Here is a 72,089-nt window from a genome sequence, read left to right as displayed (position 1 = left end):
TCCAGCAGTTATTTACTGCTGTAGTTGCTTTCGTTCTTTTTATCATCCTCCTCACAAATAGGAAAGCATTATCTGCACCTTCCCACCTCTCTCTCCCCAACCCACTATAATATGGTTCTTCACTGACTCTGCTCAGCTCACACCAAGGTCACTAGCAACTGCCATGCAGATGAAGTAAATTTAAACTTTAAGTCATTATCTAATGCATCTTCCTGTTATCAGTCCTTACTAGACCACTATATTTTGTAAAGGAAAAGAAAAACCCCAACCTTTTTTTTTTCATTATTTTTGCACATTGCCCATAAATGTGTAGGCTCCCCCAGGTTCTTTCCTAAACCTGATTCTCTTGTGAATCTGACTTCTTTCTAGGAAACTCATTCCCTCTTGACACGACAGTGTGTACCTACAGCCAGACTATAAATTCATGAGAACAGGACCCTTGGCTGTATCTACATAACACCAAACAGTTCCTGACACATAGTAGGCTGTCAGTAAACATCGATTTCCTGGCTAGCTGACACATCTTCCTTCTGTTCACTAAGCCCATATAGCAAACTGCCTAGAGGACATTTTCAATTGGAGGTGTCTCTGTCACCTGGAACTCAGAGTTTCCTAAAATAAATTTGTCATCTCCGTGAACTACTCCCAACTCCCACCCCCATGTTCCCTTTTCAGGTGTTGGGAGACAGAACCTGCTTCTTCAGTGTGCTTCCTAATTTACATCGTGGTGCCGTCAGCCATCTAGTTACCCAAATGAGCGCCCTGGGAGTCCTTAACTTCTTTCTTTCCCTCATTTATTTCCCAGTGAGCCACAATGTCCTGGTTTTCTAATCCTTCCCTTCTCTCCATCCTCATCACCACCATCTCAAGTATCAAGAAACAATTATTGTTATAGACTTCAGCTCCTTCAGCAGCCTGCCAGCTGCTTTCCCAATCTTCAGTCTTAATCCAAGATTTTTTTTCTTACCAGGTAAATTTCTTTTCTAAAATGTAAGCCAACCCCATTAGTGAAATCCTTACAATTTCTTTTTACTGTCCTTAGAGGAAAAAAAAAAAATGCCTAATTTTTTAGCATAGATTAAAAGGTCCTAATTTACACCTCTCCAACCTTAACACCTATCAGTCCCCATTGCAATAATAAACCCCAGTCAGAATAAAATTTTATTCCAATCTCATATCTAGTTTGGAACATACATGCACTATTTCCATCTATTGGAATATTCTTTATTATTGTTTTGATTTCAGTTAAACTTCACTTGGACCAGGAGGCAAACCCTGTTCCACATGCCCCACTGCTCACATTCTCTATGCTATATACGCCTATTCTTCAGTCCTACTGCATGATGTGCGTTTCTTTTAAGACAGTAATGCTATAAGGGAAATATAGTAAAAACAGGTATTGTAATTTCTTCTTATCTTTCTTCTACACCATAAGTTCAGTTAGTACAGGAATCATGTATGTCTTACTCACTGTACCTAATACAGGAATAATATATTGCACATGCTCAGTGAAGATTTAGAGTATTAGAAAATATTGAATGCCTTAGCGGTATTGGGAATCCCTGGGGTCATAATAGTGTACCCTATGGGTAATTTCAGCAGGATTTTGATTCCCTTTATAATGCTTAGTCTTTCATAAAAGGAGAAATCCTAGTTTGTTGACTAATTGTAGGGGTATGAGAATTGCTATATGTGTTAACATTAATTTTCTCTACAGTTTTTTTTGTCAAAAATGATTTTGAAATTGCCCTTGAGCCCCATCCTGTCCAGGAAATCCTGCAGTTGTTTCAAAGGTTTTATATATTGACTGGTAATTTATCATTCAAACATTCATTAATTTGCCCAAATTATTTAGTTTTCATTTGTATTTATGACTACAACACCTCTTCCTTATGGTAATATATCCTTTTGTTTATCGTAATTCTTCCTTATTCTAATTCTAAGGAGCTCTGCCTTCTACTTTTATTTTGGTGCTTGATGAAAGAAAACATGAGTCCCTGAAACAGTAATACACAAATTTATATAGTGTTTAATATGGTCCCTCTTCACTTTCCAAAATTGAAGAATCCAGTGGTTTGTTTTGTTTTGTTGTTGTTTTTTTGTTGAATCAGTCATCAATTTTATACACATCACTTTATACATGTCAATCCCAATCGCCCAATTCAGCACACCACCATCCCCACCCCACCGCAGTTTTCCCCCCTTGGTGTCCATACGTTTGTTCTCTACATCTGTGTCTCAACTTCTGCCCTGCAACCCGGTTCATCTGTACCATTTTTCTAGGTTCCACATACATGCGTTAATATACGATATTTGTTTTTCTCTTTCTGACTTACTTCACTCTGTATGACAGTCTCTAGATCCATCCACGTCTCAACAAATGACTCAATTTCGTTCCTTTTTATGGCTGAGTAATATTCCATTGTTTATATGTACCACAACTTCTTTATCCATTCGTCTGTTGATGGGCATTTAGGTTGCTTCCATGACCTGGCTATTGTAAATAGTGCTGCAAAGAACATTGGGGTGCATGTGTCTTTTTGAATTACGGTTTTCTCTGGGTATATGCCCAGTAGTGGGATTGCTGGGTCATATGGTAATTCTATTTTTAGTTTTTTAGGGAACCTCCATATTGTTCTCCATAGTAGCTGTATCAATTTACATTCCCACCAACAGTGCAAGAGGGTTCCCTTTTCTCCACACCCTCTTCAGCATTTGTTGTTTGTAGATTTTCTGATGATGCCCATTCTAACTGGTGTGAGGTGATACCTCATTGTAGTTTTGATTTGCATTTCTCTAATAATTAGTGATGTTGAGCATCTTTTCATGTGCTTTGTGGCCATCTGTATGTCTTCTTTGGAGAAATGTCTATTTAGGTCTTCTGCCCATTTTTGGATTGGGGTGTTTGTTTCCTTAATATTGAGCTGAATGAGCTGTTTATATATTTTGGAGATTAATCCTTTGTCCATTGATTCGTTTGCAAATATTTTCTCCCATTCTGAGGGTTGTCTTTTCGTCTTGTTTATGGTTTCCTTTGCTGTGCAAAAGCTTTTACATTTTATTAGGTCCCATTTGTTTATTTTTGTTTTTATTTCCATTACTCTAGGAGGTGGATCAAAAAAGATCTTGCTGTAATTTATGTCAAACAGTGTTCTTCCTATGTTTTCCTCTAAGAGTTTTATAGTGTCCAGTCTTACATTTAGGTCTCTAATCCATTTTGAGTTTATTTTTGTGTCTGGTGTTAGGGAGTATTCTAATGTCATTCTTTTACATGTAGCTGTCCAGTTTTCCCAGCACCACTTATTGAAGAGACTGTCTTTTCTCCATTGTATATGTTTGCCTCCTTTGTCATAGATTAGTTGACCATAGGTGTGTGGGTTTATCTCTGGGCTTTCTATCTTGTTCCATTGATCTATGTTTCTGTTTCTGTGCCAGTACTATATTGTCTTGATTACTGTAGCTTTGTAGTATAGTCTGAAGTCAGGGAGTCTGATTCCTCCAGCTCCGTTTTTTTCCCTCAAGACTGCTTTGGCTATTCCGGGTCTTTTGTGTCTCCATACAAATTTTAAGATGATTTGTTCTAGTTCTGTAAAAAATGCCATTGGTAATTTTTGATAGGGATTGCATTGAATCTGTAGATTGCTTTGGGTAGTATACTCATTTTCACAATGTTGATTCTTCCAATCTAAGAACATGGTATATCTCTCCATCTGTTGGTATCATCTTTAATTTCTTTCATCAGTGTCTTATAGTTTTCTGCATACAGGTCTTTTGTCTCCCTAGGTAGGTTTATTCCTAGGTATTTTATTCTTTTTGTTGCAATGGTAAATGGGAGTGTTTCCATAATTTCTCTTTCAGATTTTTCATCATTCGTGTATAGGAATGCAAGTGATTTCTGTGCATTAATTTTGTATCCTGCAACTTTACCAAATTCATTATTTAGCTCTAGCAGTTTCCTGGTGGCAGTTTTAGGATTCTCTATGTATAGTATCATGTCATCTGCAAACAGTGACAGTTTTACTTCTTCTTTTCCAATTTGTATTTCTTTTATTTCTTTTTCTTCTCTGATTGCCGTGGCTAGGACTTCCAAAACTATGTTGAGTAATAGTGGTGAGAGTGGACATCCTTGTCTCGTTCCTGATCTTAGAGGAAATGCTTTCAGTTTTTCACCATTGAGAATGATGTTTGCTGTGGCATTGTCATATATGGCCTTTATTATGTTGAGGTAGGTTCCCTCTATGCCCACTTTCTGGAGAGTTTTTATCATAAATGGGTGTTGAATTTTGTCAAAAGCTTTTTCTGCATCTGTTGAGAGGATCATATGGTTTCTATTCTTCAATTTGTTAATATGGTATATCACATTGATTGATTTGCATATATTGAAGAATCCTTGCATCCCTGGGATAAATCCCACTTGATCGTGGTGTATGATCCTTTTAATGTGTTGTTGGATTCTGTTTGCTAGTATTTTGTTGAGGATTTTTGCATCTATATTCATCAGTGATATTGGTCTGTAATTTTCTTTTTTTGTAGTGTCTTTGTCTGGTTTTGGTATCAGGGTGATGGTGGCCTCATAGAATGAGTTTGGGAGTGTTCCTTCCTCTGCAATTTTTTGGAAGAGTTTGAGAAGGATAGGTGTTAGCTCTTCTCTAAATGTTTGATAGAATTCACCTGTGAAGCCATCTGGTCCTGGACTTTTGTTTGTTGGAAGATTTTTAATCACAGTTTCAATTTCATTACTTGTGATTGGTCTGTTCATATTTTCTGTTTCTTCCTGGTTCAGTCTTGGAAGGTTATACCTTTCTAAGAATCTGTCCATTTCTTCCAGGTTGTCCATTTTATTGGCATAGAGTTGCTTGTAGTAGTCTCTTAGGATGCTTTGTATTTCTGCGATGTCTGTTGTAACTTCTACTTTTTCATTTCTGATTTTATTGATTTGAATCCTCTCCCTCTTTTTCTTGATGAGTCTGCCTAATGGTTTATCAATTTTGTTTATCTTCTCCAAGAACCAGCTTTTAGTTTTATTGATCTTTGCTATTGTTTTCTTTGTTTCTATTTCATTTATTTCTGCTCTGATCTTTATGATTTCTTTCCTTCTGCTAACTTTGGGTTTTGTTTGTTCTTCTTTCTCTAGTTCCTTTAGGTGTAAGGTTAGATTGGTTACTTGAGATTTTTCTTGTTTCTTTAGGTAGGCTTGTATAGCTATAAACTTCCCTCTTAGAACTGCTTTTGCTGCATGCCATAGGTTTTGGATTGTCATGTTTTCATTGTCATTTGTCTCTAGGTATTTTTTGATTTCCTCTTTGATTTCTTCAGTGATCTCTTGGTTATTTAGTAACGTATTGTTTAGCCTCCATGTGTTTGTGTTTTTTACGTTTTTTTCCCTGTAATTCATTTCTAATCTCATAGTGTTGTGGTCAGAAAAGATGCTTGATATGATTTCAATTTTCTTAAATTTACTGAGGCTTGATTTGTGACCCAAGATGTGATCTGTCCTGGAGAACGTTCCATGCGCACTTGAGTAGAAAGTGTAATCTGCTGTTTTTGGATGGAATGTCCTATAAATATCAATTAAATCTATCTGGTCTATTGTGTCATTTAAAGCTTCTGTTTCCTTATTTATTTTCATTTTGGATGATCTGTCCATTGGTGTAAGTGAGGTGTTAAAGTCCCCCACTATTATTGTGTTACTGTCGATTTCCTCTTTTATAGCTGTTAGCAGTTGCCTTATGTATTGAGGTGCTCCTATGTTGGGTGCATATATATTTATAATTGTTATATCTTCTTCTTGGATTGTTCCCTTGATCATTATGTAGTGTCCTTCCTTGTCTCTTGTAACATTCTTTATTTTAATGTCGATTTTATCTGATATGAGTATAGCTACTCCAGCTTTCTTTTGATTTCCATTTGCATGGAATATCTTTTTCCATCCCCTCACTTTCAGTCTGTATGTGTGCCTAGGTCTCAAGTGGGTCTCTTGTAGACAGCATATATATGGGTCTTGTTTTTGTATCCATTCAGCAAGCCTGTGTCTTTTGGTTTGAGCATTTAATCCATTCACGTTTAAGGTAATTATCAATATGTATGTTCCTATGACCATTTTCTTAATTGTTTTGGGTTTGTTTTTGTAGGTCCTTTTCTTCTCTTGTGTTTCCCACTTAGAGAAGTTCCTTTAGCATTTGTTGTAGAACTGGTTTGGTGGTGCTGAATTCTGTTAGCTTTTGCTTGTCTGTAAAGCTTTTGATTTCTCCATCAAATCTAAATGAGATCCTTGCCAGGGTAGAGTAATCTTGGTTGTAGGTTCTTCCCTTTCATCACTTTAAGTATATCATGCCACTCCCTTCTGGCTTGTAGAGTTTCTGCTGAGAAATCAGCTGTTAACCTTATGGGAGTTCCCTTGTATGTTATTTGTTGTGTTTCCCTTGCTGCTTTCAATAATTTTTCTTTGTCTTTAATTTTTGCCACTTTGATTACTATGTGTCTCGGCGTGTTTCTCCTTGGGTTTATTCTGTATGGGACTCTCTGCGCTTCCTGGACTTGGGTGGCTATTTCCTTTCCCATGTTAGGGAAGTTTTCGACTATAATCTCTTCAAATATTTTCTCTGGTCCTTTCTCTCTCTCTTCTCCTTCTGGGACCCCTATAATGCGAATGTTGTTGTGTTTAATGTTGTCCCAGAGGTCTCTTAGGCTGTCTTCATTTCTTTTCATTCTTTTTTCTTTAGTCTGTTCCGCAGAAGTGAATTCCACCATTCTGTCTTCCAGGTCACTTATCCGTTCTTCTGCCTCAGTTATGCTGCTATTGATTCCTTCTAGTGTAGTTTTCATTTCAGTTATTGTATTGTTCATCTCTGTTTGTTTGTTCTTTAATTCTTCTAGGTCTTTGTTAATCATTTCTTGCATCTTCTCAATCTTTGCTTCCATTCTTTTTCTGAGGTCCTGGATAATCTTCATTATCATTATTCTGAATTCTTTTTCTGGAAGGTTACCTATCTCCACTTCATTTAGTTGTTTTTCTGGGGTTTTTTCTTGTTCCTTCATTTGCTATATAGCCCTCTGCCTTTTCATCTTGTCTATCTTTCTGTGAATGTGGGTTTTTGTTCCACAGACTGCAGGGTTGTAGTTTTTCTTGCTTCTGCTGTCTGCCCTCTGGTGGATCAGGCTATCTAAGAGGCTTGATGGGAGGCTCTGGTGGTGGGTAGAGCTGACTGTTGCTGTGGCGGTCAGAGCTCTGTAAAACTTTAATCCACTTGACTGTTGATGGGTGGGGCTGGGTTGCCTCCCTGTTGGTTGTTTTGCCTGAGGCAACCCAACACTGGAGTCTACCTGGGCTCTTTGGTGGGGCTAATGGCAGACTCTGGGAGGGCTCACGCCAAGGAGTACTTCCCAGAACCTCCACTGCCAGTGTCCTTGTCCCGACGGTGAAACAGAGCCAGCCCCCGCCTCTGCAGGAGACCCTCCAACCAAAGCAGGTAGGTGTGGTTCAGTCTCCCCCAGGGTCACTGCTCCTTCCCCCGGGGTCCCGATGTGCACACTATTCCGTGTGCGCCCTCCAAGAGTGGAGTCTCTGTTTCCCCCAGTCCTGTCGAAGTCCTGCAATCAATTCCCACTAGGCTTCAAAGTCTGATTCTCTGTGAATTCCTTCTCCTGTTGCTGGACCGCAAGGTTGGGAAGCCTGACGTGGGGCTCAGAACCTTCACTCCAGTGGGTGGACTTCTGTGGTATAAGTGTTCGCCAGTCTGTGAGTCACCCACCCAGCAGTTATGGGATTTGATTTTACTCTGATTGCGCCCCTCCTACTGTCTCACTGTGGCTTCTCCTCTGTCCTTGGATGTGGAGTATCCTCCTTGGTGAAGTCCAGTGTCTTCCTGTCAATGATTGTCCAGCAGTCAGTTGTGATTCTGGTGTTCTCTCAAGAGGGAGTGAGAGCACGTCCTTCTACTCCGCCATCTTGGTTAATCTCCTCATAAAAAAAAATTTAAAAATCTGAGCTGTATTCTTAACCTCATCACCCTAGAGGTTCTGCTAGAGAGTTGGGCTAAGGATGGAGAATTCTATTCAAAAATCTGTTGTTTTAGCTGTTTTGGTTTTATATCAAAGTCCACAGTCAACTCATTCTTGCAATTATTTAGGTTGTCTTAATCTCTGTATTTGAGTAACTATCAGTTCCATTCTAATTGATTTTTTCATTTTTCTGCTTCAAATTGGCAATGGGATAAGAGGACTTTAAGAAACCATTGAGAGTACATCATCCGTATCTGTATTTTTGTCATCATGTTAAATCCTTAATGTGTCATCCCATGTCTCTTCTGATGGCCTGGTTGTTTATTGTGTAGGGCTATGACTACCTGCCTATTTCATCCTTGTGCCTTTTCTTTTACCATCCAAGGGTATTTACAGTTTAACATAGATTCCCTACAGAGGACTATGATAAGCCCAAATAAATGACTCTTTAGTTTTAAGCACTTTAGCACTTAGATGTAGGAAATTGTATTTTCTCAGTGGGACTTTCCTTGTAATATTTCAGTCAACACAACAGGAAAAATTTCCTTTTGCCTACATATGAACCTGGCTTTCCTGAGATTTCATGTTAGTCAAAGACAATGTGGTAGCGTAGGTAGAAAGCATCCATGCTTTTAAACTGGTTACATCCTTCTAGAGTTGCTGGTTCATTGTAAAATAATGAAGATTGGGACAAGATTTCCCATGTAAAATACTTATAATTTAAAGACCAAGGCATTTTAATGTAATAAATATAACTGAGATATGAGCCATCTGGATGCCCCCCAAGTCCTTGTCTTGCTTGAGCAGACAGAACTTTTAAGCTCTGTATAAAATTATATTGAATGCCTATTTCTCCTAAGGTGAAGGTCCACCTTACCGCCCAGTATCTCTAGGAATTTTGGGTGGAGGCTTAAATTTCCCCTGAACTTCTCCGGATCCAATAAACCTATCCCACCAAACTCATCTCCAGAGTGTATGTCACCAAATGCATATGCTATTCTATTTCCACAGTGGATCACCCAACTGCACACCACCCAGTCGCTGTTAAGAAGAATTGACTCTATGAGCAGCAGTTTTTACTAAACTTTTAGAACAGTGGAGAAGGGTTGCTATCTAAAAAAGAATCCAAAACATTTTTGAGCAAGCTTGGTAATCACTGATTAGGCAGTAATCTATCCTAATATAGCTTAACATGTCTGTTTTTATAACCATAGAAATACTGAGTTTATAATTTTATCATCTGGTGGCTTTTTTTTTTTTTCCTCAGAGTATAACATCTGGAATTTCCTAGATTTCAAGATTAAAAGTTGGGATGAAGTTACTATTGTAGTGGAAGTGGGAGGGGGATCAACAATAATATTGTCTAAACAGCATTTACCAATATATGAAGTATTTGAGGGACATTATTGAATATGGGGACTATTTTGGAATAGAAAAAACTTATTGTTAAGGATAGCTATATGTGGTGTATATCGTTGTTTATTCAATAGTCAATAGGTAACAGGATGTTCAAGATCACATTTCATGCTTTCTGGATACTAATTTTCAAAATAGTGACAGAGCATGAACATTTTCATGATGTAATACATTTAAAAAGAAAGTCAGAATTTCTTCGAACCTATAGGTTCTCTTTTGAATATACATGAATAAAGTGTAAGAAACGACAGATTCTCTCTAGGAACATGTAGGAATCCCAAGCTACATACATCCTGTTACCTTTGTGTTTGCCCAACTATGTAATGCATAGTGCTGGAGAATCATCAACAAAATGTGTACAGCTTAGTGACAAAGAAATATCTCAGTATACAAAGTAAAGTGTCTGTGTAGCATCTCAGCATCAGTGTTATTAAAAAACGTTAAAAAACCACCAGTATGCTCATTGTTCTTCAGAAAAAATAAAAGACGCAACACAGTCTTAAATTAGTGTTTTAAATTTTAAAGATTAGTGGTTTCAATATTCAAAAACTTTTAAGTCATTCCTTTGCTATGTCTACATCTTCAGTTCCTGTCTTTCTCTTAATCACACATACACAGACATAGTATCGGTCACATTTGAGTCATATAAGGAGTTGAGCTTTATTTTTAAATTAAGATTTTTTTTCCTAAACCTGATAGAAAGAAACAGCAGCATCATTTTTTTAAAATGGGTGCATATTACTCTTCATTTAATTTGGAGACTTAAAAATTTGCAAATACTGGAATTAGTGATTAGTAGAGACTCTGAACAGTCGTATTATATATATTTTTTTACAATACTAGAAAGGTGAACTTACTGTGAAGTTCCTTGAGTTTTATTTGAAGGTTTAAAACATAGAAAATAACTGAGATAACATAGTATATACACTTGTTTACTCTTCATTCTGTCATTTTTATTTCAAAATTTTATACAATTATTATAAAAAGTAAAGATGAATTTTCACTCCTTTCTGCAATCCCATGAGCCTCTATTGCCCTCCAAAGGTAACTATTGTATTTTTAGTTAATCCTTGACTACATGTGTCTTCATGTAGTATATGTCTTACCTGTATTTCATAAAATACTTGCAAATATGACTATATAAGTTTAGCATTCTGCTCTTTTCACTCAATATATTTTTGAGATTTGCCAGTGTGTTCTACAGCTTTAAATTAATCTATCATATGAATAACTATGGTTTATTTTTTCTAATTTTTTGCTGCAAACGTTGCTATGGTAAACATCCTTGTACACCCTATCTAGTACACACATGCAAGTCTTTCTCTAGGGTCCATACATAGGCATGGAATTCCCAGGTGATAAGGCATTCACCAGATATTACCATATTGTCCTCCAGGGTGGGTTTTAACAATTTACAATTTTACAAGCAAAAAAATGAGTGTTCCTGTTTTCCTGTGCTCACTTCACTAACACTTGATATGTTTAGACTTCTTGAATTGTCCTCACTTTCTTGTTTTCTTTGATTTTCATTTTAGATTTACTCTTATATCACAGAGTTCATACAGTTTGTTCTATAATGGAGATATTTGCCTTTGGTCTTGGTTTTGGATAAATGTTGATTTCAACCAAAATACTTACATGGTGTATCTGTTAATATATAATTAAATTTATCTCTTTACACTTAAATATGTATATTGAAAATAAATACAAAGCGAGAATTTGAAGGAAGTTATCAATCCTACTCACTGAGAATTGAAAAAACTAGCAATTGTGATCTGGTATTCATTCATTTATTCACTCTTTTTTTTACTCCTTTGAATTCAATGACATTCATATCCCATGCTGATCACCAATAAAATAGTCAGAACCTTGCATCAGGGTATATAATACAAATTGTGGGGCAGTTCTCCATTCCTTTTTCTGCAATTACCTAAAGATCATTTTGAATTTAGTGTGTTTAACAAGTGCTTTTTAAAAAGAAATGTGCTTTTCTTTAATTAGCTCTTTAAAACACTGGTGATGGCCACTTAGCATAAAACAGTATTTAACTTTTCGTGTCAATTAAGTGTCATTTTCTGATGAGAATTTCTTTTAATAGCATAATTCTATGGAGGAGTGTCTATTGATGACCGTTCCACTTTTCCCATGTCCCTGTCTACTGAGACAGGGGAGCAGAGAGAAATAGGCAGCATCATAATTGCTTTCTATGACCCCATAATTAGTATGACTAGAAAACATTTTATTCCAAATACTCTAGATGGAATTGAACCTTGGATTTTTACTAAATTCCAAGTGCTACTGTGGGTTATTTTAAAAAACACTTCACTTGGACTCATTACCAAAGGAACACAGGAATTGGTGGAAGGATGATTTTTTAAATTTTCTATATTCAAACAAAAATGTCAAGTGTTTAAACATGTACCCAATGAGAAATGTGCAAAATCTTTTCTGAGGGGTATAAAAATAAAAAATAATAATGACAGTAATAAAAAAAAAACTTGACATTTATTAAGGGGGCCTTTCCATGGCAGGCACTGCAGTTATCACATGTATTCATTACAACTCTTAGGAGGTAGAGGATATTACTATCTCCCCACCACCATTGTGGAAACTGCTTCTTTCTACTAGTTGATATAATTGCTCAATGACAGATTTGACATATAGATCTATCTGACCCCAAAGCCAAGTATCTATCTACTTTCATCTACTGCTTTCCTTTAAATTGATAATACCCAGGAAACACATTTGTTAGCTTATTAAAAGCTAAAATGTTTTTACTCTATTAGGTACCATAGAGATTAGTTCAGTCTCCTAGTTTTATATAATAAATTGAAGAGACTAAGTTATAGAGAATGGCAACTATTTGAACAAAGTCCTACACAAAGTTAACAAAGGGCCTACACTCCAGTGACTAATCCATTGTGCAGAACATATTTATTTTTATTCAGTATTTTCTGTAACTCCACTTTTTCTTTATTGATTTAATGGAATCTTATCACAAAGTTAACTTAGCTGCTCGTTTTATTTGCGCAACAGTCCTCCTTCCATTCTTCTGGCCATAGCACTCCTTCTGCTCTGGAGGCTATCTCTTTTCTGTCAATGGGGTTCTGGTCTATGTGGTTACTAATCACAGTTTTCCAGCTCCTGTCAACATATAGGTGGACACGTGACATATGTGAGCAATAAAATTTCCGTTATCCTGGTCGTAGTAATTAGCTCAGAATTTGGACACAAAACCAAAGACAAGTAGATCTCAAGGATTTTGTAAAAAGGATTTGGGAACTATAGTTTTTTTATTCAGTAGTTCTCAAACTGAGTTGGTGTAAGTTTAAATCTGTTTTCGGTCATTTTCTTCAATTCTTCAGTAGTAGAGAGTAAGATCAACACACAGAGATAAATAGTGCAGAAAAGGAGGAGAAGCTAAGCAGATAAAAGAAACACACACACACACAGATTCAGTAATCCCTAAGGTAACTCTATCTCCCAGATTTATTGGGACTAATGAAATGCCTTTTTGTTTAAACTAAGTTTTGTCAGTAAAATATTTGGATATGAGCTTTAACTTGATAAAGACATAGATTATGCTCTTTATTTCTTAAACACTTCCTTTAACTTTTGTTCTAAAGGTACTTTAGGAGGAAAGGGTAATGGCAATGTTATGTTGTTTAATATTGTTTATACATATTTAATCCAGTAAATTAAAAAAAATAATGCTAGAAAGTTAGTTTTCTTTCATGTATTTTATTTAATATTAAAACCAGGTTCCATGAATGAGCATAGAATTGAATTATCATATTAATGTAAGAAATAATTGTTAAGTATAATAAATAATCAGTGAAATTTATACAAATAACATGAGATATATATATTTCATAAATGTAATTTTATTTAATTTTTTAAAGCTTTCTCATATTTTTAGGAATATATATTTGCCAAGTTCAAGAATACTCAGAAGAGACACTTTCTGAAGAGATAATGAAGATTCACTGTACTTTTATGTAGATTTAATGCTTAGTACCATTTGAACATTGTCATCAAAATTAAACAAATGATAAAATCTCGTTATAAAATAGATCATTTACAAATGCAAATAGGTCAAAATTTGCACCAAGAAAGATATATGTATAATAGAAAAGTTTAGCATAATAAATATATAAGACAGAGGGTTGTTCCATATTCTGACATTACCAAAGAGTGATGGTAATTTATGAACCTTGCTTTCCGTAATTGCTTGTTCACATATCAATACTTGGGATCAAAGAAGCATTGCATTAAAACTATTAACAGGTAATATAATAATTTATATTTATTGAGAATTTACTCTCTGTGTTAAGCATTCTATATGCTTTATCTTATTATTCAAAATCCCTATGATACAATATGGATTCATGTCTCTGTTTTACAGTTAGTAGATGAGTTTATAGCTGATACGTAACTTGACAGGGGCAGAGTCCGGCTTGCACTAAGGTCTCTCTAATGACCATATTCTTAACTCCTAAACAATATTGTAACTCAGACATTATTTCCACCTTTATTATGACAGATCGCAGTTTTAATCACAACTTCTTGTCAGATTTGGAAGGGAAAGAGGCAGCTATTTTCTCTTCAAGCACTTTACCTAATTAAAAAATTCATTCTCTAATATTTGTATAGGTGTAAATGTATGTGCATGTGTAATGGTGAATACATATACTTAATATACGTGCTTAACATTTAAAAAATGCATATCAAAGAGTTCATCTCTTGTATAAGGAATAAAAATTGTGACACTGGCCATTATAAGGTATTAAAAAATTCATGGCAACTTTTGAGAAAGGAGGAATGTTATTAACCTTGGTGTCTTGACCAAATTACAATTCGAGTAATTACATTTGTCTTCCCTAATCTCCTTTTCAATTTTCAGTTGGGTAGTGTATTCTTAATGGATTTCATTACCAAGCTTCCCTTAGGATTTAAAATAGGACTTATCTTCTAAGACTTGGTTCACTCCAAATTTATGTTCTCTAACTTCAACTGAGCTGTCACTGAAACTCTTGAATTGTGTGTTTATGTGTTCAATTCATTCCTCTTTTTTTGTTGTTTTTCTTTTTTGTTTTTTGCTTTCTCATTTTGACTCTTCCAAACCATTTCTATTCTCTTCAAGACCCAAATACAGCAATTGTTTTTGAATGCTAAGTATGCAACCACTCTCCTATTTGCTGAAATACCAAGATCAATTGTTTGCTAGTTTCCATGAGCTTCCGTATCAGAAAGTGTTACGTTTTTACCCTTTTAGAGATGAATTTACCTCCTACCTCACAGGGAAAAAAAAAAAAAAAAAATCAGTCATCTAGGGTGTACTTCTGCAGCTATCCCTTCCCTGTAAAAATATCTTCCTATAATCACGTCTTTGACTTTTCAAAACTCCACCATATCATTCTACCATTTCTTATTTCTTCATTTCTGCCTGTATTAAAGAAAAGTGTGTGCCTTCTTTCCTACATAGGTGCCTTCACCTGTGCTCTTGATCCCTCCCTTCCTTATTGCCTTACTTCCCTCACTCTTAAATCAACCAGTTTCACTAACAACATTCCATAAACATTTAAAACATTTTTTTCTTATTAATGGGGAAAAATCCATTTCATCTTGCTTTCTCTAGCCCTTAGGCAATCACACACTCTTTTTTTATTCTTTTATCACCATGTCATTACTTCTCATTTTTTCATGAATTCCACACAATATGGTTTCCTTTTCTACTATTCTGTTGAAACTGTTCTTCAAAGAAACCAGTGAATTTCAAATTGCAAAATCAATACCCTTTTCTTAGCACTCAAAATTTGTATTTCTCTGTTGGCCTTAATGTTGCTGACTGCCCCTTATTCATAAACTCTATGCTTCTTCAACTTCTCATATGTTGTTTTCATCTGATTTTCTTCTCCTGCCTTTATGAATTCTTTAACTTTCTTGCTTGTTTCCCTTTATTTTTAAAATTTGAGGGGAAGGCCTTACCAATGTTGTGTCTTTGCCTTTCTTTTCTTTCTATAATTTTTTTTTATTAGTGATCAATTTTAATTAACTAGTCGATTGAAGGAAAAATAAGAAAGGTAAAACTGCAGCATTTGTATACTTATTTTGTGCTAGCCATTAGACTAAATACATGAATAATTTCATGTATTCAGGAAATCAAAACCAGGGATAATATCAGCATTTTAAAGATTAAAAAACGAAGACTGAATATGACCTAAATATATTTTAAAACCACTTCTTATATACCTGGTTTTGTATTTTCTTACTTAATTCAATTCATTCAGTAATCTCAGACTTAGATATTATCTCTAGTGGTTAGTTGCAGTATTTCAGACAAAAAACTATGAGTAAGCTATTCAATGGTTCATAGCTAAATTTTATAGTAAGTCCAGGATACAAATTCAGGTATATTCACATCCAAAGTTTATGTTTAGCCCTTTACAACATCTTGCTTCAAAATGGATCACTCTGTCATATATATACCGTCATTTATAAACTCTCTCTGGAATAGCCATCCCATGTCCCTGAATATGAATTAGTTATATTTATATGAGTATCTGTTTATCATTGTATATTCCACACATGTAAGTAGCTTAATTTTAATATTTTCTAAAAACTCATTTTTCTATCTGGTATTGTTGACTTTCTAATTCTCTCAAGGAGGGCTTGATTTTTAAAAAATTTATTTGATTGAAGTATAGTTGATTTATAATGTGTTAATTTCTGTTGTACAGCAAAGGGACTCAGTTTTGCACACACACACACACACACACACACACACACACACATATTCTTTTTCATATTCTTTTTCATATTCTTTTCCATTATGGTTTACCACAGGATATTGAATAGGGTTCCCTGTGCTATACAGTAGGACCTTGTCATTTATCCATTGTATATGTAATAGTTTGCATCTGCTAATCCCAAACTCCCAATCCACCCCTCCCCCACCCCCTCCCCCTTGGCAACTTACAAGTCTGTTCTCTATGTCTGTGAGTCTGTTTCTGTTTTGTAGATACGTTCATTTGTGTCATATTTTAGATTCCAGATATAAGTGATATCGTATGGTATTTGTCTTTCTCTGTCTGACTTACTTCACTTAGTATGATAATCTCTAGGCCCATCCATGTTGCTGCAAATGGCATTATTTCATTCACCTTTATGCCTGAATAATATTCCATTGTATATATATATATACCACATCTCTTTTATTCATTCATCCGTCCATGGACATTTATGTTGTTTCCATGTCTTAGCTATTATGAATAGTGCTGCTTGAACATAGGAGTGCAGGTATCTTTTCGAACTAAGAGTTTTGTCCAGATATATGCCCAGGAGTAGGATTGCTGGGATCATATGGTAACTCTATTTTTAGTTATTTAGGGAACGTCCATACTGTTTTCCTTAGTGGCTGTATCAATTTACATTCCCACCAGCAGTGCAAGAGGGTTCCCTTCTCTCCACGCCCTCTTCAGCATTTGATATTTGTAGAATTTTTAATGATGGCCATTCTGACTGGTGTGAGGTGATACCTCATTATAGTTTTGATTTGCATTTCTCTAATAATTAGTGATGTTGAGCATCTTTTCATGTGCCTATTGGCCATCTGTATGTCTTATTTGGAGAAATGTCTATTTAGGTCTTCTGCCCATTTTTCGATTGGGTTATTTGTTTTTTTGTTGTTGAGTTGTATGAGCTATTTGTATATTTTAGAAATTAAGCCCTTGTCGATCATATCATTTGCAAACATTTTCTCCCAGTCTGTAGGTTGTCTTTTCGTTTTGTTTATGGTTTCCTCTGCTGTACGAAGGCTTGTAAGTTTGATTAGGTCCCATTTGTTTATTTTTGCTTTTACTTTTATTTCTTTGAGAGACTGACCTAAGAAAACATTGGTAAGATTTATGTCAGAGAATGTTTTGCCTATGTTCTATTCTAGGAGTTTTATGGTGTCACATTTTGTATTTAAGTCTTTAAGCCATTTTGAGTTTATTTTTGTGTATGGTGAGAGGGTGTGTTCTGACTTCATTCATTTACATGTGGCTGTCCAACTTTACCAACACCACTTGCTGAAGAGACTGTCTTTTCTCCATTGTATATACTTGCCAAGGAGGGCTTAATTTTTATATCAGTGTTTGTATTAATATTTTCAGTTCTTTCCCTTATAATTTCATTTAGAAACTCATGTGACCAATTATCACTGACACACTGGTCCAGAAAAGGAGTTGTGGAATAGTAAGTTAAGAATTATGGAATATTTAACTTAGTGGTTTAAAGATACACATCTTCAATAGTATATTGTGCCAAATAGATGGATGTGTCAAATTGGTAAAATCCATGTTGCTTACTAATATCTTACACATTGATAGATTGAGAAGAAATATATTACAGGCTGAGTGACTTAGATTCACATTTCTTCATACATTGCACAAAGAAGCAGGGTGCTATGGACTAAATTGTTTCCTCCAAAATCATATCTTTATGCCCTAACACCAATGTGATTTTGTCTGGAGATAGAGTGTTTAGGAGGTAAAGTTAAATGCAGTCATAATGTAGGGCCCTAATCTGATAGGACCCTGGTCTTAGAAGAAGAAAAAGAAGATGAAGAAGGAGAAGGAAAAAAGAGAAGGAAAAGAAGATCTTTCTTTCCCTCACCTTACTCCCTACCATGTTAGAACACAGTGAGAAGATGACCATCTGCAAGCCAGGAAGAGAGCTGTTGCCAGAAACTGACCATGCTGGCTCGCTCCCTGATCTTGGACTTCCTGCCTCCAGAACTGTGAGAAATTAAATTTCTATTAAATAGAACACCTAGTATGGTAGTTTGTTATGGCAGCCTAAGCTGACTAACACATAGGGCAAGTGGATACATTTCCAGAGCATTTTACAAAGAAAAAAGGAGAAAAGTTATGTAGCTGAAGAGCTAAAATTATGAACACTGAAAGAAATGCATCAGTAACATGTAATGTTGGGCATAGGTATATTTCTGCCTGAGGTTGTGCCATTTTGTTTGTAACTCTTAGATAAAGATAAAGAACTCAGTGCTTTCTATACCTACTATTCAGAAGAGAGCATAATTGCTACATTAAAGATTAAGGAGAGTTCTAACATTCTAGTTCATATTCAACTTAAGGTAAATGTCAAAATTTCTTGGATAGTAACAACTCTTAACATGAATCATGTGCTTATTCTTTGCCAAACTCTTGAGCTTTCGTGCATAATGTTATTTAATACTCACAACAATTAAGATTTCAGAGTACTATTTTCATTTTAATGCCCATTTTAATGACATGGTGGGCTAGATGCCTGCATAGACTTGCCTGCTGAAAAACAATAATATTCTAAAACGCAATATATGTTTAAAAAATCTTCTTTTAAGTATCAGTGTTATCTCAAGAGGGTAAAATATTTTTCATGCTAGGAATTGAGTGAAAGAATCCAGGGAGTAAACAGAATAAGGATGCTTGTTTTTGTCCTTAGGCATTTATATATCTGATAAATCTGAGCTTTGGATTTCATTGCCTAGGTTCATACCAAAAGTATACATTAGGGGATAATATTTTCAGTTATCTGAGATCCAAAAGGACAATGCTCTCAGGGTGGATTTAGATCAAATCTACATCTTGTCCTTTTAGAGGATTACATTGAAAATAACTCTCTTGACCCAAAGCAGGAGAGGATGAGTAAGGAATATTGCTAAGGATTTGAAACCACAAAATGCCCCCATGAGGATTTGCTGTCTCAATTTACACTCGAGTTTTTCTTAAAAAATCCTCTCTGGAAAGCTCTCCCTTATATCTCAGTCCTCTTTCCTCTCTCTCCCTCTCTCTCTCGGGAAGAGGAGTAGCAAAAATAACTAAGGATAGAAAGAAATAAGGCACCATGAACAAAAGCCAGCAAGTGGCAAAAGAAACTGATCCAGAAAATTTTTGGTAATAGAATTATACACAGAGACTTTTACATGACTGAAGGTTATGCTTAATGACATAAAATCCAAGCTTAAAATATGTGCAGCAAGTAAGAAACAGTAAAGAATGATCAAGGATATTTGAAAAATAACTCAATAAAAATTTTAGAAATTAAAACCTGAGTAACTGAAATCAGAACTTAGTGGACAATTATTACACAGATTAAGTATGGAATTAGTGAACTAGATGACAGATATAAAAAAAGAATATAATAAAAAGAAGGAAAGAAAGGTAAAATGGGAAAAGTGTTGATATATGAAGAACAGAGTAAGAAAATTTAACAAACATGTAATTTTAGTTCTAGAAGTAGGGAAGATATAATATGACAGAGAAATTATTTGAAGATATAGTGTAAAAAAAAAACAAGCCCAGGACGGATGAAATCACAAAACTACCAATTTAAGAAGCTCAACAAAACTCCAGGAAGATAAACAAAAAATACCCACCCCTGTACACACATAGGGAAACTGCAGAATGCCCAACAAGAAGAGATCTTAGGAGGAGCCGCAGTGAAGCAGATTTGCTCTAATGGTGCAGTGGTTAGACTGACAGCTGTCTTCAGATATGTGGTAGCGGAAACCAGAAGATGGAGCCATCATATCTTCAATGTGATAAAAGAAAATATCTCTCAAACCAGTATTCCATGAGCAGTGGAAATTTCTTCAAGAGCAAGAGATGACAAATAAAAACTAAAAGATTGCCATCAGAACATTCGCAGCAAAATAAATTTTAAAGAATATGCTTCAGACAGAAGGAAAGTGATCTGAGAAGGAAGATTTGCTATTCAAGAAGTAATAAATACAGAAGATGATAAATATGTGAATAAATTTTAAAACAACAAAGACTTGGGAAGCAATAATAAAGTCTAATGGTCTATTATTATCCATATTTTACAGATGTGGAAAGGGAGTGAGAGAGAGCCTGTGTAATTTTCTCAAAATCATATAACTATTAAGTGCCAGACTTAAATTCAAACCCAAGAATGCTGATACCCAAATTCTCTGATTATATCCTCTGTTCAACTATATTTCTGAATGAAAGGATAAAGGACAGATAGAATCCATCTCACAGAATTAGTGAGTTAAAAGATAGATTCTGATAAAAGAATAATACAGGGGAGACAGAGTTGAAAAGTCAGAATTCAAAATTCGTGGACCCACAACAAAATTACCTCCCTGGGTAATCTTGTGTAAGTCCCTTATATAGCTCACCTCAGCTTCATACCTGTAACATGGGAATGATATTTGTCCCCTCAGCTAAAGTTTTGTAAGAACAAACTACAGAATGGTTTTAGGAATTGAATGAGAAAATAAGGACCAGTTCAGTCCCCCCTTATATTTCACACATCTGTCAACTCAAGGGATCACTTCAAAAAAAGGCAAGAGCCCTGTAGCGGGAGGGGTGGTGCTGTGGACACAATAGTAACAAAAGGCAACGCAGCAGTTACACATTCCCCCTTCCCACTCTGAGTTTTCTAAGAATCTTTGAAAAATAGATGTGGATGATTTTGAACACAGTATTATCAACCCTTTTGGGGGTCATGATTTACTCCAGCCACCAATATTTTAATGTTCTGCTTACTCTTAAGGGGCTATCATAATAACAGAATCATTGTGATAAAAGTGAGTGTCCACAACCCACCCACTAACAGGCCAGAGCCTACCCTGAGACAGGCTGGGCTCTGGCCCTGCCCATCAGTGAGCCTGCTCTAGTCTTGGGACCAGCCTCACTCACCAGGGGGCAGACACCAGCTGCAAGAAAACTGCAACCCCACAGCCTGTGGACCTGGCCAACCCACTAGCAGGCCAGATTCTGCACTGGGCCCAGGTGGGCCCTGCCCTTACTCACTGCCAGGCCTACACAAGCTTCAGGACACCCTGGCCCTGCACCCAACTATGTCAGGAACTGGCCCCACCCACCAGCAATCTGATACCAGCTCTAGGACCCTTGGAGCCTGCAACCAGACTCCAGGACCTGGCTTTGCCTGGCAGTAGGCTGACACTAGCCCCAGGACCTGGCTTCACCCTCCAGTGGGTGGGCAACAGCCCCCAAGTGTCCTGAACACTGAATCTGCCTACCAGTATGCCAGCCCCAGAACTCCCTTAGGGTTCTGCAGTCGGCCACTTCATGACCTGATCCTGCCAGCCAGCGGCCAGCAGCTGCCACACAAGGCAGGGTTTGGCAATCAACTGGACTGGGGGCCAACCAAACCTACCAGCCCACCCACATAACCTGCACAACAGAAGTATCCACACAGCCCTCATAGGGGGCATCCCTAGAGTATATAGCTTTAGTAATCAGAGGGGAGTGTGCTGCTGGGAGACATAGAACATCTCCTACAAAAGACCACTTCTCCAAGGTTGGGAAATGTAACCAACCAATAAAAATAAAAACAGCAACCTAGGCAAAATGAGGCAACATAGGAACATGTTCCAAATGAAGGAACAAGATGAAACTCCAGAAGAACTAAGTTAAGTGAAGATAAGTAATATACTGAAAAAAGAGTTCAGAGTAGTGATCTTGAAGATGATCAGAGAACTTGGGAGAAGAATGGGTGCACAGAGTGAGAAGTTAGTAGTTTTTAACAAGAGTTAGAAAATAAGAGAATAACTAGAGATGAAGAATACAATAAGTTAAATTAAAAATACATTAGAAGAAAATAACAATATACTAAATGATGCAGAGAAACAGCTCAGCAAGCTGGAAGACAGAGTAGTGGAAATCTCTGTTGCTGAACAGAAAAAAGAGAAAAGAACAAAAAGAAGTGAGGACAGTTTAAGAGATCTCTGGGACAACATCAAGCAGTAATATTCACATTATAAGGGTCCCAGAAGGAGAAGAGACAGAGAAAGGGGCTGAGAACATATTTGAAGACATAGTAGCTGAAAAATTTCCTAACCTGGGAAAGGAAACAGTCATCCAAGTCCAGGAAGTGCAGAGAGTCAAAATATAGGATTAACTCAAAGAGGAACACACTAAGACATTTTATAATTAAAATGGCAAAAATTACAAATAGAGACAATTAAAAGCAACAAGGGAAAACAACAAGTAACATACAAGGGAACTCCCATAAGTCAGTCAGCTGACTTTTCAGCAGAAAATCTGCAGAACAGAAGGGAGTGACATGACATATTTAAAGTGACAGAAGGGAAAAACCTATAGCCAAGAATACTTTACCCAGTAAGGCTCTCAGATTTGATGAAGAGATCAAAACTTCACTAGCAAAAACTAAAAGAGCTCAGCACTGCCAAGCCAGCTTTAACAGGAAATGTTAAAGCAAATTCTATACATGAAAAAGACAAGCCCCCAACTTAAAACATGAAAAGCACAAAAGGAAAAAGCTCAACAGGAAAGGCAAACATACAGTAAAGGTAGTAAATCACCCACGCACAAAGACAGTAGGAAGGTTAAAAGACAAAAGTCCCATGGTAAGAAGGGGCACACAACAAAATAAGATGTAAAATATGGTATCAAAAACAGTAATCATGAGGGGAGGAGAGTACAAATACAGAGTTCTTAAAATGTTTTTGAAAAAAGAGATCAGCAACTTAAAACTTCTACATATATATGAAACCTCATGGTAACCACAAACAAAAACCTATAATACAATAGAGTCACAGAAAAAAAGAAAAAGGAATCCAAACATAACACTAAAGATAGTCATCAAATCAAAAGAGAAGAGAATGAAAGAACAAAGGAACAAAAGAGACCTACAAAACAACCCCCAAACAACAAAATGACAATAAGAACATATATTTCAATAATTACATTAAATGTAAATGGACTAAATGGTCCATTAAAAGACATAGAGTGACTGAATGGATACAAAAACAAGACTCGTATATATGCTGCCTACAAGAGACTCACTTCAGATATAAAGACACACACTGACTGAAAGTGAGTGGATAGTAAAAGGTATTCCATGCAAATGGAAATCAAAAGAAAGCTGGGGTGGCAATACTTATATGAGACAAAATAGTTTAAAATAAAGACTGTTACAAGAGACAAAGAAAGACATTACATAATAATCAAGGGATCAATCCAAGTAAAAGATATAACAATTATAAATATATTTATACCCAACATAGGAGCACCTAAATACATAAAGCAAATATTAACAGACATAAAGGGAGAAATTGACAGTAACACAATAATAGTAGGGAATTTTAACATCCCACTTAAAACAATGGACAGACCATCCAAACAGAAAATCAAAAAGGTAACGCTGGCCTTAAATGACACATTAGACTAGATGGACTTAACAGAAATATATAGAAGATTCTACCCAAAAGCAGCAGAATGCACATTCTTTTCAAGTGCACATGGAACATTCTTCAGGATGGATCACATGCTCGGCCACAAAACAAGACTTGGTAAATTTAAGAAAATGGAATCATATTAAGCATCTTTTCTGACCACAACACTATGAGATGAGAAATCAACCACAAGAAAAAACTGCAACAAAACACAAACACATGGAAGCTAAACAGTAAGAAGCTAAAGAACCAATGGAACACTGAAGAAATCAAAGAGGAAATAAAAAAGTATGTGGAGACAAATGAAAATGAAAACACAACAATCCAAAATCTATTGGATTGGGAAACAGCAAAAATAGTTCTAAGAGGGAAGCTTATTGCGATACAAGCTTACCTCAGGAAAGAAGAAAAATCTCAAAAAACAACCTAACAAGATACCTAAAGGAACTAGAAAAAGAATAACAACAACAACAAAAACCCCAAAGCTAGTAGAAGGAAAGAAATCATAAAGATAACAGAAATAAATGAAATAGAGACTAAGAAAACAGTATAAAAGATCAATGAAACTAAAAGCTGGTTCTTTGAAAAGATAAACAAAATTGATAAACCTTTAGCCAGACTCATCAAGAGAAAAAGAGATTCCCAAATCAATAAAAATGGAAATGAAAAAGGTGAAGTTACAATTGACACCACAGAAATACAAAGAATCATAAGAGACTATCTTGCTGTGCAGCTAAGAACAAATATAAGTCAATAAAATGGACCTAGAAGAAATGGACAAATTCCTAGAAATGTATAATCTCTCAAGAGTGAACCAGGAAGAAATAGAAAATGTGAACAGACTGATTACCAGTAATGAAATTGAATCAGTAATTTAAAAACTCCAGCAAACAAAAGTCCAGGAGCAGATGGCTTCACACCTGTCCGAATGACTAACACCAAAACTAACCCAAATAACATGTTGGTGAGAATGTGGAGAAAAGGGAGCCCTCTTATGCTTTTGATAGGAATGTAGATTAGGGCAGACACTGTGGAAAGCAGCGTGGAGGTTTCTCAAAAAACTAAAAATAGAACTTCCATATGACCTAGCAATTCCACTTTTGGGTATACATGAAAAAAAATGAAAACACTAATTCAAAAAGGTATATGGACCCCAATGTTTATAGCAGCATTATTTATAACTGCCAAGTTACGGAAGCAAGCTAAGTGTCCATCAACAGATGAATGGATAAATAAGATATGGTATATATATACAATGGAATACTACCTAGCCTTAAAAAAGAATGAAATTTTGCCATTTGCAACAACATAGATGGACTTGGAGGGTATTATGCTAAGTGAAATAAATCAGACTGAGAAAGACAAATACTGTATAGTATCACTTATATGGGGGATCTAAAAAACAAACTAGTGAGTATAACATAAAAGAAACAGACTCACAGATATAGGGAACAAACTAGTGATTACCAGTAGGGAGAGGGAAGGCGGGGGAAAGATAGGGGTAGGGGATGAAGAGGTACAAACTACTGTGTATAAATCAATAAGCTACAAGGATATATTATACAACACAGGGGATGTAGTCAATATTTTATAATAACTATAAATGGAGTATAACCTTTAAAAATTGTGAATCATTATGCTGTGCTTCTGAAATTTATATAATAAGGTATGTCAACTATACCTCAATAAAAAGTAAAAAAAAAATGTTGGTGTCCAGTACCCACTGGCTGTGACAAGTCTTCTCAAATTTTAATTTCCCCTCCTCTGCATTCTTTTTTTTTTTTCTTTTCCTCATGTGTTCTTGATCTTCAGAAACAGTCATCCTCATTTCTCCCTCTCTTCAACTGCATTGGTTGGGGCTCATTTCTCCCTAGACCTTGGCAGAGGAGAATGGAGTAAATCATTTATCTGTTTATTCAGTACATGTGGAGCACTGACCTTGAGTTGTTCCAGGTGACCCATGAGGGGACAGAACACACAGATCTCCACCCTCTTGGAGCTTGTATTCAAGTAGGGCTGACTGACAGTTAACAAAATATGTAACAATTAGCAATGTTAACAGACACATATTAGTAATAGTAGATGATAAATGGACCAAATAAAAGAAAAAATGTGAGCAGTAAAGAGAGCCAGGAATGCTGGGATTGGATTAGGCCTCAAGGACAGAGTTGAAATGCTTTATTTTACTCATTGGATCAATTTTTTTTTTTTTAAAGAAATTCATGTTCTTTTATTTATTTATTTATGACTGTGTTGAGTCTTCGTTTCTGTGCGAGGGCTTTCTCCAGTTGCGGCGAGTGGGGACCACTCTTCATCGCGGTGCGCGGGCCTCTCACTGTCGCGGCCTCTCTTGTTGCGGAGCACAGGCTCCAGATGCGCAGGCTCAGTAATTGTGGCTCACGGGCCCAGTTGCTCCGTGGCATGTGGGATCTTCCCAGACCGGGGCTCGAACCCGTGTCCCCTGCGTTGGCAGGCAGATTCTCAACCACTGCGCCACCAGGGAAGCCCTGGATCAATTTTTAAAAAATAATTAGCAATTCACAATTATGTATTGCCTCAAAATCAAAACATTGTTTCCTTTCTGACTCATCTAAAAATTTTAAGGTGTAATAAACTCAAAATTAATGCAAATATCCTTAATATGATTTCATTCTTATTTTCTGAGGAGAAATAAGCATATCTGTTTTCTGTGGGAAACTTCCCACTCCCACAGAGACCTGCTTCCCTATTTTACTCATTGCAATAAGGCTAGATAATCACAAATAGAACTTGAAGAAAATTTGTATATATAGCATCAAAGGAAATAATGTGGGTGCAAACGTGCTTCAAGAAAAACCTATAAATAACTATAAAATGAAGATGCTTATTTCAGTCTATAAAAATATCTATATATTATATGTATCTCTTAAAAATTCATTCAGAGGGTTTTGATATTATATATCTTTTGGAAGTTGTATTATTGTCCTATGACTGCCATAAGAAATTACCACAAATTGGGTGGCTTAAAACAACAAAATTTATTCTCTCACAATTCAGGAGGCTGTAAATCTAAAATCAACATGCCACACTCCACCCTAAGGGCTCTAGGGGAGAAGGCTTCCTTGCCTCTTCCACCCTCTCATGACTGTAGGTATTCCTTGGCTTCTTTGGCTTCGGACCACATCACTCCAGTCTCTGCCTCCATGTGCCTGTGTCTTCTGTCTGTGTGTTTCTTATAAGGACACGTGTCATTGGATACTATTTAGGCCCTACCTACCCATATAATCCAGGAATATCTTCTCAAGATCCTTAATTTAATTACATCTAAAAAGACCTTATTTCCAAAATAGCTAACAATAAATTCTGGCGTTAGCACCTGAGCATATTTTTTGGGGGGCTAACATTCAACCCAGTACAGGGGGTTTGATTTTCATTTTTGTAATCACATTTTTATTTCAATTGTCTTATAGCTTAAAACATTTGCCATGGTTCCTAGTTATAGCCCATCAATATATGCAATGAAAATATTTTAGAAAGTAAAATACAGAGTAAAAATGCAATTTTATAAACTACACCACACAATCTGACAATACTGACTGGACCTTAATCATATATTTTGGGGGGAATAATTGGTTAATTTTGATGAAAACAGAAATATATCTTATATAATAGACTTGATTTTCTTTGCTACTGCCGTGAACCCCATTAGTTACTTAGACAACCCTGTGGTTCTGCATAAAATTAAATGTTATAGAAAATTCCAGTAGTAAGTAAAATGTCAGAGCTCTACCTTTTTTCTTTTGTGCAACAAAGTACAGAAAAGAGGAAAAGGACTGGAAAAATTTGAAGCATTGATATAAGAAAAGAGGAATGAAAAAAGAAAGAATTTTAATAAAATAAAAATGAAACATTTATACAAAACAGAAATAAAATAGAAAAATGTCATTAAAGAGACAAGGCACAAGTGGAACAGGCATTTGAAAACTGATGAATACATAGGCTGTATCTCAGATTTTCTGGTATATTCTGCTTCTCTCCTGAAATTCATATATCTGACCTAGCTGCCTCAGAGAATGCCGGGTGTTGGAAAACTCTTGCCTCTCTGGACATTACAGACCTCTACACGCCTCAAGGACAATGACCTAGTAGGTACCAATGGCAAGTCAAAATGGCCATTAGTAAGAATACAGAAGACCCTCTGACAACATTCACTTACCTGCTGTTGCACTGCTCTGAGCTGATCATTTCCTTCACTCTTAAAACTTGCCTTTCAGTGCTGCCCTGAGGCCTATTTTCCTAAGTAAGCAGTAATGCGTTTGATTGAGTCTCCCTTTCTCTGAGAGTGACCAGTGTAGATTTATCTGTTTCCTCTCTTCTTTCCCCTGTGTAGGGTTGCAAAACTTTTCTGCTTCAACTACAAAACTGCACTGGGGTCCTTTGGTTCTCTCTGTTCTTGAACAATAAAGAAATGTATTACCTCAATTCAATAACAGATTAAAGACAGAAGAGCAAAAGCAAATTTGCTGATTTAAAAGTCATCACTTATCCTTGTTCTTTTTTACTTCTTTCAAAAGAGAAGGAAAGTTCCCTGGCAGAAAATAGGTGATCCCAAGGGGATTGTGGGCATGTTTAATGAAACCAGCACTGTTTGATCAATTGCTTTTGCATAATTGAGAGGAAAAGATTTGCTGTCCATCCAGCTTTTATGATGGCTGAAAAATATCTTCATAAAAATCAACCTTTTAAACTTATATAGCCAAAGCCCTAGCATCCTACTTCCTTGTCTTTATTCAATAAAGGTTTTAAAGGCAAATGAAATGATCATTATTCAGTTTTCATTCTCACCTGAAATCGTTTGCTGGTGGTAAAATTGGTCACTGTGACACGGATGAGTTCTAATGGAAATTGACATTAACTCACTGTGAGGCCACTAAATCAGAAGTAACCAATCAACTACGTTCTGCACCTTGAGTTTGATTTTTCCTACTTATATGTTCTGTATGATTATGATTGTCACTCTTACATTTGTCAGTGAGTACTGGGTTGGAGTTTGGTAATATGAGAATATAAAACATGCAATACTCTGAGTGGTCAGAGAAAGCTAGTGTAACTTGATATCATATTTCTAGGAGAAATGTTTTTCTGGGAGTTTGGGAGAAAGCCTGTAAGAAGACGCTATGACCTTTGGAGGAAAAGCCCAATCCAAATTTAAGAGGTGTTATCTTGGGCTTGAAGCTCTTTGCAGATCTACTTTAAATATTTAGCTATTTGTTAGGTAATATGAGTATTACAGTTTTAATCTCTGCTGTGATTTAGAAAGGAATAAAGAAGTAGTGATCTGTTTACAGTACATATTAACTAAATGCATTCATTTGCATAATACCTCTATAGGGATGGACTACATTATACAGAGATTTCTATATGTAGAACTGCAGGGATATTTTAGGCTTCAGTGACACTGAGGCCTTAAGTTAAAGTCTATTAGATTAGCACGACAACTTTTCCTGATTAAAAATTCCCATTAGTGGTGAGACGACTTCTGAGAACCACTTTTCACCTTATGGTGCCAGCAACAGGGTAGAATAAGTTTTCTTGTTTGAAAGTGAATTCCAAATAAAAGGCCTACAGTTGCTTTTAAAGATATGAAAACAATCACTTTTTGATGCTGGGGGAATTTAAATGTCCTGGAGAAAAAAAATCCACCACACAATCCCACAATTTAAAAAATATTTAAATTCCAAATTTCTAATAAAAGTTCTAAGGGCAGCTATGTAAAAAATGCTGATTCCATGGTAGATTTCAATTTTGACATGTTCATTAAAAAATGAAAAGTCTTGATACTTGTTCTTGATTGTAAACTGCTAGTCTTACTTTTAACTGGGTAGTTATATGTGGTAGATTAAATTACAATTTCCAAATGTTTCCTTCTCTTCCCTGTGAAAAAACATTCTTCCCCTCCATAATCAGGCTTGATCATGTGATTTTTATTACTCAGTAACCTTATGAGAAGATTTTTCTTCTCCACCCATTGAAAACGACCTTATCTTGTGACTTGGTTTAGCCAGTGAATTGTGGGTAGCATGATGTATGCCCCTTTCAAGGAAAAAGTTTAAGAGCCACCAGTGGTCTGCCATTTCTTTCTGTCTGCCATGGAAATGGCAATATTCTATCCTATATCCTCCTTCAACCTGGAACTGGAACAGATTTCCACTTGACCTACCATGTAAAAGACAATAACCTTTAATTATTTACATGAGAGACCTTTGTTGTTGGAAACCATTGACATTTTGTGTGTGTATGTGTCTAGTGTTGTTGTTGTAGCCATTGATGTTACTGTAAAAATAAACTAGGGGATGTTAAATGGTATAGCATTTTATTTATTTATTTTTAAGTTTTTTTTTTGATGTGGACCATTTTTAAAGTCTATTGAATTTGTTACAACATTGCTTCTGTTTTATGTTTTGGTGTTTTGGCTGCGAGGCGTGTGGGATCTTAGCTCTCTGACCAGAGATAGAACCCACACCCCCTGCATTGGAAGGCAAAGTCTTAGCCACTGGACCTCCAGGGAAGTCCCATGGTACAGCATTTTAAAATTCAAAATAATTATGGCAAATATTGGGAAACAGGAAGATGAAGCTTTTACTACAAAAAATAAAAGAACAAAGCTGCAATATCAATGCATATTTCTTTTCTTCTTTGAAGGTTATATAATATTATTTCACATTAGGGAAGATTACATCAATTTTTACCTCTTATGTGGCTTAAACCAAATCATTACATAGTGTAATTTTCAAGTCCATCACGTGAAGAGGATGAATGCCCCAATTAACAGTTCTTCTCCCTCCCTCTCTCCCTCCCCCCTTCCTCCTCCTCCTCCTCCTTCTCTTTCCTTCTTTAACAAACCTTTTAAAAACACTTCTTGCAGTCAAACTTTTACATGCTATTATTATCCTATGAAAATAATAGAATTAGATTGTTTTCTCTCTTTTTCTATGTCTGTTATGGAAGTTCTCTGCTCCCACTTTCCTCAACTCAGTAAAGCCCAAAGCTTCGGAATAAGGAAGATATAAAAATGTCTAGCAGGTGAATAGAAGCACCAAAGAGAGTAATTCCTTGGGCTCTAGAATTCTAGTGTGAAAATGTTCCTAAGAAGGCACAAATTGTCTATATTTTTGGCTTTATGTGTAGATACCATGCATAAATAGAGACCTCCATTAGTTTGGAAGGTATATGAATAGAAATAAACATTCACCGTAGGATGATTTTTTTTTTTCTTACTGTGTAGCCCAAAAGATATTTAGTTGGGTTCTTCTTTAGGTGTGTAGTCTATGAATAAGGCTAAAGTTTTAATAAAGTACAACTAAAAATTACTGTTTGACTGATGCAATTAAATATAATTTTCAGCATCTGGAGTAAAAATTGTTGTTGAACCCAAGTTCATGTGCCTGACAGACAGTGAAGCCAAACAAACCAAAATGGAGTTTGGAGCAGAGAAAGGTTTATTGCAAGGGCCAAGCAAGCAGAACAGGGCAGCTTATGCTCAAAAGGCCGGAACTCACCTATGGGTTTCAGGGAAGCATTTTTAAAGGCCAGGTGAGGGAGGGGAGTTGCAGGGTATGTGATCAGCTCCTGCACAATTCTCTGATTGATTGATGGTGAGGTAGCAGGGCGGTTTCACAGGGGTTAACATTGATCCGCTGGCTCCAGTCAGTCTGAGGGCCATGTGCTCATGGTCATCATGTAATTAACTTCTTCCATTTGGTGGGGGCTTTGGTATCTGTAAAACAATTCAGGAAGGTGCGTCAGATACTGTTATCTATGTATTTCAGAGAGGAACTAAAGATTCTGTGACTGCCATATGGCTGATTGTTTAAACTGTTACCAGTTCACCTGGCCCAACTGCTACTTTTGTCACTACATGTTCACATCTTTTCAATCACTGATTCTTGAGCCAGTCTTTTGTGACTCAGGGGAGGCCTGGGAGACTACAGTTTTTCCAAAAACAAGAGGCAGGCAGAGGACATGAGGGGAGGGGTCTGTCCTGGGAAGGTGCCAAAGATTCCTGCTCAATTACAATATAAAAACCTTCTTGGGAGAAAATTGAAACAGTGGTTATGAGAGTGAAAGTAAAACATAAGCCATAAGAAGTTGCAACAAGGTATTGTTGGTATTATATTGCTAATATGAAGATAAGATTGTTTTCTTACATCTATCACTAACCTTGAAAAAGTACATGTGAAATTCTCTATTTTGGCTAACCAAATTTTAATTTTTTGCTATTTTTTAAATTTTGTTTTATTTTTTGTTTTTGTTTTGTTTCTGCTTTTTAAACAGAAGCTGTGAAATATGAGCTATGGCAACTTTATATCTAAAATTTAGTGGGAACAAAACTTAAATTATACCTCATAAATAATAGTGCTCCCCGTGTCTATTACTTTCAATGCAGCCGCTGCATGGCTAGTATTAATCTCTCAATCTAGCTCATTACTGTCCATTAGTCAAAGAACATAACACTGGCTTAAGGCAGGTGTTTAAAATATCACCAAGGATGTGACATTAGGGCTCAGAGCAAGCATTTGTATTTGTCAAATGATGGAGTCACCTCCCATGTCTTACTGACTGCTTGGAATTTTCAATTATTTATAATATATGTATATTTATTTGATGTATTTGATAAAGGTTTTGACTCTTATTTATAGGATATTCTATATTAAAGACATGTTCATAGCATCAAAATTATGGTGCTCCAAAGTGAAATAAAAATGAAGAAAGTCTGCTGTGAGGAAGAATTAGAATCAGTTATATTAGACAGAATGAGGAATGAGCATTGAAAGGGAATCTGAAATCGAAGAAAACAAGAAAGAAATGAGAAGACCATGCAAAAAGAAAGAAAAGGAGATGATTTTAGCCATAAATGCCTTGGTCAGGAATTTAGAGTTTTCTAGCGACATGATTTATAAACAAATGCCCAAAGGTTAAATAGATGGATAATTTTGAGAACATAAAGAAAAGAAATACAGAGAAATTCAAATTAAAAATAAGTGTGTGAATATGGAGACAATTGAGAAAATGAGAGAAAACTGAGAAACCATACCTCCTTCTGCCTCATTCAGATCTACTCTTTCAAGGCATGATCCTTGGAAGGATTTGAAGGTGATGTGCAACCTGTGAATGAGTCTCTGTACTCAGAAACATTCAAAGTATGCTTTCCAGTGTTATAGAATTCAAGGTGGGTCCTAGAGAGAAACTTGCAGTCATTCTGTCTTGTCTTACCTCAGGTGAGACAAAATTTCAGAAAACAACATTCAGAGACATTCCTGAATAAGTTAAATTGAGCACACTCAATTGTGCCTTCATTTTCTACTTTTTGTTTTTCTGCTGAGAAAACAAATTCCATTTGGCCTTGTCCGTTTTCAGGAATAAAAACATTGCAATTTTTCACCTCTGCTTTTGACTGTAACCTGCTGCCCCACCTACAATTGTGGGGTGTGAAAGTGAGAAATGAGGACTATGTTGAAAAACACTAATGACAGGACAAGGGGTAAAAGTTTTAACTGGCCTGGAATAGGCAGTGACCAGTCAGAACAGGATGGTGCACAAGTGCATTGGAAGGCCTGTATGAGTGTTTATCGGAAGAAAATCAGTTCCGAAATTGTCAGCAAGACCACTGAGTTGCGAAAAGCTGGGAGAGATTCATGAATACAGTTACAGTGTTCTCATATAATTTGCCTTAACTCTTGTAATTCCTGAGTAAAAGCATCTTTGTGTTCTTTCTCATCAGCCTGCTTTCCCTGTTGAATCAAAATAGTAACGGGTACAAAGTAGTATAAAATTTCCATCATTCATATGTTAATGTGAATTCACACTTGAACTGGGTTATATTCACCTGGTGGCCTGTGCACAGGAATCTGAAAGGCCAGAAAAACATCAATAAGAGGAGGAGTGGGCAACTTCCCTGAGTAAAAGCCAAAACCTATGACTGTCCTGATGAGGTCAAAGTGTCTCTTCTCTTGGGAAGCAATACATTGTCATGGTTAAGAGTATGAACTATGAAACTAGAATGTCTGTATTTGAATCTGCCAATCTGTGTTGACCTTGGCAAGCTATGTAAATCTTGTGCACCTCAGTTTCCTCATCTGTAAAATGGGAAATACTCTATTATCTACTCCGTAGGGTTTTGGGGAGAATTAACTAAGTACATATGTAAACAGTTATAAAAGTGCCTGGTACATACTATACATGTGAGTCACTATTGTATTAGTAGTGATAGAGGTCTAGAGTCTATTTCCCCTGTGTTTTCTCCCAAAGTCTCTCTGTTCTGGCTTTATTCTCCACTTTTAGTTGTGATGAAAATATTCTCACCTGTGGACTGGCCATCTCCAACTCCTGTCACCCAGTATCCTTAGCCTGAGCTTTTCTAGCAATTAGGGAAGGGCAGAAAACCGACATGTGTTCTATTAAATATTTTTTAGAAAAAGGATTTCAACAGATAGAGGACTCATGGGAGACATCTCAGTTCTGGGACATTCTGGGGACAAAGCAGTAAAAAGTCCAGGTGAAGTTGGATATTGTTAGAGTATATATGTGTGAGTGTATCCATTAAAATGAAATTAAACTGCACATAGAAAGAAGAAAATTATCAACGGCAGTGTTTATTTTAGAAACTGTAAAACTAAAATAACAAAAGAAAACTAGAAACAACCTAGTTTTTTAAAAAATAATTTTCATAGAATTTTTATATCTATTTTGATTACAACATGACTCAAAAGTTTGTGTCATGCTATCTTTAATGTAACTTGGTTAATAAGACACAGGCTGTCATGAATGTTTGATTTTCTGTTCATAGCACACCTTTCATGAAATGAGACTGTTTACTGTGATGGTCTTTATTTTACCAGGGTGTTGCCAGTTTCCATACAAAAGCACATAACACCCAGAATGACTCGTCCTGTTACTTCTTTTAGAGACTGGTTTCCTACTTTGGCAGGAAATATAGTCAAATCCATATGACACTGGAATATATTTGAAGAAAGTTATTTTTGAAAGAGGAGACATATGACTTAGTAAAATTTTCTCTCTTTCTAAGATTCCACTCCATCTCCTTACAAGGCTACATTGCTGTTTATTTTATATTCTCCTTTTTTTGGTTTCTTTTCTTCTGCTTCCCCTTTAATATTAATGTTCTTTTAGATGGCCCAGTACTTCTTATTTTATTACTTACACTTCCTATGAGTTACCTCATTCAAAAATGCTCCCACTCTCCTTATGTTAGTGAAATAGACCAGTGCTTTCTGAAGAATCATTCCAAGATATTTGAAATGTACCAAAAAGACTTTGAGTCATTTTTATGGGAAACAGAAGGTTGATAAATCCATAGCAATAGAGACTCAAATATTTGAGTAAACTCCTGAACCCCGAAATAGTATGAGGAAATTCAAATGACTAGTTATGGAAAATCTTGAAAATAGTTTTCCGATTATTGGTAAAAATAGGTTTTTTAAAAATCAATTTATGATGAGTTCTCCAGTTGTCATTTTATTTATAAATCTTTAGTCTGTGATGAATAGAATTTTAGTGTGTTTAAATTTCAAGGACCACCTAATCTGCATCAATGGCTAAAAATATTTGAGGTAAAAGAGAAAATGAGAATTTTATTACAAAAAAAAAGGAAAATGTAAAGGAGAGGGAGCGGTATGGGAAAACTTGGTGAAACTGCAGAGGAAAGCCAAAAGATGCGCTCAGAAGCTTCATGCTGTTAAGTATTACTCTAAAGTTGATTCAGCTTGATGGGAGAGTGTGTGAAGAGTAATTTGAAGGGGTAGATGACGTACAGCTTCTAATTGATTTGTAAAGACATATATCTGCTATCCCTTAATTATCTCTTCACAACTAAGCAGGTTGAAGAGATAGAATCAATCATCAGAGATAATGATACAGGATAAAAGCAGTACAGAGAAGGACCTTTCTCTGCCAACTGTCCTGAGGTCCTAGACATGTTAATAATCCATGGGAGTATCTACATGTGATCTAGAAAGACTTATGCCTAAAGTTTGGGGATGCACCAAACTCAGCAGCAGTTAAGAATATTTTAAAATATACCCAATTACATCTAGGCATATGGTTCTTATCTATTATTGTAGAGGCATATGAATGTTGATACCACCACTGAACATTTTTTCAACTTGAATAGGTTGTTTTGTGCTTGGGAAAGCAATCCAAGACCCTAAATAACTTCCCTAAACATGGCTGATTCTACATAGGCAAGCCTATTTACAAAATGTCCTGATTTTACACGTGAGCTTCAGTAAAGAAACATGTATTAACAATGACAATGGAATGGAATGGGAAATAGAAATAGTATCCATGAAGATAAATAAAGAAAATAGGGTTTTTAAAATAATTCTTCCCCCATCCAAGTCCTAATATTCCCTGCCTTTTTAACTGTCAACTAGTAAAATATGTACACTTTGAGGCATATAGACAAGAAACTTCCCATGTACACTGGTTGCAAAATATATTTTTGAGAACCATTGAAAAGGGTCCAGTTCCCCAACATTAATCATCTAAGAAATTGTGCAAATAACTATTTTCTTTGTAAATATGAATCACGGAGAGATTGAACATGCATTTATTTTAGTGTGTGTGTAGTCTACACATTCAGTCACCTCATGTATTTTAAAGCTTTCTAGGTACAAGTATTGTATTCTTAAGGATATAAGAACATAAGAATATAAGTGTAATAACATATAACACCTAAAAGAGGAGTCTGGACTCAAATGCACATACCTAGGATATGGTGTAAAATGTATATAAGAAGCTTTATAATTAATTGAAGTAGATAGAGTTAGCAAAAGTTTTGAATCAAAACTTAACAGTGAAGGACATTTATTTAGCCCAATAAAAGATTCTAGACAAAGGAATAGAATAAACAAAGACATAGTGGAAAGTGGATGGATGGATGGATGGGTGAATAGATGGATGGATCAATGAATGAATGTATAGGGAATTTTAACTTTATTTAATAGAAAATCAACACCATTGAAAATGTTTAAGTAAGGAGAAAGTACGAATGGGTTTGGGATGCTGTGGAGTGAGCAGCATGTTCAGAGATGTTCTTCAGAAGCATAAATATACGCACAGCCTAAAATGAATCAAATGGAGAGAAGAAAGTGAAATAGTGTTCCAACGTTTTTGACCAGGTTAGTTGGAAAAGGAGAAAGACTTTTAAAAGAAATGTTGAGAATTACTAAAGATATGGATTTAGAAATCATCTCCATATTTGTAATATCAGAAGCAATGGGAGGTAATCAGATCATCATTTACGATAAAATTAACTGCCATTTATTAAACCTTTATTATGTTCCACTTTGCTTAGTGCTTTACATCTTATTTTATTAATTCTCACAAGTCTTTGAAGCAGGTATTATCATTCACAACCCTCCTCCATTTACAGAGGTAGAAGTGGTTCTCCAGAAACCAAATGACTTGTTAAAATTTGCGCAGTTGGTAGGTAGTAGACTGGAGATTTGAACATGTCTGCCTGGCGCAAGACTTGAATTCTTTTTGCTACTGCTGTTTGCTTCTCTCTCAAGACAAATAGTTTAGCAAGATAAAGGAACAAGGCAAAACCATGGGGAGTCTTCATGTTTAAGTGGGAGGCAGGGGTTTAGATGGAATGGGGAAGAGGCAATTTAAACATAAAGACCTAGTCAGAGAAATGAGAAAAGAATCACATGTTTTATCTGTCATTTCATGGAAGGAGAGAGAGAAGCTTTCTGGGGGCGTGGGGTGGTAAGGGGAGTAATCACAGAAAGGCCGTGAGATACAGGTGAAGTGAGAGAAAAGTCCATAGACGTGTACGTGTAGGGTTTTTTTTTTCCTTGCGGGGGGTGGGGGGGAGTTTTAGAATCATTAACATGATTATTATGAAAGCAGCCATTTCCAAATGCCCTGATGTGTTATCATAGGGTCATTAGAAACCTGTTGAAGTTTTATCACTTTCGAAGAAGGTTTTTAGTTATACAAATGCCAATTTTAACCTTTATTAATAGAACAAACCAGAAAGAGATGGACTGCAACAAAGTATGGACAATATGGTATTGAAATCTTGACTGTGATGACGTTTAAAAGCAGAAAAACTATAATGAACATTTTACAACTTGAATACGTTGTTTTGTTATTTTCAAGTGAGAAACCTAAGATTCTAAATAATTTCTCCAAAAACGGCTGACTTTACACAGCAAGCTTATTTATAAAATGGTCGGTTCTGAAATGTGTGCTCCAATAAAAACACACACACACACAAATTTTTAAAACTATGATAAATCTCTAAGTTTTACTGATATTCTAAATATTCGTGGCATTATCAAAAGCTGAGGCTGTGCTGAAATTACGGCTGGTTTGTGTAATCTGTAGTACTCTTGCCTTATCTTCCAAACTGATGTGGAGAGTTTGAACTGACAACTAAAAAATGTCATTTGCCACCTGGTTCTACAAGGATTTGGTCACTAGCCACTGCAGTCGCTGACCTTTAACTCACCCTGAAAGGAGTTCAGGGCGGAGATCAGGAATGAGGCACTCTGTGCTCTGGTAAAACTGGCAGAATGGGCCTTCAGGTGGATATTTTCAAGAGACAATTTTATGAATCTGGAATCTTGCATCTTCCTATACTTAGACAAGCACTAAGACCATTAACTAAGATATCTGTTCCTTGTGACCAGCAGCAACCCTCTATGGAGATAACTGCTTGGTTGGTACTTTTTGGCAAAGTACCCCCTTTGCCAAAATCACATATATGCCCCTTCTGAGCAGTTCCTCAGAGCTGTCTGAGAGGCTGTCATCTGGGCTATGGTCTTTAGTAAGTCTACAAATAAAACTGAAACTCACAGCTCTTGCTCTGTGTGTTTTTACTTCAGTCCACAAGACCCAAACAACAGATGGATTGTAACAATGATAGCAGTCATGCAGTCTTAGAGAAGATCTGGGCTTGACGCTTTGCTTTTTTCTTTACTAGCTAGTGACTGTGGGCACCCGCTTAAATTCTCCATTGCCCAGTTGCTTCATTTATAAAATTGGAACGATATCCCCTATACTGGAATGGAGTTGTGTGGTAATATTTGTGAAAATGCTATGTAAACTGGGAAGTATTTTAAAAATCCAAGCTTTTGTTATTGGTTCGGCAAACCACTTTCTTTCTGCTTTTTTTGGTTGTTGTCTGTGTAATCAGACCTTGGTCTTAGAGTAAATATTTGGAAAAACAAGACCAACTATGAGAAAGTCCTTTTCCAGCCTTTAATTTTATTTTGCTTATGTAGTAGACAAAATTTCCTCCAAAGGAAAAATAGGTCAATTGGAGAACATAGATTTTTATTGAAGCAATAATACATTATAGGAAAAAAAAACCTTCAGGGTTATGGGATCATTTTTCATTCTCAATTGAGTTTTAATTCAAAGGTTTGTTTGTTACTTTTTGATTATTTTCTGAATCAGCTACTCAAACAATAAGACTAAATTGGACACATTACCCAAAGTTATAAATAAAGAGCATCATTTAGTGTGAATTTTCTTCTAAATTATGCACGAATTATATAAAATTAAAAAAAAAAAAACTCACTCCAATCAATGTTTTTCTTATGTCAGGGAAAGAAAGAAGCCCTTGTAAAGTGCACCTACCATTTTACAATTTCCTTCTGGCTCCTTGACACTTGTGTTGCTGTTAATGTTGCCATTGAATATTTCTCCTCTGTGAAATGCAGATGGGAAATTTCATTGCTTGACATTCTATAGCACCCTACTAAAGACAGTACATTTAATCATGGTATTTTGCAGATTAGATAAGGCTACATCCTTGCTTTCTCTTTTCCTCCAGCAATTTAATATTGTGTTTGGCTTGCACACTTGTAATTAAAAAGTGACTTATGAAAGTGCACTACAAACAAGACACCTGCACCCCTTAGCAGCCAGGGCTGGTGACTAGATGCAATAATAATACATACAATGTCAAAATGATATGATTGTTCCAATGATTGCTCCTGTTTTTCTTGTAAAAGATTGTTTAACATGCAGTTATGTTTGATATTCCAAGAAAAGTAGTACCTAGAGCAGAAGAAGGGTGAATCAGCATTAATGTGCTCTGCAGCTTAAAGATGATGGGTCAAAAAGTATATCCTTTCTGTACTTATATCTACACTTATCTCTCTGCATATGTTGCTATTTTGTTTATGTGGCTTTTTAAGGTAAAGTATTTCTCTTAATAAATTTGGTTTCTTATATACTATGGAAGTGCACTGAACTCCAAAGTAGTGACTCTTCTTTAGTGAGAATTGTATAGCAAATGCCAGAGCTGTCTGAATCAGTATTGTTGATTAGGTAAAGTTTGTCTTCAGTATATTCAATGCGCCGTACAAGATTCCCAGCTTCGTGGACTTCATCCTCAGGAAGTAAAAGTTCTTACAATCTCTCTTTTTGTCTCTTTGTCTCTCTTTCTGTTTCACTTTATGCAGTCAGATGTGTATAAAATTTATTACAACCTGCAAACCATTACTGCACACCTGTACCTCTGCCAGGCATGGATGGGATACTGGGGGTAAGTGATAACAACAGTGGGGAAACAAACATGTGAGAGATGGGGATGTGTTCTGATAGTTGGGAAATACACGATCTATTAGGACCTAGAAAGGACAGGATGACCTCTTTTTTTTTTCTTAACATCTTTACTGGAGTATAATTGCTTTAGAATGGTGTGTTAGTTTCTGCTGTATAACAAAGTGAATCAGCTAAACATATACATATATCCCCGTATCTCCTCCCTCTTGCATCTCCCTCCCACCCTCCCTATCCCACCCCTCTAGGTGGTCATAAAGCACCGAGCTGATGTCCCTGTGCTATGCGGCTGCTTCCCACTAGCTATCTCTTTTACGTTTGGTAGTGTATATATGTCAGTGCCACTCTCTCACTTCGTCCCAACTTACCCTTCCCCCTCCCCGTGTCCTCAAGTCCATTCTCTACGTCTGCGTCTTTATCCCTGTCCTGCCCCTAGGTTCTTCAGAACCATTTTTTTTTTTTTTTAGATTCCATATATATGTGTCAGCATACGGTATTTGTTTTTCTCTTTCTGACTGACTTCACTCTGTATGACAGACTCTAGGTCCATCCACCTCACTACAAATAACTCAATTTTGTTCCTTTTTATGGCTGAGTAATATTCCACTGTATATATGTGCCACATCTTCTTTATCCATTGATCTGTCAGTGGACACTTAGGTTGCTTCCATGTCCTGGCTATTGTAAATAGAGCTGCAATGAATACTGTGGTGCATGACTCTTTTTGAATTATGGTTTTCTCAGGTTATATGCCCAGTAGTGGGATTGCTGGGTCAGATGGTAGTTCTATGTTTACTTTTTTAAGGAACCTCCATACTCTTCTCCATAGTGGCTGTATCAATTTACATTCCCACCAACAATGCAAGAGGGTTCCCTTTTCTCCACACTCTCTCCAGCATTTATTGTTTGTAGAATATTGATGATGGCCATTCTGACTGGTGTGAGGTGATACCTCATTGTAGTTTTGATTTGCATTTCTCTAGTGATTAGTGATGTTGAGCATCCTTTCATGTGTTTGTTGGCAATCTGTATATCTTCTTTGGAGAAATGTCTATTTAGGTCTTCTGCCCATTTTTGGATTGGGTTATTTGTTTTTTGGATATTGAGCTGCATGAGCTGCTTGTAAATTTTGGAGATTAAACCTTTGTCAGTTGCTTCATTTGCAAATATTTTCTCCCATTCTGAGGGTTGTCTTTTCTTCTTGTTTATGGCTTCCTTTGCTGTGCAAAAGCTTTTAAGTTTCATTAGGTCCCATTTGTTTATTTTTGTTTTTATTTCCATTTCTCTAGGAGGTGGGTCGAAAAGGAACTTGCTGTGATTTATGTCATAGAGTGTTCTGCCTATGTTTTCCTCTAAGACTTTTATAGTGTCTGGCCTTACATTTAGGTTTTTAATCTATTTTGGGTTTATTTTTGTGTGTGCTGTTAGGGAGTGTTCTAATTTCATTCTTTCACATGTAGCTGTCCAGTTTTCCCAGCACCACTTATTGAAGAGGCTGTCCTTTCTCCATTGTATATCCTTGCCTCCTAAAGTGTAAAGGTACACTTTACAAGGGCTTCTTTCTTTCCCTGACATAAGAAAAACATTGATTGGAGTGAGGTTTTTTTTTTAAAATAAGGTGACAATATGTGCATTGGTTTACCTCTGGGTTTTCTACCCTGTTCCATTGATCTATATTTCTGTTTTTGTGCCAGTGCCATACTGTCTTGATTACTGTAGCTTTGTAGTATAGCCTGAAGTCAGGAAGCTTGATTCCTCCAGCTCCATTTTTCTTTCTCAAGATTGCTTTTGCTATTCGGGGTCTTTTGTGTTTCCATACAAATTGTGAAATTTTTTGTTCCAGTTCTGTGAAAAATGCCATTGGTAGTTTGATAGGGATTGCATTGGATCTGTAGATTGCTTTGGGTAATAGTTATTTTCACAATGTTGATTCCTCCAATCCAAGAACATGGTATATCTCTCCATCTGTTTGTATCATCTTTAATTTCTTTCCTCAGTGTCTTATAGGTTTCTGCATACAGGTCTTTTGTCTCCTTACGTAGGTTTATTCCCAGCTATTTTATTCTGTTTGTTGTAATGGTAAATGGGAGTGTTTCCTTAATTTCTCTTTCAAATTTTTCATCATTAGTGTATAGGAATGCAAGAGATTTCTGTGTATTAATTTTGTGTCCTGCTACTTTACCAAATTGATTGATCAGCTCTAGTGATTTTCTGGTAGCATCTTTAGGATTCTCTATGTATAGTATCATGTCATCTGTAAACAGTGACAGCTTTACTTCTTCTTTTCCGATTTGGATTCCTTTTATTTCTTTTTCTTCTCTGCTTGCTGTGACTAAAACTTAAAACTATGTTGAATAATAGTGGTGAGAGTGGGCAACCTTGTCTTGTTCCTGATCTTAGTGGAAATGGTTTCAGTTTTCCAACATTGAGAATGATGTGGGTTTGTCATATATGGCCTTTATTATGTTGAGATAAGTTCCCTCTATGCCTACTTTCTGGAGGGTTTTTATCATAAATGGGTGTTGAATTTTGTTGAAAGCTTTTTCTGCATCTATTGAGATGATCATATGGTTTTTATTCTTCAATTTGTTAATATGGTGTATCACATAGATTGATTTGCATATATTGAAAAATCCTTCCATTCCTGAGATAAACCCCACTTGATCATGGTGTATGATCCTTTTAATGTGCTGTTGGACTCTGTTTGCTAGTATTTTGTTGAGGATTTTTGCATCTATGTTCATCAGTGATATTGGCCTGTAGTTTTCTTTCTTTGTGACATCTTTGTCGGGTTTTCGTATCAGGATGATGGTGGCCTCGTAGACTGAGTTTGACAGTGTTCCTCTCTCTGCTGTATTTTGGAAGAGTTTGAGAAGGATAGGTGTTAGCTCTTCTCTAAATGTTTGATAGAATTCGCCTGTGAAGCGATGTGGTCCTGGGCTTTTGTTTGTTGGAAGATTTTTAATCACAGTCTCGATTTCAGTGTTTGTGATTGGTCTGTTTATATTTTCTATTTCTTCCTTGTTCAGTCTCAGAAGGTTGTGCTTTTCTAAGAATTTGTCCATTTCTTCCAGGTTGTCCATTTTATTGGCATAGAGTTGCTTGTAATAATCTCTCATGATCCTTTGTATTTCTGCAGTGTCAGTTGTTACTTCTCCTTTTTCATTTCTAATTCTATTGATTTGAGTCTTCTCCCTTTTTTTCTTGATGAGTCTGGCTAATGGTTTATCAATTTTGTTTATCTTCTCAAAGAACCAGCTTTTAGTTTTATTGATCTTTGCTATTGTTTCCTTCATTTCTTTCTCATTTATTTCTGATGTGATCTTTATGATTTCTTTCCTTCAGCTAACTTTGTGGGTTTTTTGTTTTTCTTTCTCTAATTGCTTTAGGTGTAAGGTTAGGTTGTTTATCTGAGATGTTTCTTGTTTCTTAAGGTAGGATTGTATTGCTATAAACTTCCCTCTTAGGACTGCTTTTGCTGCATCCCATAGGTTTTGGGTCATCGTGTTTTCATTGTCATTTGTTTCTAGGTATTTTTTGATTTCCTCTTTGATTTCTTCAGTGATCTCTTGGTTATTAAGTAGTAAATTGTTTAGCCTCCGTGTGTTTGTATTTTTTACAGATTTTTTTCCTGTAATTGATATCTAGTTTCATAGCTTTGTGGTCAGAAAAGATACTTGGTATGATTTCAGTTTTCTTAAATTTACCAGAGCTTGATTTGTGACCCAAGATATGCTCTATCCTGGAGAATGTTCCATGAGCACTTGAGAAGAAAGTGTATCCTGTTGTTTTTGAATGGAATGTCCTATAAATATCAATTAAGTCCATCTTGTTTAATGTATCATTTAAAGCTTGTGTTTCCGTCTTTACTTTCATTTTGGATGATCTGTCCATTGGTTAAAGTGAGGTATTAAAGTCCTCTACTATGATTGTGTTACTTTCAACTTCCCCTTTTATGGCTGTTTGCATTTGTCTTATGTATTGAGGTGCTCTATGTTGGGTGCATAAATATTTACCATTGTTATATTTCCTTCTTGGATTGATCCCTTGATCATTATGTAGTGTCCTTCTTTGTCTCTTGTGATAGACTTTATTTTAAAGTCTATTTTGTCTGATATGAGAAATGTTACTCCAGCTTTCTTTTGATTTCCGTTTGCATGGAATATCTTTTCCATCCCTTCACTTTCAGTCTGTCCGTGTCCCTAGGTCTGAATTGGGTCTCTTGTAGACAGCATATATACAGGTCTTGTTTTTGTATCCATTCAGCCAGTCTGTGTCTTTTGGTTGGAGCATTTTATCCCTTTATATTTAAGTTAAGTATCAATATGTCTGTTCCTATTACCATTTTCTTAATTGTTTGGGGTTTGTTATTGTACGTCTTTTCCTTCGCTTGTGTTTCTTGCCTAGAGAAGTTCCTTTAGCATTTGTTGTAAAGCTGGTTTGGTGGTGCTGAATTCTCTTAGCTTTTGCTTGTCTGTAAAGGTTTTAATTTCTCCATCGAATCTGAATGAGATCCTTGCTGGGTAGAGTAATCTTGGTTGTAGGTTTTTCCATTTCATCACTTTAAATATGTCCTTCCACTCCCTTCTGGCTTGCAGAGTTTCTGCTGAATGAACTAATTTTTGGAGTAAATTCATATAAGTATCTTAAGGAGTGTTTTCAAATTAAACTCTAGTATTATAATCAAAGTCCTTGCTAAACACTAACAAAAATTAATAGGTATGTCTAATACATTTTAGAGGTTATTAAAAAACTAAGTTTCCATTCTGCTGCGCAATGTGGTGGTCAGTTAGAGCAGATGGAAAGAAGAAGTTGTAATATGTAGTGTGACTTCCAAGGGCTAGGTTAGGACAAAGGATACAGGCTCTTATCTGTTTTCAGTGTGTGGTTCTGGCGTTTCAACCTGATAGGTAGATTTGACCAAAGATAGAAACAGGTTGGAACATTCTACAGATGGTCTATAAAAGTGTTTCCAATTTTAGAGAAGGGAGTGAAGCACAGGAGTTAAAAATATACAGAAGTAGTGAAAACTTGAGAAAGACTAGCTAGCTGATTTTCCATGTTAATCCTGATTCTGAGCCATCAGTTTTGAGTGTTTGGCAAAGCTTGGGTTACTGTAATATCTAGATACTAAACTGGAACACCCTTCCGGGGTTAAAGGGAGCACTATTAGTAATTGCACCAGGACAAGAGTAATAAACAGGAAATGACCCTGGGCAAATCGGGACAGATGGTCACTCTAAAAAACTCCACTTCTAGGACCAGGCCCAATGTCAACCCTTGCGACATTGGCTTTTCTATCTCCTTTTCTTATTGTCCTTTCTGCCTCCCCTCAGTGATGATAGAGACCATTTCTATGTGAAGCACACCTCTAATGCCCTGGGGAGGGAGAAAATAATGAGCTAAGACTGTAGTGGCTGGCTGGTCTTCTCCTTCATACTTCAGGAGACACTGGCCTCCGCTTTTACCACTATGCCTTCAAGCATGGAATTCTCTATATTTTCCACAGCAGAGCTAATAACAACAATTCTTGTTTTTATATTTAACTAACTATATTGAGGTATAATTTACTTACAATTAAATACTATCATTTTAAGTTTACAGTTTTGTGAGTTTTGACAAGTACACTCACCTGTGTATATACTCGCCACTGCCAAGAAGATACGGAACATTTCCAACATCTCAGAAACTTCATTCACCTTCTTTACACTCCTTTTCTGATTTCTAAAGCTCACATTAGTTTGCTCTTCTAAACTTTCATATAAATGTACTCCTTTGATTTGGCTTCTTTTGTTTGGCATAATGATTTTGGATTCATCCATGATGTTGCCGGTACCACTGATTCACTCCGCATTATTGCTCAGTGTCATTCAGTTGCATGGATATACCACGATATGTTTATCCCTTCACTAGTAGCTAGACATCTGGTTTGTTTCTAGTTTTGGGCTTTAATTATGAATAAACTTACTATTAAGATTCATACACAGGTCTTTATGTGGATATCTGTTTTAATTTATCTTGGTTTAATAGTTTGAAATAGAATTTTGAGGTTGTATGGTGTAAGAAACTACCAAATTGTTACCGAAAGTGGTTGTACAATTTTATATTCCCACCATCAAAGTATAAATGTTCCTGTTACTCCACAACCTTACCAGCACTTCCTATCATCAGTCTTTTTAATTTTAGCCATCCCTGTAGCTGTGTAGTGGTATTTCACTGGGTTTTAAAAAAATATATTTATTTATTTATTTATTTATTTGGTTGTGCTGAGTCTTAGTTGTGGCAGGCAGGCTCCTTAGTTGTGGCTCGCTGGCTCCTTACTTGCGTCACATGGGCTCTTTAGTTGTGGCACGTGAACTCTTAGTTGTGGCATGCATGTGGGATCTAGTTCCCTGACCAGGGATCAGACCCAGTTCCCCTGAATTGGGAGCACGGAGTCTTATCCACTGCACCACCAGGGAAGTCCCTCACTGTGTTTTAATTAACATTTTTCTGATGACTAATGATGGTGAATATCTTTACATATGCTTATTTTGCATATTTTCTTTTGCAAAGTCTGTTCAAAACCTATGTTCATTTTGCTAAAAATTTTATTATAAAAAAATTCTAATATACAGCAAATTTTAAAGAATGTTACAGTTAATATGTGTATATCCAACACTTACAACCTGTCATTTCAGGGCAAGTTTTTAAAACATCATGTATCTGTTCATTTGTCCTTAACTTCTATCTGTCCATCAGTAAATATTATTATTACTTTTTTGTTTCAGAGTAAATTGCCGATAATGGTATGTTTTTCCCTCAAATACCTGAACATGAAATTCATTAACTGGATTTTAGCATGCTCACAGTTTAGATGTGATTTTTGTAAGAAAATTACATATACTTCTGTAACACAGCCATATCAATATATAGAATGTTGCCAGAATATTCTTTTAGGTTATTTTATGGTCAATCCTAATTGCAGTCACCTTTCTGATTTTTTTAAATCATAGGTTAGTTTTTCGTGTCCTGGGATATTATTTTTTAATTATGGATCAAAATATTTTATATTTTATCTTTAGCTATTTAAGATATTTTAAAAGATAAAATATTTTATATTTTATCTTTTAAAATATTTTTAAATTCTTTTAATATTTTAATTTTATCTTTAGCCTTTTTCCTCCACATATTTTTTTTGAGATTTATTCATGTTTTTATGTTAGTTCCTTTTTATTAGTGAGTGACATTCCATTGAATATTTATCTATCAATTCTCCTACTGATGTTTTTTTTTTCCCTGCTTGAGTCTTTTAGGAATAAAACTGCAGTAAACATTCTTATACAATGTTTTTTGTGAACACACATTGTCATTTCTCTTAAGTAAATTCCTAGGAGTGGGATTGTTGGATTATAGGATAATTTAACATTTAGTTTTACAAGAAACTGTCATAAAATTCCCAATACCGTTGTACCAGTTTACATTTTCACCAACAATGTATGAGAGCTCCAGTTTCTCCACATCTTTCCAACACTGAAGTTGTCGGTCTCTTTATTTTTAGTCACTCTGAGGTATGTGGAGTGGTATCTCACTGTAGTTTTAATTTGCTTTTCCTTGATGACATTGGGCACTTTTTCATGCAGTTATTGGACTTTTGTACATCATTTTTTATGAAATGTTACTTCAAATCTTTTTCGCATTAAAAATTGTTTGCTTATATTTATTATTGACTTGTTCTTTATCTCAATCTGTGACTTGTCTTTCTTTGCCTTATGGTGCCTCTTACAAACTAGACATCACTGACTTTTCCCTGTGCAGTAGAAAACTTGAGATTTTAGCCAAACCAATACCCAGTCTTTTCTTACATATTATTGGTAAATCTGGTTATGTAAGCTTATTTATACTATCTAATGATGCCAAAGAAATTATGGTTAATGTAATCTTTATTTCTAATTAGTGGAACAATTACGGAAGGAAAACACAAACACTAGGAGATATAAATTTTGGTTTATTTTATCACTGAGTGTTGCATCCTTCGGAGTGATTCGCTCTAGCTTAATAAAAAGAGTAAAGAATATTAATGATTAGTGAACTTGAGCTTTCTGATCCAATGAAATCATGTTAGATTTTTACCCCATTAAAACTGTTGGACAGGGCATGCAGGCCACTTATTTTTTTTTCTTTAAAGAAATAAAAATAAACCTTCCATAGATTCATGTTTTTTACTGTGTCTGTTTTATTAGCCATGTGTGAATTGATCCACCTGAATCTCACTTCAGCAGATAATTATGTATATATATATGTTAATATTATATAGATATATAGTATATGTAAAATGTATTATATAGGTATCTATCTATCTGTCTGTCTGTCTATCTATCTATCTATCTATCTATCTATCTATCTAACATGCTTGGCCATGCCCTGGAAGTCATCATTAGGCTTTTTTGTCAAAAAGACATAGGCAGTGTAGGAGTCTGGTTCTGGCTTAAGGAGTTCTTTAGTAAATGTGATGATTCCAAAGTTTCTAGGCCTACAGTATTTTAGGAGAAAGAATAACTCAGGGAAAATGTTACACTGGCATTGAATAAGAAGGCCAAATATTCCAACCCAAATGTCCAGATGTCTCTAGTTATTTTCCTTGGTGCGCCCAAGCATCACGGTCCATGGAAAACCTTTATCTGAATATTCTTGGGTACTTCGCTGAAATATAGATTCATTTGCCACACTCAGACTCTGAGTCAGAATCTCTGGGTAGAGATGCTAGTATCTGTATTTTCTAGCAAGCAGTACCGATAATTTTATAGTCTGCTAGATATAAAAGATTTTGCTCAATTCTTAATCCTAGCCAAACAGCATCATGAAGAGGTTAGAGGTTTACTTGGCATGAGGTATCTTGGCTAAGGTTAAGGCTTTCCAGTTGCTAGAAAGGTGTAGGTGTTGGTGGGATGAAGGAAGCTCATTTAAGGGCAGAAAAATCATGAGCTGATCTATATGCTTAATCATGTTTTCTCTGAAGGAACTGAGGAGGCTGTTCAGGGATAGCCTTTATCTTTCCTAAGATAGAGGTGGACCACATACTGTTCCTAAAGCAAAGAAATATCTTTGTAGAGTAGTCAGAAATAAGAGAGATATGAGCACATTTGCCCCTTAATTTTGTATCAGTCAGATCTATTCATAAAACAGAAAATATTCTTTATATGTAAATCTCAGATAATTTAAGACAAATGATTTAAAAAATAACTAAGAAACTGGGCAGGACAATAGGACAACTAAGATAGTCACAACAGAAGGACACTGTAAATCCTAAATTAGAGGAACAGAGAAGGGAGATGATATTAACAGAGCCTAAGTGCTTGAACTCACTCAGAAGAAGCAGAAATAGTGGTGGGTCTTCCCAGTAGGAGCTGCAGCCATTGAAAAAACATAGACACGACCAAAGACACTTCCAGAAATAGAAAAGTGCTACCTTCCAGTCTCCAGACCGAATCTTAATTGGCCAAACTGCAACTTAAATGGGTCAGTCCCTCAGTGGCACAGAGCAGAGGAAGGATGAAATGGATTTGATGGCAAACAAGCCCAGGACTGATGCAATCTGCATTTCACCTGGTCTAGAGAATTTGAACTCATTATCCAAGACTTGTTTTATTCCTCATCATCATTCTCTTAATTTAGAATTGCCATTTCTTTTTATAAATGGAACCATGTGAAATTGCTGACATTCAATCACTCTTGAATTACAAAACCACATTTTCATATGGTTCAGTTTAACATCTTCCCCTGTTATACATGATACACACTAATAAGGATTCATAGAGAGGATATAAAACAAGATTGTCCTTATTTACACACATGTCCCTCGGCTAAACTGTAAGAGCTTTGATGGCTGAAATGTGCCTTACTTAATTTCCTGTCCTCAGTGCCACGCACAGAATCTGGGACAAAATTGGTACTTAAATGCTTGTTGGATGAAAGAAGGAAGGACAAATAGTTTTGCATTACAACCTAAATTATCAAACTAGGTAACATTTACATAAGCAAAAATCCAGCATTCAGTAAAACATATCTCAAAATAATATATTTTTTCATGTTAAAAGTTCAGAAATTTAGAACTATGGTTTTGCTGAAAAAGTTGGACTTTAGTTGTAGATTTGTACTATGTACTCAAGGAAGTTTTGAAATTATGTAGGTATTAAGACTGAAATAAATCTAAATTTATATATGTTATATACTGTTGACCATTGAACAACACGAGTTTGAACTGTGCTTATAGGAAGATTTTTTTCAGTAAATATATATTACAGTATTACATGTTTTTTGATTGAAACCATGGATATTGAAGGAGGGCTGTATATCTGTATCTATATCTATATCTGTTTTCGACTGCATGGGGGCCAGCACCTCTAGCCCTCAAGTTGTTCAAGGGTCAACTGTATATCATATTGCTCAGCCATGTTTACTGCATACTCTCCAGATTTGTTAATTTTAATTTTTGAACTCTTTCACACAATTTGTCATTCTTTGTATAAAAAAAAATGTGAAGTAAGTTTCTCTTGTTCATGAGCCTGGAATTTGAAATTTGTCTTCTAAGTAAAATTTTCATATCATATCATAGCTAAAAGTGGAAGGAATATATGAAGTCTTAGTACATATGGATTTATTTTACCTTAATTTGAAACTTAACTAAACAGTTAATAAACAAAACCCTAGAATGAAACTACTGATAAAACTAATAAAATTGTATATGCTTCTGTAAAATAATTAACTCAATAAAGTTGTAAATAACATGTTCTTTAACAAAAATATAAAAACTGAGACAACTCAGACAATGATAAGGTTTGTTTTAATTTCCCCCAAAGTTCATGATTTTTATGCTAAAGAAAAAAAAGCATGAGGTGGGATTTTTCTGTGGAAAAAGGCAAGAAGATTAAAAGACAAAAGCAGCACTCCATCACTTTTTTTGTTTGTTTTTGAGTGTGCGTTCTGTAAGGTGCCTTTATAACAAGGTAGTTACCGTATTCACTGAGGCCACATCATCTTATTTACTATAGGAAGTCACTGAACCCATGAAGATTTCATGATTTGTAGACACAGAACCTCTAATCAGAGAAAAAAAATCATGGGGTAAGAACTGCACAAAACAGCACAGAGAAACAAAAATAAAGATCTTTGGTTCATGGTTATTAAAACATAGGGATCCATGAAAAAGTGTCAGCTAATATTTTTTTCCTGTGGCTGGGAAATTCGTGAGCTCATCTCATAGGTCTCAAAAGATTCCAAAGGATGAATTGGGGGATGAGTAAATGCTATCAAATGCTTGATTTGATTCACTCACTCATCAAAAATTTATTGAAAGCTCCTATACGTAAAGCTCAATTGGAGGTGCTCTACAAAAGGGAAAAAATGAGCCTAATGTAAATAATACACTTCCTCAAGGAGATTACTATCTTGATAGGGAAAAAAGACTAAATGATACCTATACCAGTAAATGGTACCTGAGATGCTGATGTTATATTTCTATATTATATGCACATAGAAATAACTAACTCAAAGATTGAAATTCTCTTTAGCTACAGAAATGAAATGAGCATGAACTAAGGATAGGTAACAATCAAATCTTAATATATGGAAGATGGAAGAGAATAATACGTTAGTCCATGACTAGAAAGGGGTGGGCTGGGGTATACAAACCATGGAGGGGAATGGGAAGAGCTAAAGCTGGAAAGATGAACTGACTGCAGATTGTTACAAATTTGCATGATAAGGTCAAATGTTTGAACTTAATTTGTTATGTTAAAGAAGGTCATTGAGAATTTTGAGCCAGACATGAAGGGAGACACAATCAGAGTTTGGATTTAGGAAAATACAGGAAAAGCCATGGGTTAAATCTCTTAGACCCTTTAAAGCTTTAAAACTGCATTTTTCTATGATTCTGTGAGTGTTTTGGCAGAGGATATAGAAGAGTTGGTCTAAAGAAGAAGGTCTAGCTGCTAGAGGTTGCCTTGATGCTATTCAGAGGGCCTAGGGGTGAAAGCAGGAGCATGTGGGGTTTTTTCAGGGAGAATGGCTAGAAAGAAGCTTTGTAGCAATATAAAGGGAAACTGAAAACTGCTAGCGTGGGAATGAAGGAAAGAGAAGAAGCTAAGGAGGTTTTGAGTTTTTTTGGCTGGATTGTGTATTGAAAGTTTGAAAGAAATGGGGTAAATGATGGCACATTTTGAAACTTTAAATTTAGATATGTTAATTTTAAATACTGACAAGACATATGCTTATGAAACCTTACAAAATGCACTTGACTCAGGTTCTAAAATGTGCACACAGACAACATGAGGTCATTGACTGGATGTGCAGAACACAGAGGGAGGTGTCTGTGAGGGACAATCAAGATGAAAGATAGGCCTGGTAATTAATCAGGTGCCAAGAAGTGAGTTGTTTTCTCTAAGTGAAAATCAGAATCCAAAACTCAATTTGCCTATATCACTGGAAGAGCATGGAACCAAAAACAAAGGAAATAAATTTTAATATATAATTATGCAAAGAATTTTGAAGGCATTATTCCCATGTGGTCCTTTTTGAAGCCATATCATGCATCTGCTGTTCTCAAAGAATCATTAACAGAATTTTGGAAACTGGAAGAAACTTCAAATATTAGAACTACTGCAGACAGGATTGTTGAGTTAGGAAGACATTTGAACTAGATTAGTGATAAAGACCACAATGAGGTGTTATGATTTTAGAAAGTCTTAGTAAAATGAAGAGTCAGATTGAAACTATTCTGATAAAAAACGGCCTCTTGTCAGAAAGGAAAATAATTACTCATTTCAACCAACTGCATAGATTGATTATTCATAGATAAATGCTAGTTTTAATTTTGTGATGATCAAATGGAAAAATGGCTGGGAATACCTTTGTATATTACATGGAAATATACTGTTTTAAGTTAATAGAAATGAGCAATTATGATATTATTATCATCTGTATAATCCAAGGCCTTCCAAAGTAAAGGTACATATGTTCAGGTATTATATTGTGGAACTAGCAAAATTCATCTTATGAACAGTGTTCCTTTTACTCTGGCTGGTCATTATTTAATAATTATAACACTAGAAAATGTAGAAAAATTATATATTATAATTATGATTGTATATTATAATTATAATTATATAAACATATAATTATATATAGTTTTGAAATCGAAGATATTCCAGTTTCATGGGATTTAAGTAGCATTCTTTAAACTCCTGCTTCAACAGTTTCTTTCATAACAATTCCTGTGTATTCCAAAGGTGTTATCAAATAGATAGGAAAGGTGACAACACTGATTAATAGTGTAATAGTACATAGTAAACTTTCACTACATGCTATTTACCTATTATAATCATTATTATCAATATTATTGTTATTTATATGTTCACACAAAATCTGGAAACAAGGGATAGGGAAACGTGTCATTTTAAAATTTATGAATTAGAAGGAAATAGTTGAGAGCTTCCTGCAATGTTGAAGAATCTTACTTATGATCTTATTCACTTTTCCTGCTATAGTCTTGTGATTCCTACTTATTTAAATGAATATATTTTAATAAATCGAAAATTTAAATTCAAATTACTTTTCTTCAAAACAAACATATTACCAAAAGCTCGAATGTTTGGTAATAGAGAAACCAATGGAATTGACATCAGCAAGATGCAGAGCAGGAAACCCTGGAGTCTTTTTTACCCCAACAAACAGAAAGATTCAGCAACAACTCATGGACAAATTCTCTTTGTGAGAACCCCAGAAATGAATTAAAAGTTTCCTGCTCCTAGGAGAATGTGAAACCAGACTCAGTGAAGCTGGTGGTGAGATTTGGGACATTCCAGAATCCCTACCCCTGGCACAAAACCATATAATCAAGGAGAAACCCACTAGTTCCCAGATTTTCCCAGGTGTGAAAAGGGTTAATTTGTGCATCCAACACCCCAACTTTTCTGAGGGGTGTCCCCAGAGGACTGGATTCTGTCTTTCCAGTCTTGGAGCTATGTCGGTACCGGCACAGTCTAGCCACCTGGAGGACAAAGGAGATGGCAGCTTGGATCAGTAGATTCTTCCCTCTGCCCAGAGAGTGAGTGGATGAAACATCCAGCTCTCAGCTTCTTCTGAGGAGGAAAAGAGTTGATCAGTGTGTCAAACATCCCACTTTTTCTGGGGCTGCCAAATAGCTAACATTTATCTTGTCAGTCTTAGAGTTCTGAAGGGTCTAATGAATAGTTAACTCAAGAGTTCAAAATAGTCATCTCTGGGTGGCATAATTATGAGTGACGTTTGTGTTACTTAAATTTTTAAAAAAATGTTTTCCCATTGTACCATATTTGAACATGGATTTTATAATTATAAAAACCACAATAAATTTTGTTAAAAAGAATGCCATACATCATGTCCAGGCAAAAGGGAGAGTTTTTGTTTTCATTTATAATATTATTTCAGTTCTCTAATTCTCTGGGTTTATGTGTGCATCAAGATAACTTGAACACAAGTTTTATTTTACAAGTTATTCTTACTATACTATGAATATCATTTGCTCAAGGCAGATTGTAGAGATTAGGATCTATATGTATTTAAATCTATGATTAAAAATTAAAAACCATTTAAATGATCCCTGGTACACTATGATCACTGGGTTGAGTATTAAAGTGCAGTGTTTTTGAATTCTAGTCTTGCTACACAGAGGATGTTCCTCATTATCCAAAACAAATTAATCCATGCAAAAGCCCATTGATGTGAACCTAATTAAAAGCATCCAAATTTATAATATATAAACAACAATCTAGCTCTACCTCAAAACATAAAACTAAGGGTCTGAAAATATTGTTGTCATATTTAATAAAATTTATTTTATAATAGCAACTATGAATAAAGTACATGAATAAATGATAACTCTTATATAATAATATTCTCTCATTTTTTAAGCTCCCAAGATTTTTCTGTTAGTGATAAACACCATCCTTTACTTTTGACCTTCGCATAATCAGAGCGTGTCACCATGCCGATAGAACTTTGCCACCAAAATAAAATTCAGTGGAGGAAAATCCACACTGCACCAGTGAGATTTCTTATAAAATTAGCTGGGTGACATTGGAGACTTAAAATTAATTGGCATGCTGGGTACTCTGTTCCTCTTTGCCTCTGCATACCCAGTTTTGTTACCAGCACTGAGGGACATCAAGGCACTCAATTTGCATTCTGAGAGTTCTTGTGATGTGAGAATTATATTCTACATTACTCCTGAATTACTGCTTGATCATCAATGCAGAGATGGACAGCTGTCAAGGAAGATTTCTGCATGATCATTCAAATTGGTATTGATCTTGTCATTTTAGAATAATAGAGATTATGTTTGTTTCTGCTTTCCTATGCTATTTCTACAAGTATCCAATGGCTTACACTAGTGGCAAACCAAATACTAACCAAGACCATTATCCAAAAACCCCCTGTTATTATAGGGCTGAAGTTGGTCAAACATAGACATAGCTTAATTTTTAAGACCTCCAACAGACTTTAGCACATAGCAGGCTGATAGTTTAATGATAAAACAAAAGTTCAGATTAATATACAGACATTAACACTTTAGGAGGACCTTGAATGCAACATGTTGCAACAGTTTTATATTAATAGAGTCATAAAATTTCTTTAGAAGACAGGCATTTATTATAAATTGGTTAATTTGAAGCACATAATTAAATTCCTTGCCAGATGGCAAATAGCCAGTCAGAGGTAGAGCATGATTTCTGACCTTTTCTCTTTAGTCACCAATGAGAGTGACTTTCAAACTGTTTGTGAATATCACAATTTCACACTTTATTAACCCTGTGTCTGGGAACAACAAATTCACAGGGATTATAGATTCTAGTTTTCCTATATTTTAAACCAATTTATTTAATAAAAATTATGTAATGATATTTGCATGTTGAAATCCTATCTTTAAAAGCAGAGTTAAATAGTAAGAATCAAATGATTACAGTATACATCAGTTGTGTAAAGGTTAAATTTTTAAAGTTTCTATAACTTTCATGACATGAAAAATACTTATTCTGCCATTTAATCTAAGAATTTGCCTTGATTTACATAATCCCAATATTTACATTACTTGCCCTCATCCTTGCTTTTTTAAACATTTTATTTTATATTGGAGTATAGCCAATTAACAATGTTGTGAGAGTTTCAGGTACACAGCAAAGCATCTCAGCCATACACATGCATGTATCCATTCTCCCCCCCGCCCCCGCAATCTTTATTTTGTTGTTGTTGTTGCAGAGATTCTTGGTCCTGAAGAATCAAATATTAACATATTCAAACATCATTAACTGTCTGATTACAAATAAAGGCATTCTCACCTCCTTATCATGACTTAACTTCTACCACACTTACAAATATGACCATCTTAAAAAAAAAGGCTTAAATAAATCAGGAAAATTTCAAATATACAGATGAAAGTGAATTTTAACATACATACATAATTTCTTTTGCTTGTGGATGCAGATTTAAATACATAAGATAATCATGATATCGTAAGTCATAAATTTATATACCATTTCCCAAGGAACATTGATTTGGACATGAAATTAAACAAGATGCTGATTTCAGAACATGTAGGAATCCTTTTTAATGATAAATATATACTTATCTGCTTTTTAATTTTTGTAAGAAAATTTGTAAACACATTATTAAAAACTAAAAAGTATACATTAAAGTAATTGTGAACTAGCCCTAAAAAAGAAAAATCTTGAAAAGGTCTTAGGCTTTTGAGATCTAACTAGTAAGGCTTTATATAAGCCTAATGAAACTCCTGAGTATGACATTACATGGCAGGCAAACTGCTCTTTCTCTAGAGAATGTTACAAAGGACATTCATTATCTGTTAATGGTGTCAGATTCATAGTGAAGACTGTAGCTATTTCCCTGAAACAAGGAAGCTATTTCAAAATTACATAATTTGGATTTAGGATAAAATGTCCTATTCTGTTCACTGAGTACCCATTTTAAATATTTATTTCAAAAACAAAACATAAAATAACAGAATTTAAAAACAGATATTACTGCATGTCAACAATTTGGGAACTTTGTTTATACCATAATACAGTTTTCTTTCTTATTTCTAAACAGTAGCAAAAAGTTTTAATAGCACTTTTACTGCTACTAAATTATTTCAAGGATTAATGCAGGTGTTTCTCAAGCTGTGTTCCAGGGAACATTTGTTCTGGTGAATACTACTAGGTATTTTTTTTAAGTGTCCTGTAATAAGTTTGAAGAATGCCAAATTGGAAAGGGTTTTGGATTCAGAATTTTCAGACAGCCACTATGATTACGTATCTTCTTCAGAAACTCTCTAAAGTTTGTTTTTTGAACTGGATAGAGAAGAGAAAGTGTGGTAGGGGAGAGAAATAAAAGCGAAGAGAATCTGTGTCCTAGCTCCATGAAAGCTCCAGAGAAGTTTGTTTCCTACGTGATTAAGAGCAGCATGGACCCAGCACCAAGAGCTGGCAGCCCTGAACAGGACATAACGAGGCCGTGTGGTGGTGGTCGCGTGGCCTAACCATCAGACATCAGAAAAGGAAAAGGACACCTCGGAAGATGCTGCTTTCATGGACAATGACAACCCAGACAAGATACCGCCTGTCCCCCAGGGACTCTGAGTGATTGAGATTGTATTTCCACAACAGGCTGGAATGGAAACCCAACTTAGAAGTTATGCTCAGTGAAAGAAAAGTATAGAAAATTGCATTCCTTGCACATTTGACTCTGTAGCTTGAAATTTATTTTGACTGTAGGGACATTTCTTTGGACTAGGATTCCTAGGAATATACTTTAGAAAGCAGTAATCAAGCTAATTAATTCCTGACAGTATATATATTTCATACTCATAGAGCTGAGCAAGTTTATCTTCAAAACACAAATTACTTGATAGGTCTGATCAATTTAAGCCTCATACTAGATGTATGAGGTATGGAATATTGATAATTAATGAGGAAAAAGAAACAAGTTCTGTCTAAATGTTTTGTGACATTGCAGTCTTGACCTCGGCTTATCTTAGACTTCAGTTCCTACTGTTTTTAGTCTGAAGATATTTTGTGTGGCTATAATTTATGAAAAATAATTATTTTTCATCTAAGAAATTTTTAATCTAAGTTGTCCTTTAAAACAATCCTTTCTTCCTTCAAAAAATTGTTGCAATCCTCTCCTTCAAGCATTCCTGTCTTCTGGAATAAAGCTTTCACTTTGATCTAAAAAAAAAATTGTTGCAACCAAGCAAGACAATGTAGCACATTTTAAAACTTTCTTTGGGGTTATTTTACAGGCTATAATCAAAACTCATTTTATTACTTAACTTCACATGCACTTTTAGATCGTACTTAGTATTACCTAAACTCATCACTATGTAGGGTCTGGTGATTTTGGAAAGTTTAATGAACCATATTGAATCTTGAAAGTCGAAGATTTGCTATTAAAAATATCTCTGGTTCATACTAGGGGTGCATTAAGTACTCGTTGAATAAATGAAAAAAAAATTCTGAGAGTATACTACAGGTTCTTCATAGCTTTTCAAAGCCTAGTTTAATTGTTACCTTCTTATAAGGCATTCCCTATGACCTTTCTCCTTGGCATTCTTCTATTATTTTTATGTTAAAGGCTACCTATATGTTAAAATTAATAGAATTATTTATAGTTTTAATTTATTTTACTTAATTTATTTTACTCTCATTATCTTTGAAGAAAAGGATAAGATATTATTAAATTTTAATCCTACACTGTGTCTAGTTCTGTATCTATTACATAATAATTGTTGATATATTTGGTAAAGATTTGTAGCATTCCCGTTGTATTTGAATTGTTTTTATTAGTTTTCCCATTTAATCAAGAGAGATTTTCAGTTATAGAAACAAGTATGGGCTAAACATTGAAAGATACTATATAGAATAATGTCAATCATATATGCCAAAAGGCTAATACCAATATGTGGTTGTACAAAATTTGACAATTAAGAAATGAAAGCAAATTCCAAAAGCATGAAAATATATTCCATTTATAACAATGTTACATTTCTATTTGTTTATAAATAGAAATATCTATTTCATATGATTAATATTTTGGCTTAAAAACAGCTGTCTTGATTTCCACTTTTACACTCAGATAATCAATAAACATCTTGGTTAATTATAATGGGTTCGTCCCTGGGTAGGTGCTGAGTAAGATCAAGGGTACGTGTTTTTAAGAAATCACAGTTTAAATAGGGAGGATAAAGAAATGCACACTGAATCAATAAATGATAAAACAATATAAACTCACTACAGTCAAATTGTGTTCAATCAAATCAACTGCTAAATTGTGCAGTGAAAATTACAGATAATGAGAGTTCAGAAAAGTGGTGTCTCTGTTAATGTGTGTAATCTGAGGAGGGCTTTACAGAAGAGGGGAGGCGAGGTGGACTTCAAGTGTAAGTTTATACAAGATCTGTATAGGAACTGACTGAAATAAGGAGAGAAGCTAGAATTAACTCTGTGTTTCCCAGCCAAAGAAAACTGTCCTTTTTTTCCTCCAAAATATTCTGATTTCAGCTTTAAAATAGCACAGAGTTGAATTTCTGAATATACAGTATTTTTATTTATTTATTTATTTATTTATTTATTTATTTAATAATTTTGCCTGTGGCCTTTTTTCAAGTTTATTTATTTATTTATTTATTTTTGGCTGTGTTGGGTCTTCGTTTCTGTGCGAGGGCTTTCTCTAGTTGTGGCAAGCGGGGGCCGCTCTTCATTGCGGTGCGCGGGCCTCTCACTATCGCGGCCTCTCTTGTTGCGGAGCACAGGCTCCAGACGCGCAGGCTCAGTAGTTGTGGCTCACGGACCCAGTTGCTCCGCGGCATGTGTGATCTTCCCAGACCAGGGCTCGAACCCGTGTCCCCTGCTTTGGCAGACAGATTCTCAACCACTGCGCCACCAGGGAAGCCCTACAGTATTTTTAGAAGTCACAGTCATAATATACTACAAGTTGAAAACACCAAGAAAATCAGTATTCTGTTTTTATTTAAACTACTCCTATGGTGTTTTAAGAGAATTTTGATTGCTTTACCCTCCTATAAACATTGGAATTATTAGGTCATCGCTGTTAAATTATTTTCTTATTGCCGGTATAGATTTGCACAATGGCCTAGAATGTTTAGCAGGGCCTAAACTTTCAACTAAATTTGTACAAAAGAGCCTTAATGTTTTACAAATGTCAACAGAAAATCAATTCCATTTGTGATGTCTTTTTTTTTTTTTTTTAGTACTTCTGTCAATCGATTCTTTTTGAAGTTTTTTTTTTTTTTTGAAGGTGTTTTTACAGCAATTTCTAAACAAAGCTGTGAAGATTTTCCATTCCAAGACTTTTGTCATTTCCTAAAAAAAATACACAAATCATTATATATAAAATTAGTAAACACCACTAATTATCTGAGATATTGTAGGTTCTTCATTAATTATAGATTTCCATGATGAGTAATGCTGGGTAACAAAATGTTAAACAAGTTTCGTTGCTGGGTTTTCCCAGATTTTATTACACCAAAGTGTATGTAAATCGCGAGGGGTGGATATGTTATGCAGCATCTAATATTTAATCATAAAATATCTATTAATACTTAATGGAACAAGTATTCCAAGGAACATAGTGAGGGAAATGCTAATTTAAGTCAAATATCTGAACCCCCTTCCGTTTTGTAGATGGAAAATTAGAAGCCCAGATAAGTTGTATGTCTTGTTCTAGGTCATCTAAGTGGTCATTTGCAGAACAAACACTTACAGCCTCTCCTTCCTGAAACTGCATTAAAATGAGAATAAAGGAGGTTTAAAGTGTAATAGTAGAACAACAGAAGACATATGGAAGAGGAGTGATTGATGGAAGAAATGGAAGCGAGAAAGTGCAGCTAGAATATGAGGCCTGCTTAGCAAAATCAACACAGGTTCCTGATTCAGATGGATAATGGGGAGCAGCTGTAAGAAGTTAGGCAGGAAAGAGAAGACTAATTGAGGGTACCATGACAAAATAGTTGACGCTCCAAACACTGCATATGAAGGGAAGAGAGGCCAGGTATTTACATGTTCAATAAGCAAATAATCATTCAAACCCACATATATAAAAAAAGATATTTCTTGCAAAAAATATAAGCAACTATGACATGATGTTTCAGCTAGTGGGTATTCCTGCTGCAAATCAAAGCCTTCTGTATTCCCTTTGGGATTAGCTGCCTAACATCTAATCCTAAACATTTCCTGTCAGTCAGCAGTACCCACTCAGATAATGAGAGATACCAGCAGCCTTTCTATTGCCTCATTCTTAAATATGAGTGGATTAAAAAAAAATCTATGAAATAGTTGAAGCAAAAATAAACATCAAGATAATCAGAAAACCAGCCCTAGTGCAGACAGACATACTTAAAAGAGCAGAAATAAACTTTAAAAAAAAAAATTGCATGATCTCAGCAAAGTTTGAGATGCTATTTTTGGAGAAAAAAGCAAATATTAAAAATAATCCGTATAAAATATTGTATAACTAAGCTACTTAAATCACTATATAAATATGGTAAGAGCAGAAATACAAAATACTAAAAAAATTCAGGGAAAATATGTAGTCGTAGCATACTACTTGACACTACATTGAATATTATTTATATATTTGTAATAATGCATATTCTGATTTATTGAGTTTTCAGCATTTAAAACCAACTAAGGAACAAAGAAGATCTAGTTATGTTATGCAGCAGAATGTAAATTTTATCCCTAATGTTGTAAAATTATGACAGAAAAGATAACTATTGTGAACGTCTTTCTTTTAAAAATCTGTCTAACAATGGAACATCAAGACAGGGCTGTATCAGCATATTATTTTAGAGACTTGAAAATAGCCATCAGACAAATGAAAACATGTAAAACAGTTAATGGTGGTTCTTTAAGTGAGAGTAACAGAGGGCGAGCAGTAGAGAAGGAAACCACTGGCTTTTAAGCCCATAGGATTTAAAATTATGTGCATGTATGTATTACTCAAATAAGAATAATAAATCAATTTTAAAATAGCATTTAGCAAATAAATTAAATATGGATCATTTCTTAATAAACTTTGGAGAGAGATATAAGAAGCCTTAATATCTTTTCCTTTTAGAGATTGAAATTGTTTAATTCCATCTTTCTAATACTTCAAATTTAGTAAGGCTCATTATGTTATGAATTTTGAGAGCAGGCATATTCTCTCATTATCTTTGTATCCCCAGCCTCTAGTAAGTACTTTCTATAGAACAGGTATTCAAATGTTGGTACTTTCCATAGACAAGGCACTCAAATATTGGTAATGCATCAAAAAGACATGATTGAGATCACATTAATATTCATTAAAATTTATTTACAAAATTCATACTAAAATAATTGAGGAATAGATGGCTAAAGTGTGTACAATGTTATCTATGAAGTTGTTTCCTTGTAAACAGGCATATGCACAATATACACGTTTGTTCACACTCAAATATGTATTCTATATGGATATGGATTTTAAATCTTATGTGTTATTTTTCCATATATTGAAGTCAGTCACTGATGTTTTTTAAGTTCAAAGAAGATAACTGAGCTTTCTATAGGAAGTATTTGGAATCTTATCAGCTCTCATTCATGCAAAGTAAATATATTGTCTGAAGTTTACCAAAATTAATTATTAGCATTGATCTCTTATTCAAAGTACAGACAGATGAATGTATCAGTAATGATTCCAAACAAGAATTTTTAAGCCTAGATTCTCTCAGAAGATTTATTTTTGCGTGCTTAATAATGCATGCAATCTGATATTTTTTGCATGCTTAAATAAGAATAAATGTATGCTTATTCCCTTTATTTTATGCTTATTCTCTTTTTTGGGGAATGCTTGTATCATTCACAATTAATACTGATCACTTATCTTCTTACTTATGAATCCTAAAGAGAATGGTCATAGTCTTCCTGGACTATCGTCTTTATGTTATCTCGTATTAGAGGTCAGTGTCTGCCAAATTTTAAGCTATCCTTTATTATAATAAACAGATTTGCATATGTGAGATCAATTATAGATACTTCTGTCTTTTAATATAAACACTGTATTTGTTCAGGATTCCACCAACAGGACATATTTTAACATGGTGAGATTAGGAAGGATAGTAGAAAGAACATACTGTGAGGATTTAAAGGAAAAATCATTTTCTCACTAAGCCAACAAACCTAGAATTGTTTGATAGAATGTGGATGCAAATAAGGTCACTTGCTATTAACTTTTGTTTCTCCTGAGGCCTTCTTGTTTGACTTGTAATTCTGTATTCCTGCAAGGCAGTGACTTTCAGGAGGGAATTTCTGTCTCTTGTTTCATGGAAAGATTGAGGTAGCAAAATAGTTTGTAATAAGGAAGAAGTCAACCTTTGCCCTGAACACAAAACAAACCTTCAGCATACTTTCCAAAACTCAGCAAAACTTGGATACATTGTTTAGAAGTGTGTGTACAGGTGAAACCCGTAACTTTTAATTTTGCCTGGGTCTGGAGACAATCAATGTGGAAAATGAGTAGAAAACCTGTTCTGGAAGAAATTTTTAGTCTCTCTAGATGTAGGAATGGATACCTGAACAGAGACTGAACTCATGTTTACATTAAGTAAGATTCTTCTAATTTATTGTGTATTTAATAAGAGACCTAAATAGCTCAGAACATAATGCCAACTTTTTCTTTCAACCCCAAAACGTGTTGAAGAGATGTGAAAAATGGTTACACGCTCTTAAATTTTTCGCTAAACAGACTTAAATAAAATTCAAATATTCACATCTACTCTTACTTAGCTACTATTAGGAAAAAGAAGTCCAAAGGAATACAATGTTATTTTATTATAATATATATATAATATGTAATAGTCTCAAATGTAGGTGTCATGTAAGGAAACATGGCATATGAGAATACTTGCAAATGGGCAGAAAAATAATATGCATAGAAAAGCTTAATCTGAAAAATCTATTTCTTAATGCACAATTTCTCATTTCTTGGTATTTTTTATTCATGTATATGATAATGGCTTAATTTAGTAAAAATGGTTTCGTTTCTATAGTTAGGACTTTATATAGAAAGAAAAAAAAGACATTTACTAGTAAGGAGTGGACTGGTATAACAAAAATAGTAGGATTATTTTAAGGTAAATAAATACAGCCTAGCAAGAAATTAAAAATGTAAATAGATGGAAAATTAATACAGTTTCCATCAATTCGTAGAATTTAAAATTTAAGGTGAATTGCTAATCATCAAGTTCAATTTCTTCTGTCGCATTTCTAGAGTTTCATACATAAAATCATATAATATACTCTCTTTGGGTCTGGTTAAACTCAGTATAACACTTTTAGATGCATCATGTGTCTTTTTGCAGGGTTAGTAGTTTGTCCATTTGTACTGCTGAGTAGTATTCTGTTTTATGATTGGTCTACACTGTGTCCATTTACATGTTGATGTACGAGTTTATATGAAATTTATTATTTCTTCCTAACAATATTTTACAGAATTCATGTAGGTCTGAGGGCTTTCTTTGCATGCATTTTTCATTAGAAAATTCTACTGATAAATAATATAGCCATTCAGATTTTCTGTTTCATTTTGAGTCAGTTCTGGTAATTTTTGTCTTGCAAGTAGTTTGTAAATTTCATGTAGATTGTTGAATTTATCGGCATTAATTGTTCATAATTTTCCCTCCTTCTGGTAATATCTGTAGGATCTGTGAATCTCTTCTTATATTCCTGTTATTAATTCATGTATTTTTATTTTTTTGTTGATGATTCTAACTGAGGTATATAAGTGTTTTTAATATTTTCAGAGAACCACATTTTGGTTTTATTGATCTTTTCACTATTTTTTCTTTGTGTTTTTGTTTTCTATTTTATTAACATCTCTTATTTTTATTTTTTGTTCTTTCTACTTGTTTGGATTTAATTTGCTCATATTCTTCTGGTTCCATGTATTCTTAAATCATTGATTTTAGTTCTCTCTCAATATCTGGTAGAAGCATTTAAAACAAAACATATAACTCTAATTGCTGTTGTAACTGCTTCCCACAGATTTTGATATGTTGTGTTTTTATTTTCACTCAGTTCAAGGTATTTTCTTATTTGCCTTGTGATTTCTTCCTGGACCTATGATTTATGTACAAATTTAATGTTTAATTTCAAAATATTTGCAAATTTTAATATATCTTTCTGTTGCTGATTTTGTTATTGTTGTTGTTATTCATTTTCCTTCTATCCATCAAGACCCTGAGCTCAAGGGACTTGCAGTTACAAAGAGCAACTATAACAGTGGCTCATATTTGCTCAAGATTTTCCTTTCTTTTTTTTAGTGGATCTTATATATTTATTTATTTATTTTTAGGTTCTCATTAGTTATCTATTTTATACATAGTATTAATACTGTATATATGTCAATCCCCATCCCCCAATTCATCCCACCCCCCCCTTCCCCCTTGGTATCCATACATTTGTTCTCTACATCTGTGTCTCTGTTTCTGCTTTGCAAATAAGATCATCTCTACCATTTTTTTAGATTCCACATATATATGTTAGTATACAATATTTATTTTTCTCTTTCTGACTTACTTCACTCTGTATGACAGACTCTAGGTCCATCCATGTCTTACAAATGACTCAATTTCGTTCCTTTTAATGGCTGAGTAATATTCCATTGTGTATATATACCACATCTTCTTTATCCATTCCTCTGTTGATGGACATTTAGGTTGCTTCCATGTCCTGACTATAGTAAATAATGCTGCAGTGAACATTGGGGTGCATGTATCTTTTTGAATTATGGTTTTCTCCGGGCATATGCCCAATAGTGGGATTGCTGGGTCATATTGGAGTTCTATTTTTAGTTTCTTAAGGAACCTCCATACTGTTCCTTAAGAAACAGTATGGAGGTTCCTTAAGAAACTAGTGGTTGTATCAATTTACATTCCCACCAACAGTGCAAGAGGGTTCTCTTTTCTCCACACCCTCTCCGGTACTTATTGTTTGTAGATTTTTTGATGATGGCCATTCTGACTGGTGTGAGGTGATAACCTCATTGTAGTTTTGATTTGCATTTCTCTAATGATTAGTGATGTTGAGCCTCTTTTCATGTGCCTCTTGGCCATCTATATGTCTTCTTCGGAGAAATGTCTATTTAGGTCTTCTGCCCATTTTTGGATTGGGTTGTTTGTTTTTTTGCTGTTGAGCTGCATGAGCTTTTTGTATATTTTGGAGATTGATCCTTTGTCAGTTGCTTCATTTACAAATATTTTTTTCCATTCTGAGGGTTGTCTTTTCATCTTGTTTATGGTTGTAGCTGATTTCTAATTTAATTTTGTTGTAGTCTGCATTCTGGGCAAATTCTCTCTATGTGATCTCAATATTTGGGAATTATCAAGACTTTTCAATTCTGTTGAAAGATACATTTGCACTTGGAAAGAATGTGTCTTACACTGTAGTTGGGTTGTTGTAACAAATTACCACAAACTGGATGGCTTAAAGCAACAGAAATTTATTCTCTCACCATTCGGGAAGGCCAGAAGTCTGAAATCAAGTGTTAGTAGGGTTTGTTTTTTCTGGATGCTCTGAGGAAGAAGCCATTCCATGCCTCTCTCTTAGTTTTTGGTAGTTGTGAGCAATCTTTGATATTCCTTGGCTTGTGGAAGCATCTTTCCACTCTGTACCTCTATCTCTACATCATCTTCTCTGTGTCTTCTCCTCTTCAGTCATTATAAGGACAGAGTCATTGGATTTAGGGCCACCCTAATCCAGGATGATCTCATTTCAAGATCCTTATCTTAATTACATCTGCAAAGACTCTTATTCCAAATAAGTTTACATTCTGAGGTTCCAGGTGGACATGAATTGGGGGACCATTATGCCACTCACTATTACTGTGGGTGGGTGTTTCATAAAAGTCAATTAGGTTTAGTTGGTTGATGGCATAGTTTATGGTTTTCTCTTTCCTTGTTTTTGTCTACTTGTTCTCTCAGTATTAGCTGCTGAGAGGTCTGTTAACATCTTCAACTACAATTGTAGATTTGTCTATTACTCCTGTCAGTTCTTTCAATTTTTGCTTCATGTATTTTGAACGTTTAGGATTGCAATGTCTTCTGTGTGAATTAATCCTGTTATCATTAAGGAATGTCCCTCCTTATTCCTGGTATTATTTCTTGTCCAGAAGTCTCTTTCTGATGTTTATCTCACCACTCATATTTCTTTTGATTAATATGTGCATGATATATCTCTTTTTATTACTTTACTTTTAACTTCTCTCTCTTTTTTTTTAAGATGTATGTCTTCTTAGACAGCAAATAATTTTGTCTTGCTCTTATCTGATCTGAAAAGACCTACCTTTTAATTGATATATTTAGATGATTTACTTTTCATGTAATTATTGATATTTCCGGGTTTAAATCTACCATCTTAGTCAGTATTTTCTATTTATCTCATCTGTTATTTAGTTTATATTTCCTCTTTGCCTTAACTCATTATCTTTGTCATTTCTGGCTCTTTCTCTCCCTCCCCCCCCCCCCCCCCCAATGCTTATGGGTCATGTTTTCTTTCTTTTTCTTTTTTTTTTTTGTTTTCTTTGCATATCTGGTGTTTTTGGTATTGCCATTGTGTACTTTACATTGTCAAATGTGTAGTTTATTGTTTTCTTTAAAGAGTCTTAGACTTTGTTCTTGCCTTAAGTTTGGTAGTTTGGGTGCAAGTTTGAGTCCTTTAACATTTTTTAACCTATTAAGAGATGATCTATTATAACCTTTACACTTGGGCTAAATTAGCCCCACAACTGAGGCATGGCCTTCCTGTGGGTTCAACGACTGCCATCATGTAGTCACCAAGATTTCTACATGCCTGCTAGTTAAAGCTTGACCACTCATTGGATTCTGCTAATGTGTTCTGCTAATTATTTAGCTCACAGCTCTCCTATAATTGTTTTTTCCCTAAAAGTTGTTCTTCATTCAGCATCATGGAATTTCCCTTTACATATGTACAGACTGATATTCAGTGAAAGATTCAAGATCGCTCTGTGCATATATATAGAGGTCTTTGCCTGTTGATTCCTCTTTTCCAGTATTCAGCCCTACGAATTCTACTCTTTGCGTATTATGGTTTTAGCTGGCCATTTCAACTTTTCTCTTCATAACTCCTACCAATTATCTTGTCTTCGTTACCAGCCGATGGCTTCATTTTCTAGATTATTGAGAAATTTTGAAACAAGAAGAAGGGAACTTTGGTAAGCTTTATCAGCACACCTATCTACCCTCAGGCATCTGAGTACATACACACTTGGATGTTATTACCTTGAATGAATGATTTATGCTATTGACAGTGATCCATGCCTGCACGTGTATAGTAGGAGTCATATACTCTCACCTACTCAAGGACATTGCTCCTACAATTCTTCCATCTTTCTCTTGATTCATTAGTTCCTTTTTTCCAGTATACAAATATCCTATAATAACTTCTACACCTAAACAAAAACAACCCAGTCACCTTCTCATCAGTCAAAAATCCTCTTCATCAATTGCTTCCATTTCTCTACTCTATGGAGAGAAATTCCTCCAAAGGTACTTTATACTCTCTTTCTCTACTTCCTCTTCACTCATTTTCCTTTGGATTTAGTCTAATCAGACTTTTATCTTTACCATTCTACTGAAACAGCTTTCGCCAAGTCACCAATAACCTCAAAATTGCCATGTCGAATCTAATCCAGGATTGTCTAGTCTAATCCCTGCCCCCATGCAACTCATCCAATTGTCAGAATTTGGAGCAAGTGATCAGCCTCTTTTTCTTGATATACTTCCTTCACTTGGCCCTGAAGTCATTATTCTATAGGCTCCTACCCACCTCACCACCTGTTCCTGTACTGTCCCCTTTGCTGGTCTCTTCTCTCCTCCTCAAACTTTCTTTTCACCCTTAGGATGCTCTATGGTTTAGTTCTTGAACTTCTTCTATAGACTCACTATCTAAATTGTATTATCCTCTTTTATGGATGTAAATTCTATCTACATGGTGATGAATTCCAAATTTATATCTCAAAGCCTGACTATTCTGTAAGTTCCAGACTTTAAAACTGACTGTCCAAAGGATTCATTTTGATGTATAATGAATGACTTTAAAACCAAAGTCCTAATGTTGCTTCTCTCATTTTATCATCTCATAATTGGTAATTGAATATTTCTACCTCCTGAGACCAAATACCCAGGGAGTATCCTTGACTTTCCTCTTTTCCTCACAATCCACCCAATATATCAGCAAATTCTTATAGTTCTACTTTCAAAATATACCTCAAATCTATCTCCTTTCTTCTGCTTCTGCTGCTGCTGCTTTGCACCACAGTACCATAATTTCTCTCTTCTTCAGTTGAAATAGAGCATAACTTGTTTCCATGCCTCTTTTGCTTTATCCCTCCTTCACCACTATTTCTCGCACTGTAAACAGAGATACACCTTAAAAACGGAATCGTTCTTCTGTTGTATCAGTCCAATATCTTCCCTCTCAATTCACAGTACAATCCCAATTTGGTATACTTGTTACCTCTTGTTCTTCTCTGTCATCACTTCCCTTTGATTGCTCCTCTCTACCCACACTTACCTCTTGATATTTTTCAAACATATTCTGCCCTCAGAGCACCTGATATTCTCTCTGCTGGCCTTATTAAGTACACAGTAAATATTAACTAATTAAAGTGAGAAACTGAGATAGATGGATTATGTAACTTGGCTAATAAAATACACCAAGTTTAGGGCAGAATAAGGACTAAAACCTAATCTCTTTTTCCACAATGTTTTTTTCTCTAGATATCTAGAATTTAAAATTCAAACAATGAATGCACCTTCACAGTAGAAACATGTTATATATTCAAACAGACATGGAGTTTATTTATTTATTTATTTATACTTTATAATTTTTTCTACCTTGCAACCTATTTATTTTCAAACACTATCTGTATACTTTTAGTATTAAAAAGTGTTTCTTGTGTTACCATGAATGTTGTTGAAGATCTTTCAATAGATTTCTTCTGGTTGTAGGGAGAAATTTAAATTGTGCTAGTTTCATATTAAAACAATCAGCAACAACAGAACAATCTAGCTATCTAAAGTTTTACTCAGAAGAATACTCAAAAAGGAAATATGTGTAGATTACTTACAATGTTGAATTAAAAAATAAACACATTCAAAATGACTACTGTAATTTTGTCATGTGAGCTATAAAATGTTTTATTCTTTAACTTCTACAAAAAGTTAGCAGTAAAGCTCTGTCCATTTGGACGGTGCCATAGTTATTTCATTGAGCAATTCTCCCTAATTCCGTATTGCCAGCTGAAAAAACCAAATTGTATTTCAGTAAGAAAGAAAAGGCTACACTCTTCCTCAGTTCTGCCGTAATTCAATTTCCTCTGCTGGCTGCTGCAGTCCACCCCTGACTGATGGTAGGAAGCAACATATGGCGACATAGAGAGAATTTATAAAAGAAATCTGCTAATGGCAGCAAACAAATAAGCAATCAGGAAGACCCAACAGTCAGGAAGAATTAATAAAGCTGGCGAATACTTGGTAGTAGAGCTTCTCACAGTGAACAAAGCCAAATGTCTGCACGGTGTCTTGGTTGAGCTTTTCTCTTGTCAGGCAGAGCATATTAATTTCCAGGGCTGCACTGAATTTAATATAGTTGCAAATATAAGTACATTGTTACTAAGGCCTTCCATATTTCTTGGGCTCTGAACCTCCAAAAACCAAGTAGGCAAGCTTTGATGATCTTAGCAGAATGCGAAATCTAATTATTTCTGACTTACAATTCAAAACAAACAAATAAACAAATAACCCCCCAAAACAAAACAGAAACCAAACAACAACAACAAAAGATGCAAACCTTCCCAAAGCAAGGCTAGATTTGTGCCTTTTATGTCTTATTAACAATTCTGAAAGGAATTTTAGGCTTCAAGGATAGTTTGATGTACAGTAAAAAATAAGTGTATGCTTTGAAAATTAATTTGCTTTTTCTAAACTAGTTGCTAAGTCCCTCTTTTAGTGACAAGTAACTATTTTTCCATTCCTGTTATCATAATACTTAATAAAAAGGTGAAAGTTTTTCTAATCAAAGAATACAAGAAAACAACGGAAAATATCAATATTTTAGTAGACTAGATTTTCCTCCTTTGGTTATGTGCCTTTGATTTCACTTTTGTCTAATTCTTCTAGACTTTACAGGTGAAGAAAACTACTTGTCTTTTGGTCCCAAATTAGAATTTTCATCTTAAACATGCAATATAGATCCATTTCCTTTTTAAATTGTGGTGCTTAGCCTCATGTAGTTCTTTGGAATGCAGAATTGTTTGTTCAACTTTCTAGGTTTTTAATGTAGTTTTGAGTCTATTTAAAATGATCAGTTTTCAATTTTATTCTTCAATGACTATATTCATGCTCTTTTTCTGTCTCTAAGATATGAATTTACCTCCTCCATTAATGATGAGGGGACGGATTATCAGTGGGTCTCAAACTTAGATTCAGATACTAATCACCAGGGGGGATTTAAAAAAACAACAACAATGAAAAACAAACAAACAAAAACTAAAACTGAGCTCTAGATAAGTAGTAATAGACTTTAGACGAGTTAAAATTGGAATCTTTTGAGACTGAAGTCCAGATAACAGCTTTTATTAATATTTTTAAGTCTCCAGGTGATTCAGGGGTTAAAACAGCCAGTGTTGAAACCACTGCATTGGAGATTGTAGCCAAAGCTCTACATCCCTTTCTGTATCTATGATGAGGAATCTTCGGAGTTTGGGTCTTTTCAAGCTTTACGCAGTACAACACAAG

This window comes from Balaenoptera acutorostrata, chromosome 2, assembly GCF_949987535.1.
Source record: "Balaenoptera acutorostrata chromosome 2, mBalAcu1.1, whole genome shotgun sequence".
In the NCBI taxonomy this organism is placed as follows: Eukaryota; Metazoa; Chordata; class Mammalia; order Artiodactyla; family Balaenopteridae; genus Balaenoptera; species Balaenoptera acutorostrata.
The sequence above is the reverse complement of the archived record's forward strand: the minus strand, read 5'-3'. Positions refer to the sequence as shown.